General features: G+C 49.6%; 2 protein-coding genes and 1 pseudogene across 3 annotated transcripts; 1 reads left to right on the forward strand and 2 right to left on the reverse strand.

The window, feature by feature from the left end:
* The first annotated feature begins 1547 nt into the window (after positions 1 to 1547).
* On the forward strand, positions 1548 to 18786 carry PPIE (peptidylprolyl isomerase E). Its single transcript, XM_006188023.3, is given in 11 exon segments — positions 1548 to 1617; positions 2654 to 2752; positions 3809 to 3852; positions 4373 to 4399; positions 5557 to 5638; positions 6162 to 6262; positions 8547 to 8670; positions 14242 to 14351; positions 14353 to 14428; positions 15412 to 15554; positions 15734 to 18786. Coding segments are annotated over 11 exon segments (906 nt in total). The 5' UTR covers positions 1548 to 1586; the 3' UTR covers positions 15803 to 18786.
* Positions 18787 to 19270: 484 nt separating this feature from the next.
* BMP8B (bone morphogenetic protein 8b) lies at positions 19271 to 49188 on the reverse strand. Of its 2 annotated transcripts, none has more exons than XM_032493923.1 (7): positions 47764 to 49188; positions 35848 to 36037; positions 35305 to 35453; positions 27407 to 27601; positions 26573 to 26652; positions 25935 to 26045; positions 19271 to 22277 (listed from the first exon to the last, which is right to left on the reverse strand). In XM_032493923.1, exons 1-7 carry the CDS (start codon positions 48098 to 48100, stop codon positions 22128 to 22130), a joined length of 1212 nt encoding a protein of 403 aa, XP_032349814.1. In that variant the 5' UTR covers positions 48101 to 49188; the 3' UTR covers positions 19271 to 22127. The 2 variants fall into 2 exon arrangements, with proteins under 2 accessions (XP_032349814.1, XP_032349813.1); XM_032493922.1 differs by having other exon boundaries at positions 26516 to 26652.
* LOC116667947 lies at positions 30972 to 34009 on the reverse strand (annotated as a pseudogene).
* Positions 49189 to 69698: the final 20510 nt, after the last annotated feature.

A 69698-nucleotide genomic window follows, 5' to 3' on the forward strand; every position in this document is an offset into this window, starting at 1 on the left:
GCTTCTTTAGAGGGTGATGAAAATGTTCTAGAATTAGATAGCGGGGATGGTTGCACAACTTTGTGAATCTATTAGAGACCACTGATTGTACACATTAAAAAATTTTAAATTAATTTTTAAATAAAAGTACTGGGGATTGAGCCCAGAACCTCGTACATGCTGAGCATGTGCTCTACTGCTGAGCTACACCCTCCCCCTTGATTGTACACTTTAAAATGGTGAATTTTATGGTATGTGAATTGTTATATCTCAATAAAGAACACGTACACGGAGATCTTGTAATCAGATCTCACAGCCTCGTTTCTATGAGCAGTATCCCTCTGGTTTGGCCTGAGGATGATGAAGTTTGCTGTTTACGCATCCACTGCTTAGCTCTGGGCTAAGGAAAATGAGCATCTGTAAGGGCCAGAGCTGGTATGGAGGTCCATCTTGACTTGACCTGGCCATGGCCCCTTGTCAAGGGCTCTAGAAGACCTGTCATAATCAGCACTGATTTAAGCAGGGAGCTCTAGAGAGTTTAGGTTTGTTTTGAAGAAAGATCACCCTGGAAACAAGCTGGAGGGCGGGTTGGAGGGAGAGAGCCACCATCAACTCTTCCCTAGTCTCTCCTGCACTAACCTCCTTGTCTCCAGGCTTCCACTCAATCCAGTTCTGGCCATAGTGGTCAGAGCGCTATTTTAAAATACAAATGTAACCATGTAACTCCCCATCACAACCTTCAATAGCTTCTCAAAACCCTCACATCCTCCACATGGTTGACAGGGCCCCACTTCCTGTGACCCCTGCCCACCTTTCCTGGCTGATGTTCCCTCCCCTCCCCTTCTCCAACCCTCATGCTCTGGTAGTTCAATTCCTTGGACATGCAGAAGCTGTCTTCTTTCCCTGAAACCCTTTTTCCCCGCTTCCTTCTCTCTCTGATTCCTCTTTCTCCTGGTTTCAGCTTAAATGTGACCTTAGGGAGGTCCTAACCCACTGCTGTATCTAAAATAGGTGGCTCCATTATTTTTGTACCACTGATGTCAATCTGTGATATATGTATTAGTTGGTTTATTCCAAGTGTTGGCATTTTTCCTAAAGAGCCAGATGTAAATATTTCAAGCTTTGCAGGCCCTAGGTCTGTCTTTGCAGCCTGAAAGCAATAAATACTTAGAGGAATGAGCATCACTGGGTTCCAATTAATATTTTTGAATGAAATTTGAATTTCATATAATTTTCACATGTCATGAAATATTATTTTTGTTTCGGTTTTTTTCCCCCAGCTATTTAAAAACGTAAAAACCATTCGTAGCTCCCGGGTTGCCCAAAAAGAGACGCGCGACCGTGCCCTGCAGACCGTAGTTTACTGGTAGTAACTATTATTTGCAGACCACAGCTGATTTTCAGAGCACTGTTTTCCGCCCCAGGACGCGATAGGACCCGGTCCCTTCACCCACCACGAGGCACCTGTGCGACAACCGCCACTTTCTGGGAGCCGGAGGCGGGCCGGGCGGAGGTGGGCGGTCTGTGAGCGCCCGGGCGCTGGGGCGGGGCCGTGGAGTAGGGGGCGAGCCGAGCACAGGCTTCCGGCGGAAGAGCGCGGGAGCAAGATGGCTACTACTAAGCGAGTGCTGTACGTCGGTGAGCAGGCGCTAGGTGGAGTCTGGGCGAACAGGGCCGCGAGTGGGTCGTGGCGTGGAGCTAGACAGGTCCCCGGACGGAGGGGGCGGCGAGCAGCTGTTTAGGCCGCATCTATGGCAGTATTGCTTTCCCTCGGGTTCCGAGCCGGAGGTGTAATGATGATTGCAACTCTCTTCCAAGCCCTTTAAACTAACAGGAACCTCTTCACTTCCTGGGCCCGGAGCATTGGTAGAGGAATATTAGGAACCTCTGAATTCTCTCGCCCATTCACTTTACATTAACTGCAGCGATGGTTCAGCCCCCAATGTTGCTGCGAAGGAAAGAATTTTTACCCACTAGCCGGGTATAAGTGGGAGTAACTTCAATAGTACCGTTTGATGAGAGCTTTGGTGGGGACGGACAATGGTGACATGGGCCTGGGAGCGGGGAGAAATGACCCCTTCAGCTGGAGAGGTGAGAGCTAGCTTTCAGGATGCGGTGACGTTGGAGCTGATGAGCCGGAGTTAGCCAGGTGGCCAAAATAGGGGCAAGTGTGTTACTGAAAGGGAGCAGCAGGCGCAAAAGCCCAGGTGTAAAATAGACTGACACTTGGAGGCAAGTGTGTCATTTTTCGAGAAAGCAAAGGGTAAGAGGCTGAAGAGATGGACAAGGCCTATGAAGAGACTTGTGTCCACTGCTAAGTAGTTTGTACTTTATCCTGAGGACAGTGGGAAACCTTTGAAGTAGTTTCAGCAGGGAAGCGATGGGTTAAAATGCACATTCCCAGGATCTTTCTAGTTGGCTTTGTGGAGGAGGGGGACGTCAGTTTTGAAGCTATTGCAGTAATCCCTGGGGCTAGATCAGGGTCTGAAAGAAGGGCGAAGAAAGGAGTGTGCTTCATAAGAAGGCATGACAGAGCCGATGAGAGGACTATTTATGGACCCAAAGGACTGGATGGAAAGACCCCTCCCCTTGGCTATAGCGTGCTAACTGAACTGCAGGGACTTCCCAGGAGAATGGAGGACAGTGGCTCAGAAGACCCTGGGCTTCTTTGCAGGTGGACTCGCAGAGGAGGTGGATGACAAAGTTCTTCATGCTGCTTTTATCCCTTTTGGAGACATCACAGATATCCAGATTCCTCTTGATTATGAAACAGGTAAGTGTTTTTTAGTGTTTTGTCTCATGCTCATAATCCTGCTAGGAAGTTTTTTTAAAAGTCATATCAGTGCATTCTAAATATGCATCAAGCAGCATGACAGTGATCAGAAGTGATGCAGAAGGAATGTTCTGAGGCTTACAGTTATAAGCATGTGTAACATGCTTTGCGGAGAGTCCTATCTGTTGCAGTTGAGATAAGACAAACTTTCCATTTAGCCAGTAGGAAGACAAGTTTTAAGCTACATGGAGATCTGTTGTTTCAAACTACCTGCTGGGTACCCCACTGCACCTGCTCCCTTCTTGGTAGCTGTGCTATTAAACAGGGCAGCAGGAAAGCCCAGCCCCCACAATGGGGCTTTAGCCTCTGCATACCTAGGTAAGTTTTTCTTCAATTAGTATCACAGTTACAGTTCAGTTTTCTATTCTACATTTGTCATCATTTTTGAAATTGGCGTTTTAGGTCCAGCTCTATCATCACCCTTGCATATGATTGTTAAAAAGGTTTTTAATCTCCCTCGGATCTTTGTATGTATAAAAATGATAAGGTTATATTGGCTCACTAAGGTTAATTGGTTAATTAAACTAATGCTGTTGTGCACTTGGCCTTTCTAGTTAGATTAGTGTTTTGCGAAGGATAAAGACTGAGCATCCTTATCCAGGCTTTAGTATTCATGCTTTATGCACAGCTGATGCTCAAAATGTGTATTTGGAGTGAATAATTGTTAGGTTAAATGACTTCATTTTTCTAGCTGCCTTGCATGCAAAAGTTAAGGTTTTAATTTGGTTTTGATAGAAGAATTACATGCATATTTTAAAGATTAAAAGTATAGTTCATTACTTAACTTTGTTTACTACAAAACAGTTTGATATTGCTTGAAATGTTGTTTAAACTAGGAAGAATCCAAGAATGAGATTCCTTCCTCCTAAGCAGTGATTGGGTAGAGTGTCTAGTGAATGGATATGGAACGTGACTGACTTCACTTTCCTTCTGACCACCTGTTTCTTCCCATTGCCCCACGTGGTAATTGCTTGGTTTTGTTTGCCTTTTTCTCAGAAAAGCACCGAGGATTTGCTTTTGTTGAATTTGAGTTGGCAGAGGTGAGAACTTTCTGTTACCTATGTTAAGTCTTTGGGTTGTGTTATTATTGTTACTGATTACAAAGGGAGCTGTCCTCCATTTGGTTGGGTTTCTGGGCCTCTTGTTGATGCTTCCAGAGAGACAAGAAGCGCTATTTGAAGGAAAGCTTCCCTCACATAATCAAATTGTAGACGGTGGTTAAACATTGCAGACCTGTCAGGTCATGCCCCTCTTGCTCCGCGGAGCTCCTGCAGCTCTGCTCACTGAGCATTCTTGCCTGGCAGTGCTGGTGATTGTTTCCTTGCCTTCCACGAGATGGCAAATAGCTGTGCTGAAGTCACCAAGAAGTGCTCTTTGTTAGACAGATACAATCTAGGCAGGGAGTATAGACGTGACCTTTTCCTGTTGGGTTTATTTGAGGGGGGAGGGGGGTTGTTTTTGGGTTTTTTTTTTTTTTTTTTAACTAGTGGGTTTGTGTTTAGACACCACAAGAGGCATTTGGCTGCAAGCCTAAACTTGTGCTTTGTCTTTCCTTGGCAGGATGCCGCAGCAGCTATCGACAACATGGTATGGCTGTGAATCCTCATTCTTAGTGAAGTTGCTTTTGGGTGGTACAGAGGGTTCTAATTCATACACTGATTTGCTGAACCCCCAAAGTTACAATTGTGATTGAATGGGGAAGTAGAAATTATCATCATGTGGAAATATTGGCCATGAATTGATCACTTATAAAATTGTCCTAACTCAAACATCCTTTCCCATTTGACAATAATGTAAATCCTAACCTTCCTTGTTGGCCAGTCTCTCACTGGCTGCCTGTGTCTAGGATAGTAAATTGCAGGCACCATGCAAATTGATTGCACAGTGAAATTGCATATTTTGCAAAAGAGGCAGGATTTCATAAAGTGTTGGACCAGTTAACAACTGAGAAGAGAAATTCAAGAGGGATAATAATAGGGTGTGCTACTGATGCAAAAGATTGGAATAGCCTGGAGAGATCCTTGGGGGAAATGATGAAGCTCTTGAGTGTTTATGCCCTCTTTGAGATACTTAAGACTTTCACTTCAGGTAAGAAGTGCAAAGATAACCATATCATACTGATAGTGTTTTCTTAGGAAATTACATCTTTGACCTACAAATTAGTGCATGGTTAAACCTGAATTTTAACTATAAGGAATTTATTTTCATTGTTTTTAGTTTCATCATGATAAAGTCCCAGTCAACTTTTTTTCCCTTCACTTTTTACTGTGAAATTTTCTTCACTGCCTTAAGTGAATTCACATTAAGTGACCTTTCCTGGTACCAGTTTTCTTTGGACAATAAGGTTTTCCTTTATTTCTGTTCTCTGTTACCAAACATACGCCTTTCAGAGAGAAAGATCATTTCTCACCATTTCAAAGTTGATGTGGACTTTTGAAGATGAACTCAGGTACTTGGAAAGTGCATTTCTTCGTGTAATTTCAGAGTGCTCTGAACCGAGAGGCACTTTGGTAGCACAGATCTTTGCTGGTATGGAAAGAGAGGAGGTGTGTGATGGCTCCAGGGAGGAAATCCCTGCAGCCCACAGGCTGCTTTGCGGTGGGTGCAGAGCTTGCTGTTAGAGGCTTAGGGGTGAAGGGAGAACAGAGCGTGAGCTTGTCTCAGATAAACAGAAAGTAAACAGAAAGTTGTCTGACTTTCTTTTAACCTAGCAGTTAAAACAACTGGATTTTCAATCTTTTCAGAATGAATCTGAGCTCTTTGGACGGACTATTCGTGTCAATTTGGCAAAACCAATGAGGATTAAGGAAGGCTCTTCCAGACCAGGTGAGTGGGAGCAACACAGATTCCCCATCACATCCTCCAGTTTGGCCTTGGTTGCCTTTCTGTCCCTGTTTTCTTGGAAGTAAGAGCTGAATGCTGCTCTGGTGGACAGGAGTAGCAGGGATGGTTTGCATTGGCAAAGGGCATGTACCACCTTTGTAGGGAAATAGAAAGAGTGTGAGTTTCCTTAACAAAGCCAGGTAATTATTTCCATTATGAGAGAAACCTGCCTGATCTCTTATCTGTCCCAGTTTTCTCCACACTTATTCTTGGGGTGGTTCCATCGGGCCAGAACTGGCAAAGGCTGCGCCTTTCCTTGGGGCAGAGCTTTTTCACTTAGTCCTGCTGAGAGCTGGACTTCCGGGCTGGCAGTCCTGGGGGGAACTCTTCTCACCCTTGGGAGTTCTGAAGCGGAGTCCTCTGGCCGAGAGAGCCACAGAATATGTTCTACTTTGCTGACCAAAGCAGCTACTTAGCAGTTGGCTGTTAGCTTGAATTTGACATTTGCTTGCTTCTTCCCTTTCAGTTTGGTCAGATGATGACTGGTTGAAGAAGTTTTCTGGGAAGACTCTTGAAGAAAATAAAGAAGAAGAAGGGTCAGAGCCTCCCAAAGTGGAAACCCAGGAGGTGAGGTTGCAGGCCAGCACTGCCCACAGGAGACTTTGTTTTTTAGGGTTTTATGGGAATTTGCAAGTATATATACAGAAGCAGAGAGAATGAAGAAATGAACTTTTAGTGTTTTGGTGAAAGTGGTATTGAGTGAACTAAAGGGAGGCTTTAGGCCCCTTGTCCTTGTGCTCTGTGTGAGGAGCTTCTGAGCTCTGCTCTGTGATTGCCGCTGATGATGAGGAAGCCTGAGGCCAGGGAGGGCAGTGAGGGCACCTCTGCACCCCTCCTGATCAGCCCTCCTTCACTGGAACATCGGGCACCAGGCTCCCTGTCTTCCTGTTCCTGTCCTGACGAAGGAGGAGGTCATTCCCCCTCCTACAGCCTCCAGTGCACAGGTTTAAGGTTCTCCCTTCCTGAGAACCTGCCCTGGCCCTTTGTCCTGATTCGCAGCATCCCTCTCTAGCTGTTGCCTCTCGGGCTATCCCTCCCTTCCCTGTAAGTGTTGTTCTTCGGGATTTCTTTCTTGGCTCCTGGCACTTCTCTCTCCCCTCCTGGCTGAAACAGTAGCAGTCACTGATTTTTATTAGCTTCTCCTGTGCTGTTGACTCTCCTGGCCTCTGTCTCTGGTCCTGAGGTTCAGACATTTCTGCTGTGTAAATTTCACAGGCAGCTTAAAGCTGCCTAAAATGGATGCCCTCCCTTCTCTAATCCTGTTCTTCCTGGGCTCTCAAGCTCACCAACTTGCCACCATCCATCCACACTGACCCAGGCTGGATGCAAAGCAGAGCACATAATAGCCGTCATGGTCAGTGGAGTAACCCTAAGTCACCCTAGACCCCTCTTTAAAATAGAGCTGGCACATCATACTCTACCAAGTTGTTCTCCTAAATATTCCTTGAATCGCCCTCCCCAAGTTACTGCATCGTCCCAGTATAACTTCTCGTCCCAGTGTAACTTCTCGTCCCAATGTAACTTCTCGTTCCATTTGGATAATTGCAATAGCTTCCTAACTAGTCTTCTGGCTGCAGTCTTGCTCTCCTCCAGTCTTTCATAAAGGCAGCTAGAATGATGTTTTTAAGACACAAGACTGGTCAGCTAACTCTCCTGCTGAGAACTTTTCAGTGGCTGCCCAGCTCCTGTCCCATGGGAGGAAGTTCCAGGGGGACTCTCCAAGGCCCTGACTCTGCCCACCTCTCCATATTGCAGTCCCCACTTAACACTCTTGGTAAAACCAGTCTTTGTATTTCCTGGTGTGTCTTGGCTTTTGTGTAGGGTACTCAAGGGCTTATTGCTGTAAATTCTGTGAGTGTAAGGGCCCCGTGTTATACATCTTATTAATAAAAATGTAAAATGTGAGGTGGGGTAATGTGATTAAGAACAAGGACTTGAGGAGGGTGGTTTAGGTTTAAATTCCAGCTTCACCGGTTACCACCTCTGTGATCTTGGGCAGTTATTGAACTTCATTGTACCTCAGTTTCCCCATCTATAAAATGGGGACGATGATAGCAATGATCTCGCAGCTGGTTGTAAAAATTAAATGAGCTGATGTACATAAGACGTTCAGAATAGTACCCTGTACATGGCAAGTGCTACGTCAGTACTTGCTGCTACTGCTATGTGACTGCTCTTGTTAGCGGCAGATAGTAGTCAAATCCTCAGTGCTAGCGTGATTCCTCAGCGCGTTTGTTAAGCTGAACCACAAACAAGTTAAGAACACTTGACTTTTCTCTTTGGTGCAAATGTGACAGCTGTATTAATGTCTTCTCTGCTCAGCCTCACCCAGCTGTAGCACAAAGCAAGGCCCCAACGTCCCCCATTGTCTTCTGAGCACTTAGGCCGTCCCTGCTTCCATTGCAGCCAGCCTGTGGCTGTGCAGGGCTGAGCACTCTAGACAGAGGGGATGGTGCTACAGAGATGGGTCTGTTTAACTGGACTAAGGTGGGAGGGCTTGAGGGGGGTTTGAAGATGTTGAGAGTTGTGTGTTGTAGCCAGAAAAGTGCCGTTCTGTGACTGCGGGGAGGGTGAAGGTGGCGTGGCCAAGGGAGTGATGAGTAACGTGCCCGTGGTCTGGGGCTCCCGCTAGATGGTGCTGAGGTCTCCTGTCCCTAGATGTCCAGCTGGGAGCCGTGGCCGTGGCCTCCAGCCTTCTGCAGCCCATCAGGGCCCAAGGCCTCCCCTGTCAGCACCTTGTTCAGCCTGCTCACTGCAGTGGGGTTCTGGATGTGAACTCAGAAGAAGACTCGCTCTTCTTCTCGGGGAGTCAGGGAGTTCTCTCTAACCTGGCCATTTCTCCTGCGTCTAGGGAGAGCCCCCTGTCAAAAAGGCCCGGTCAAACCCTCAGGTGTACATGGACATTAAGATCGGAAACAAGCCAGCTGGCCGCATCCAAATGCTCCTGCGTTCAGACGTCGTTCCCATGACAGCAGGTGAGCAGGACTCTGTCAGGTCGGCTGGGAAGCTGGTGGCCGAGCTTTGAGCCTTCCCAAAGTCTCAGTGCTTCAGTTCTTGTGTCTTTGACATTGTTTCTGATCTGAGTTCATTTGTGGCATCTCAGATTCTGGGATCCAGTAACAGATGAGTCAGAGCAGGCATTTTTGAAGCTTTATAATTGCTGGTTTACTAGTTTTAAATAATTGTTTTTTCTTTAGTACAAGTGAACATGCATTCATGGTTCAAAAAGAAAAGTACCACAGACATATGTATATATATTCCAACAATATTGAAGGCAATAATTGAAAACTTAAGTCTTCTTCTTTTCTCCACATCTAGCCCTACTCTTCAGAAATAACTACTGTTAACTAACAGTTTCTTGAGTATTTTTTCTATTTTAATCTAGATTTTATTATATAGACATATAGTTTAAAATGTTAATTTCACAAAGCTTGTTTTGCAAAACAGTGGTGCCCCCAGGCTGTCCTCCCACCCTGCCCCACCACCAACACTTGCTGCTTCTCAGGGGCAGCCACTTCCAACTCTTAGCTGATTCTTTTGGTTTTTACATCCATATTGGTCAATAACAGATTTATATTGCTATTTTGTATTTTTTTTTTAATTTCTTTTTTTTATTGAAGTATAGTCAGTTTACAATGTTGTATTAATTTCTAGTATACAGCATAATGATTCATATATATATAAACATATGTATGAGTATTTCTTTTCATATTCTTTTTCATTATAGGCCATTACAAGTTATTGAATGTACTTCTATATGTATACCTGTCCCCTGTGCTATACAGTAGGACCTTGTTGTGTATAGTAGTTAGTATCTGCAAATCCTGACTTCCAATTTATCCCTTCACACTCCCTTTCCTCCCAGTAACCATAAGTTTGTTTTCTGTGTCTGTGAGTCTGTCTCCATTTTATAAATAAGTTCATTTGTGTGCCTTTTTTTTTCTTTTTTTAATATTCCACATGTAAGTGATAGCATATGGTATTTTTCTTTCTCTTTCTGGCTTGCTTCACTTAGAGTGACGATCTCCAGGTCCATTCATGTTGCTGCAAATGGCATTACTTTATTATTTTTTATGGCTGACTAGTATTCCATTGTATGTGTATACCACAACTTGTTTATCCAGTCATCTGTTGATGGACATTTAGGTTAGTTCCATGTCTTGGCTATTGTAAATAGGGATGCTATGAACATTAGGGTGCATGTATCTTTTCAAATTATAGTTTCCTCCAGATATATACTCAGGAGGTATACTTACTGGATCATAGGATAAGTCTATTTTTACCTTTTTAAAGAACCTCCATACTGTTTTCCATAATGGCTTCACCAAACTACATTCCCACCAACAGTGTAGGAGAGTTCCTTTTTCCACACTCTCTCTAACATTTATCATATGTGGATTTTTGAATGATGGCCATTCTGACTGGTGTGAGGTGATACAGCTCATTGTGGTTTTGATTTGCATTTCTCTGATAATTAGCAATATTGAGCATTTTTTCATGTGCTGTTGGCCATTTGTATGTCTTTGATGGAGAAATGTTTAGGTCTTCTGCCTATTTTTGGATTGGGTCATTTTTTTGTTGTTGTTGTGTAAGCTGTTTGTATATTCTGGAAGTTACGCCCTTGTCAGTCACATTGCTTGCAAATAATATTTCCTCCCACTCCATAGGTTGTCTTTTCATTTTATTTATGGTTTCCTTTGCTGTGCAAAAGCTTGTAAGTTTAATGAGGTCCCATTTGTTTATTTTTGCTTTTATCTATATTGCCTCTGTATACTGCCCTAGGAGAACATTGCTGTGATTTATATCAGAGAGTGTTTTATCTTTGTTCCCTTCTAGGAGGTTTGTGGTGTCTTGTCTTGTGTTGAAGTCTTTAAGCCATTTTGAGTTTATTTTTGTATATGGTGTGAGAACGTGTTCTAACTTCATTGATTTACATGCAGCTGTCCAGCTTTCCCAACCTGGTTTTTTCATTTTAGACGTTATCTATTGGCTTTAGAGGACAGAGAGTTAGCTTTTTAAATCATCTTTCCTGCTCCTCCATCTTCCTTATATTGTTAACCATAATTTTGGTTAAGATATAGGTTATTTTAACTATATAAGCATCATACTGTGATAACTTCCTTTCATGCATAGCATTTCATTTTCCCTGGAATTCATAATTACCTTGTTTTCACATTTGCTTAGTCTTCTATGCATTTAATCCTGATTCTCTCCCAAATTCTCCTGCCTGTGTAAATCTCTCATTGTGTTCAAACACAGCAGATATTCTGTCAGTTTCACTTTCTTACAGAAGCTCCTCCTTGGAGCCGTCTGACCTCCTCCAGTTGCTTTCTAGGCCCACTTCTTAGCTATTGTCATAGGGTTTCCTATTTTCACCTCTTATGTTGGAACCTTGGGGGAATTTTTTTTTTCTTTTTTTTTTTGGTTTATTGACTCATTTCAGTAGAGGGCATACTTCTGTAGCTTCTGGAGAAAAGAGTTTGGGGGGTAAGTTTTTTGAGGTTGATGTGTGAAAATATCTACTTTCCCATTTGATAATCTGGGTGTAGAATTCTAGAAAAGTCTGATGTCATTCTGATTCTTGGGCCTTTATAGAAACTTACTTTTTCTTTTCCTGTCTAGAGCTGAGGTATCCAGTATGGTAGCCACTAGCTACATGTGACTATTTAATTCAAGTTAAGTAAAATTAAAGTTCATTTCCTCAGTTACACTGTCCAAGTGCTTAATAGCTGTTAGATAACGCTGGTCTAGAGGCTTGGAGGGTCTCTTTGTTCTGGGCTCTGAAGCAGTGTGCCTTTGGAGTAGATATTCCATCATCACGCTGGATAGTCAGTGGGCCCTGGTGTACTAGTTCTCTCTTGCTGCTGTAACAGATTATCACAGACTCAGCAGCTTACAAACACACATTTATTATCTTACTGTTCTGGAGGCCAGAAGTCCAACACGGGTCTCTCCAGACTAAAGTGAAGATGGTGGCTGGGTTGCTGCATTCCTTACTGGAAGCTGTAGGAGAGGATCTGTTTCCAGAGACAGTCACATTGTGGGTAGAATTCAATTTCCTGCATGTATAGACTGAGGTACCCATTACCTTGTTGACTGTCAGCTGAGGGCTGTTCCCAGCTTCTAGAGGCTTGTGACTCCCTTTATATATTTTCAAAGTCAGCAGTGGTAGATCCAGTTCCTTCTCATGTTTTAAATCTCCTGATTCCCCTTCCATCCACTTCTCTCTCTGACTTTAGCTGGGAAAAGTTCTCTGGTCATAGGCTTGTGGTTTTATTAGGCCTATCTGGATAATCTAGGCTACTCTCCCCATCTCATAACCTTAATCACTTCTGCAAAATACCTTTTACCAAGTATAGCATAACATATTCTCAGGTTCCAGAGGTTGGGACGTGGACATCATTGGGGAGCCATTCTTCTGCCTACCACACTCATCAATCAGGACGGTCCTATCCTTTGGTTTGGGAAAATTTCCTTGGGTTATTTCTTTGCTTTTATCCCTTCGGATTTCTCTCTTCTCTCTTTCTGGAACCTTTCCAAATGTTCTTTCTTATAGCATCCTGTGCTTACTTCATACATGCACTATCATTTCATTTGGGGATATTACTAAAGTGTCTTCTTCCTATACAGCTGATGTTTCAAGTTACCTTTTTCTGGGGTGTTTTGTTTTGCTTTGCTTTGCTTTACTTTGCTTTGCTGTTGATCTGTTTGTTTTGGTCTTTGGTTTTCACATTAGATACCTTCTTTATATTTAAGAATAGGGCCCTAAAAATCTGCTTGGAAATTATAGTCCTTTGGACAGAGCAGAGTCTACAGAGAAGACTCCTGTCTTTTGCTAGTTGTCCTGTGTCCAGTTGTTTGCCATCTGGCGGGGGTGGCAGGGCTGGGAGCAATTATAATTGCTACCCACTTAATCTCCTTTTGTCATTCTGGTACCTCAGCCCTCAGCTGTGTGTAGTGCATCCCAGACCAGAGGCCCCCTCCCCCCCGCTTTAACTAGCAGAGAGGAGACCTCCAGCCAGCAGCCAGGGCCAGGAAACGGTGAGGATCTGGGGGCTAGTTGTTTTCTTAAATAGGCTTTCAATCGGATTTACTGTTTTTAGAACTATCTTCACCCTTGAGCTTTTGACATTTCTGCAACATAAATCCAGTTGTTTCTTGGCTTTACCAGCTTGACTTAGCTTTCTTAGGTCTACTGTATCAGTTATGGCTTGTCTGTCTGTCTTTTGTTTCAAAAGTTTTTGTTACTGTTTCTCTTCTCTTGCTCTCTCTCTTTTTTTGGTCCTTTTAAATCCATTTTTTTAAGTGTACAATTTACTGGCATTAATTGCATTCACAATGTTGTACAATTATCACCACTATCTATTTTCAAAATTTCAATATTTCTTCATCACTCCCAACAGAAACTCGGTAACCATTAAACAATAACTCCCCATTTTCCTCCCCCACAGCCCCTGGTAATGTCTAATCTACTTTCCGTCTTTCTAAATTTGCTATTCTGGGTATTTCACATAAATGGAATCATACAGTAGTTGTCCTTTTGTGTCTGGATTATTTCACTTAGCATCATGTTTTCAAGGGTCATCTATGTATCAATGTTTCGCTTGTTTTTGTGGCTGGATAATATTCTGTTTGGATAGTTCAGGTTTTGTTTGTCAGTTCGTGTGTTGATGGGCACTTGAACATTGTTTCCACTTTCTGGCTATTGTGAATAATGCTGCTGTAGACATTTGTGTACAAATGTGTTTAAATTGCTGTTTTCAAATATTTGGGATATCTACCTAAGAAATACTGGGTCATATGGTAATTCTAGTTGAACTTTTTGAGATTCCACGAAACTTTTCTACAGTGGCTGCACCATTTTACATTCCCACCAGCAAGCTATGAGAGTTCCAGTTTCTCTACATCCTCACCAACACTTCTTTCTGTTTATTATAGCCAGCCTAGCAGATGTGAAGTGGGATCTCATTCTGGTTTTGAGTTGGATTTCCGTAGAGACTAATAAGATGGAGCATCTTTTCATGTGCTTGGGGCCATTTGTGTATCTTCTTTGGAGAAATATCTATTCAAATCTTTTGCCTATTTATTTACTGAGTTGTTTATCTCTTTGTTTTTGAGTTGTGTGCGTTCATTGTATGTTCTGAATGTTAAACTCTTATCAGATATGATTTACAAATATTTTCTCACATTCCCTGAGCCGCCTTTTCACTTTGCTGATGTCATAATTAAGAAACCATTTCCAAATCCAAAGTCGCAAAGAGTTGCCCTTGTGTTTTCTTCAAAGATCCTGTTTGTTTTTTCTTTTAAATAATTGCTTTACCACCTGTTCAGTGTGGAGCAGGGCTAGAATGCATGTATTTGGTCCTCTTTCTTTAACCAGAATCCCTTCTAGTCCTTCATGATGTCAGTATTTCAGAGTTTTATAATGAGCATGTCATATTTTTAGATGAAAATGTAAACATTAAACAAATATAACAGTTTTTCAGAGTCTAGAGAAAGGGGTTTTTTGTTTTTAACCCAAGCACCTTTTCCTTTCTGGACCCCAGAGAATTTCCGCTGCCTGTGCACCCACGAGAAGGGCTTTGGCTTCAAGGGGAGCAGCTTCCACCGCATCATCCCCCAGTTCATGTGCCAGGGCGGTGACTTCACCAACCACAAGTGGCACCGGGGGCAAGTCCATCTACGGGAAGAAGTTTGATGATGAGAACTTTATCCTCAAACACACAGGACCAGGTGGGACCTGCTCAGCTGGTGAGGACGAGCAGGCCGGGCTGGGGCAAGATGGCTGCGCAGGGCAGTGACGGGCTGTGGTTCTGGCTGAGGGGTGGGGGTCTGGAGGAGACCCACCCGGTGAGCAGAGGAGAAGTGTTCAGCCTGGCTTAAGTGGAGTGAGCTGGTTTGCATTCATATACTGCCCATTCCTCCACCGTGTCTGCACTCCCTGTCAGCCTAGCTTGGAGTCTGTGGTCGGCCATTGTAAGCCCTCTCCTTCCCTCAACCCCACTGCCCACCTCCCTCTGTCAGACTTTCTCAGTGTTTGGTCTCCCAGCAACTAGAGAAAACAGAACTGTACTGAGATCTATGACCGCAGCTCTTCAGGGCCCTTGGCAGCCTACTAGATAGAGCTCCCTAGGGAACGCTCAGTCCCAATCAGAGATGACAATTCCCTTCCTTCCCGAAGCCTCCACGTCGCCCTCTGCCTCCTCTGATGCTTGGCCCCCTGCATCTGTCCACGCCTGCCTGCTCTGACTTCCCCCCAAGTGCAGGGGCTGAGCTGTCTCCCCTCTGCTCGTGGCCTGGACCTCTTCCCTTCTCCCCTCCCTAGGAACCTGGCTTCCACAGTCGTGCCCCCACTGCCTTGTGTGATGCATTCCCCCTGCTCTGCTAGATCAGCCTAGCAGCATGCATTATCAATCTTTCAAAAACATCCTTTGACTCATTTCTCCCCTCAACTAACACCCATGCCTCTGGTCCCCTTTTTAAGCAAAACTTCTTGAAAAAATTATGTAGACTCCCTGCCTTCCGCTCTCTCTACCCTCCTCTAGATAGACTTCTGTCCATTGAAACCACTCTTATCAAAGATGCCAGCAGCCAGTTCCCAGCCCTCATCTCATTCCACCTCCCGGCAGCATTTACACTCCTGCCTCTGCTGCCAGCCATCCTCTGAGGGCCGGGAGCAGGGTGGAGGGAGCCGACCTGGTCGTTCTCTCCCCCAGGCCTGCTCTCCATGGCCAACTCTGGCCCAAACACCAACGGCTCCCAGTTCTTCCTGACGTGTGACAAGACAGATTGGCTGGATGGCAAGCACGTGGTGTTTGGGGAGGTGACAGAAGGCCTGGACGTCTTGCGGCAGATTGAGGTGGGTGGCCGCCTGGGCCCTGGGTGCACAGCCATGTGGGAGAGCAGGAGCGAGGGCTCTGCGGCCTCGGCTGCTGCTGCTCAGGATGGGCATGGGCAGGGGGACCGGGTATCTCTGAGCCGCCCTTTACTCTCCATCCTCCCTCCCTTGATTACTCCTCTTCTGTTCCGCCCACGAAGGCCCAGGGCAGCAAGGATGGGAAGCCCAAGCAGAAGGTGATCATCTCCGACTGTGGGGAGTACGTGTGAGAGGTCGGGCTGTCAGCCCCAGGGAACCGGCACCCGAGGGGTCCTGTTTGCAGCAAGCAGGGCTTTGTGTCCTGGCCCTTCCTCAGGGTCAGTGTGGGGCAGCTCCTCTGCAGGCAGGGCCTGGCCTCGCCCTGCCTCTTCCCCAGGTGTGGCCGTGGGCCTTGGGGTGCACACTGTGTACGGCTGTGCACAGCCTTTGCTGCCAGGGCCCCTCCTGCACCCAACAGTGTGGCTCTTAGACATTTTCTTCTAATAAAGTAAATTCTAGTTTTGGTACAGCTGCTTCCAGGTAGTTCCTGAGAGTTGTGAGAGGTCGCATCTAAAGCTAAGACAGGTGGGTGAAGGAACAGGGCACAGCTTTTCTTTCCTCCCTTGAGCGATGAGATGCCAGGTGGTATATTCAGGCAGATACCCTTGTCAGACCATTGTCAAGACAGTGGAAATCAGTGACAGTGGAAGAGTCCCTGTCCTCAGTGCCTCTCTCCCTAACCGTGCTGGCCAGTCCTGCAGCCGCAGCTGTGCTTCTCAGTCTCGATGATTCATTTGTTTGCTCACATTCATTCTACAGATTTTTTTAAGTGGTATTTTATAACTTGAAGTGCCTTCTCCATGCCAGGTACTGTACTTACTTGTCAGGAGACAGAGGGGCGAGCTCCTTATTTTTGTGAACAGCCCACTCCCTATTTTTGTGAATAAAGTTAATTAGAACGGAGCCACACCCATCTATTTACGTATTGTCTGTGGCTGCTTCCTCACCGCAGTGGCAGAGTTGAGTAATCAGTGACAGACACCATGTGGTCCCTGTATTAGAGTTCTCCATAGAAACAGAACCAGTAGGAAGCATGCCTGTATGTATATATAGGGAGAGATTTATTTTACAGAATTGGCTCTGCAGTTGTGGGGGCTGACAAGTCTAACATCAGTGGGGCAGGCCTGCAGGCCGGAGCCCCAGGAAATAGTTGATGTTGAAGCTTGAGTCCAGAGGCCGTCTGGAGGCAGAATTCCTCTTCCCTCAGGTGACCGCAGTCTTTCTTAAGGTCTTCAACTGATTGGATGAGGCTGACCCACATTATAGAGCATCAGGTGCTTTACTCCAAGTCTCCTGATTTAAATGTCCCTCACATCTGAAAAGTACCTTCACTGCAGCATTTAGCGTGGTGTTTGGCTAAAAAGTGGATATCATGGCCTAGCCTGTTGACATATAAAATTAACCAACACAGTCCCAAAGCCTAAAATATTTACCATCTGAACCTTTGCAGAAAGTTTGTTGACCACTGATGAGGCACATGGTCGCACCCACACTGAGCTCACAGTCTCTCCCTGAGTGTAGCCACTGCCTGGAGCTCAAGTTGGGCTGGCTTCTCTCTGCTCCCCCTCCGTGGACTGGTCGGCCAGGTGGCCTCAGAGGAACCCTGACCTGCTGAAAACTGAGCAGGGACTGAGCCCTTTAGCCACTAAACAGCTTTCTGCGGATTGGGTCACTCAGATCATTGAGAGTCCACTGGGCTGGGCTTTTCTATCTTGAGTAGAAATCTGGATGAGGCAGGAGTGACCTGCTGCCTCCTGGCCCTGGTGACCCAGGATAGCGCCTGCTGAGGGATGATGGCTTCTGGCCAAGCTCTGGCTCCCATGTGCCAATGGATCCGGCCCTCAGCTGAGCTCCCTCTGCTGCAGTTGGCCAGGTTTCTGACTTCTTATGCCTGGGATGTACCACATAGTTACTGTTCCTTATGGAGCTGCCAAAAGAGACTCTCCCTTGAGGCTTAGGTGCCCCATGAGCACAGACGGTGGCCTTCACAGATCAGTCACATGTGTTAGGGGAGGCTTGAGTGAAGCAGTGATGTCAGGGCTTACACAAGAGCCAAGACAGGATGTGTATGAAGAATTCAGCACAACCAGCCCCCCAAGAGAGGATGGACTCGTGGTGATGACCTTGTCGCTTTCTGCTTTTCCCTGATAGCCTAGGGAGGTGGAGACCAGCGAGCAGGTTGGAAAGCTCAGCAGGTTTGGAGTTAGCGGTGCCAGTGGCCTTCCCAGTGCCACTCTGGGTGTCCACAGGTGTTATCTCAGTTTCCATACCAGAACCCTGTACAGAGGTCAGCCCAGGCTCAGGTGACATGACTGCACAGGTCGCCCAGGACGATATGGCAGAGGGAGGTTTGGAAGCTTGGCTGGCTCCCCACAAGTCGTAATGGAGTCTTGGGAGGTTTCCTGGGCTCTAGCCTCAGTCTACAGCAGGACAGCCCAAGGCCTGGGGCGGGGACAGTCATGGTCCCCATAATTGGTCTGGACCCTGGTTGGGAGACAGAAGATGGGGCCCTACTCTGCCAGGCAGGAGAGGGGCCCAGAATCTGGAGAGCAGCGGCCTGGTCACCTAGTCCAGCTACTCACAGCGCAACACTGACCCCTGTTGTTCGGGAGGACTCTGGTCTGTGGGAAGTGAATCCTGGGGCGCTATGGGGCTTTTGCTGCAGCCTGAAGGGACTGCCTGGCATCCCAGGCCACGTTCCTGTTGCTCCAGCACCAGGTCTGAGAACCTGGGGCTCGATTTTGCCACGCATCCCCCTACTAGCTCCTCCAGGATCAGCCCCCATCTGTGTGCTGGCCCTGTGGTGGCCACACAGAGGAAGAGAACTGGGAGTGTGGCCCTGGGGCCAATGCTGTGGCTGCTGGAGTTTCTCGCAGCCCGTGTGCCTGAGGTGCTGCTGGCATGAGAAAGAGATTGTGGGGCCTACTTTTTAAGTGGTGAAAACTGAGTCTCGTAGCGTTCAGGTGATGGAAAACTAGAGAGCCATGTTTTCAAAAAATATTTATTAATGGAAAATTTCACCATGTAATAAAGTGGGAAGAGCACATCTAAAGCAGTGTATACAATGCAGTATGATCCTGATTTTGTGCAAATACCTACGTATAACATGTAAACATCTGTATTTTTATATGTATCTTAAGAAAAAAGCCTAGACATAAATTCATCAAAATATTAATAGTGTGTTTATCTGACTTGTAGGATTATGGTGATTTCAATTGTATTTTATTTTTTGTCTTTTCCAAACTTTCCTCCAAAACTGCATTTTTTTTTCCAGTGGAGGTACTGGGGATTGAACTCAGGACCTTGTGCATGCCAAGCTCTTGCTTTACCACTGAGCTATACCCTCCACACAAAACTGCATTATTTTTGTAATAAATGAAAAACACATTTTTTAAAAAGTGGGTCAAGTGCTTGCATAAGGCCTCCCCATGAGGAATAAAACTGGGAATGGATAGCTCCTTGTTTAAGCTGCGAAAAGGGACACCTGGTGGTGCTAAGCACCCTCAGCAGGCTGCTGGAGTTCCCATGTCTCTGGGAACACAGAGCAGTGTCAGCCACGGCCACTGCCGGCAGCATAACTGGGCATTTGCCCCCCGGCCTTTAAAGCAGGTGAGAACACAAGTCCTGCCCACAAAGGATTGCAGTGTGTAGTTTTTTTAGGAAAAAGTACAGCTCTGAAATAAAACACTCACCCACAGAACACATTCTGGGAGGAGGAGGTTTAGTGGACAAGCACAGAAGGGGCTCAAAATAAGCAAACTCATTTGTAATAATACCAACAGGTACCAGTTGTTAAGCACTTATATGCCAGACGTCCTAAATGTTTGTGTACATATATGATCTTTATAGTAGCTTGGAAGGAAAGAGCCATTATCCTGCTCTACAGAGGAAGAACCAGGATTCAAATCCATTTGCTGCAAAAATCTGTACTCTTACTGTGCTCCCTCTTTTCCTATTTAAGGGTTTTTTTCCAGAACATGTTACTTCCCTACCTGAGTTTGAAGACAGTGAACCAGACATTATGATGACTTGGTCTTGAGACCAGGATTGCACTGCAAATACTAAGACTGTTGTGCATTTCACCTTAGCTTTCTTTCCCATGTGTCCTTCTTGCCTGTCAACTGTCATTGATTTCTCATTGCTGTCAGTGGGGCTGAACTGACCACCCTTATTTACCCTTCCCATCTGGTGCACCAGATAAACATGCCACGAGGGAAGTGGCCTCTGTAACACAGCCACAGTACTTGGCGCAGCAGACAGATAACTCTTGGAGTGAAATGCATGGGCTTTGATTCCATTCACAACTGTTCCACTGCTCAGGGCTTTTCCTGTTTGATTTCACTTGCTGAATGGATGGCAGAAGTTGCTGGAAGTCTGCCAGCCAGATAGACAGGCGATAATGTACTGTTTTTCAGTTGTTCTGCATGAAGAAGGAGAATTGCAACTCCTAGTCATTCCTGCTGTGCACAGCCTGATTGGCAGGTGAGGTGTACTCCACAATTGCCAAGCTCTGGGTAACATGACAGACATTCCTGGTGTTCCCCTAACTAAGCCAGGCATTGGCTCGGCCTAAAGATACCAGGTGAAGTAAAAAATGAGTTGTCAAGATAATTGGCTAATTTAAGATTTAAAATTACCTAAATGTCAACCCATGATGTTGGGAAGAGAGAACTGTTAGAAAAGTCCTAGAACAGCAAACAGGTTCCATATTATGTGCCAGCTGATTTCACGATGACCACCTGGGCTCCGCTTTCAGGGTTACTGGCTGCCTCTGGGCTGTGCGGAACAGGGTTGACAGGTGCAGATGCCTTGACTGAAGGCCCTTTGCAGATCAAAACATACATGCTTCATGTTACAGATGGGAAATGAGGCCTGGAGGAGGAAGCCACTGGCAAGTCTCGTCTCCCAACATCTAGGTCAGAGCTTAGATGCCTACACTGACGGCGAGCTCACCACCTTCCTGTGCACATGGGGAGGGTCTCTTCCTCTGCACTCGCTCCCGGAGCCCTCCCAGGTCCAGGTGGAGGGGCTGCTGTCCCGCAGCATGGCCCCAGCCTCCACCCCTGCTGCCAGACCTGCATTTCCAGAGCCCCTCCTCAGGGTGCAGTGAATTCCAGGGATGTGCGTCCTGGGCTGTGCCTGTGGGTTGGGCAGGCCCAGGATCTGCTTCTAATAACATGGTATTTCAGGGTTCAGGCAGCTGGACTCTGTCTGCTCCAGCAGGTAAATTACAGACCTGGCAAGTCTAATCAAATAAACACTCCAACTGCTGGCGGCTGCTCCAAGAACAGTGGTTTCCGGGAACCGCCCCACCCAGCTGAGCCTAATTGCCACCTGTCACTCCCCTGGGACAGGTCCCAAGGAACAGGACTGGGCTCCTGGGCACACGGGGTGATGCAGACTTGGGAGACCAGGCTGTTTTTGACAACTCCTGGACACAGGCCGGTACTGATAAGCCCTACCCTCACCCCACACCTGGCCACAGGCGGCCCAGTGTCCAGATGTGCCACCCTGGGTGGAGTGGCTCACTCCTTAGCAGAAGATGGTAGATGGTTTTCACTTCACGTGACAACTCTAATTTGTTGGCATTGGCTGCCTGGAGTTCTGTGCTGCTCATTTGGAATTCTATCCAGATTTGAAAGAAGTATCAGGGTTGGTTATTGATGATTGCCATGCAGATGAGGAACAGAAACTATGTCACCTGTGCTGGGTATTGTCATCCCAGGCCACCTGACGTATCTACCATACTTGTCTCAGCAAAAAGAGGACTTTTCCACAGAGCTGAACTCCTAATGGTTCAACATGGTGACAGATAGATGGGGTTAATGAAGCCCCCAAGATTTTTTTGTTTTTCCAAAGTGTCTGTGCACTGCATGTCTTCCCCTAGACAGCAGAGGCAGATCAAGGCAGGAAGTCAGGGAAGATAAGTGCCATTGGCCTTAGCCCTAAATCATGTTGTTTGTTCAGCTCTTTCTGGAGGTGACTCACATGCCTCCTTGTGGCCAGAAGTTTGGTAATTCAGATCCCCAAATAGAGAACACTGAGTGTGACTCCACACTTCAACAGAAGTGCCTAGAACTGCCCCGTTTTGCAAGGGAAGGGCAGGCAACCGGAGATGGACCAGGACCCGTCTACACATCCCCAAACCCCGTCATGGCCAGTGAAGGGCCGAAGGTGGCCATCCTGGGCTCTAGGTGCCTCTCAGTTCATCCCACGTCTGCCCACAGCTGGGCCAGCAACAGACAGGCATGGTCCTCAGACACAACTTTGTGCCAATGCCAGAGGATGCCTCCAAGGCGGCTGGGGAAGAACCCTGCTTGATGACTCAGACCAGCAGGACTGGAGGCCAGAAGTCTATCCTGATCTCAGGCAGGGCAGAGGGGCCTGGAGAGGGCTGGCTGGCCAGAGGTGGGCAGGGAGGGAAGGGAGGGCCCTTGCTGTGGCCCCTGCTGAGCTGTGACGGCGTCGGAGGTCCCCGCCATGGGGGGCTGAGCGCCTGGGGCTGGTGCAGGTCAGTCAGTGGCAGCCGCAGGCCCGGACCACCATGTTGCGGTGCTTGCGCAGGATGACGTTGTTGCTGCTGTCGTAGTACAGCACGGAGGTGGCACTCAGCTTGGTGGGTGCGCAGCATGCCTTGGGGACCACGTCCGGCTTCATCAGGTGCACCTGGCCGGGGAGGGGGTGGCCGGCAGAGGCGTGAGAACCAGGGGCTTCTCCCGGGACCCCTAGGCCCAGCCCCCAGCTCTGCCTGGGGCTCCGGCCGCTCCCCACTCCCTGGGTCCACCTCCACCTGCAGCAGGGCCGGTGCTGGCGGGGACCCTGCCCCTCTGCCCTCAGGCCCAGCCTGGGCACCGGCTGGCTCCCTGCCACACCCCTCCCCCCAAGACGGGACAACCCTGACCCTACTGGTCCCCAGCACATGTGCCCAGTCCTCCTTCCTGGTGCCCCTGCAGCACCGCCCCCTGGAGCCCCCCTGCTCCTCTGTCTTCTCTGTGCTTCTTAACGTCCCTGATCGTGTCTCATCGGCATTAGCTGTTGAAGGTCTGTCTGCCCCTCTGGATTGTGCGTCGGAGAACGTTCACGCTACACCTGCTCACGCCCAGGCTTCTAGGCAGGTATTGTTCTCGGCAGGTGACAACTGAGGCACAGAGGCCGGGCCACATGGCCGATGCTGCGGCACGACTGGGACCCAGCGTAGGGATCCCACTACCCTCCTCCAAACAGCTCTACCCCCAAGAGACAGCCTGATTGAGGGAGCTGTTTCAGCCTCCACCAAAATATTTATCCTGAGACTTGGCAGGATGAGCTGAAACTTATACTGGACTCTTCAGTGGGTCCCCACTTGGAAGGGCCCTAACGATAGCCCTGCACCCATCGGGGGCCAGAAAGAAAGGAGAACCTGCTTCCATCCATCTGGGACCCCCTGGCCCTCCTGGGAGCTGCTAAGCAGGGCTTGGATAAACCTGGCTGATGCGGTCCCCGGGCCCAGCCTTGTCCCAGAAGCCCCAGCTCTGAGCCAGCCTGCCTCCAGGACCGTTAGCCGGGCACTGGGCTGGCTTGGGACCCAGAGCCTCTCAGGCCCCTGAGGGGAGCTGAGGCCTCTGTGGGGATGTCCAGCCCCACTGAGCCATGGGGGTGCTGCTCCCCAACTTCCCAGCCTCTGCATGCGGCAGCTGGGCTTGCCTTTCATAGGCCCACGTGAAAGAAACCAAGCGACACCACCCACCTGTGCCAACCATGTAAGTGCCTTGACCAGGGAGGGCCTTTCCTGGGCTGGGACCCTGGAGAGAGAAGTTGGCACCACAGAGGGCGGCTATTCTGTGACTCCCCCCTAGACCAGAGCTTCCCCAGGTGAAGGACAAAAAAGAGAGATGGCCTTTTGTTCCATCTGCACCAAACAGATTGATTTAGAGTCTAATGTGCCATTCCATTCAATCCGCTTTTGAGCCACGTGGGAGACCAACTCAGAGGTCCTGTTACTTACTGGCTGTATATCCTTGGATAAAAAATCATACATCTGTGGACCTCAGTTTTCTCCTCTGCCAAATGGGTATAATGGTACTTTTCTCACTTCCAACACAAACACATCTCCAACACATACCTTGTGCGAGCCCTGCCTGGGGGGGGAGCACAGAAATGTCCCCACGTGGTCCCTGCTCTCATCCTCAGCAGGAGGGGAGGGGAAACAGAACATTCCAGTAGACAACCAGGACCCACGGGAGCAGCGCAACATTCACAGCACACCCTCTGAGCCTGGGACACGAGTGCTGGAGAGCGACCCTGGCTGGGAAGGACCACAGAGGTGAAGTGTGCAGGGTGAGCAGGAGCTGCCCAGGCCCAGAGCTGAGGAGGCCCCCAGGGGCGCAGGCAGGGAGGTGGGAAATGCAGGGCACATCCTGGGGCCGAGTGCGGGCAGGGAGGTGAGGGCACTGGGACGTGGGCTGCAGGACATCAGAGAGGTTGGCAGGGTGGCCAGTAAGGGGCCCCCCTGCATCCCAGGCGAAGGGCTCAGACTTTCTCGCAGGGATAACGGGACACGACTGAGAACAAGGTGGTCGTACCAGCTGCCATGTGGGGAACAGCAGACAGTGAGCCTGGAGAGACTCGCTTCCTCTCAGGACACCCGACCCCCGTCCCTCCCCCCACCAAGGCTCTTCCTTCCCAGGCCTCTCCACGGAGGACACCAGTCCTCTCCCACCTCTCCTGTGTCTGCTGTCTCCCCAGACAATCTCTTCTGTTCTCGAGACTCAGACCACATGCGACGTCTCTCGAATTCAGACTCCAGACTTGTATCCACCCACCTGCCCGACTTCCACATGGGGTCAACATGGCCTCCCACGTGTGGGGGCAAAAGCAGAACCTCAGGTTGCCTCCAATCCCTCCTCCAACCCAACAATGTCGTCGTTCCCCTCCTTGTCCTCGGGGGCAGACCCTCACCCCAGCACCCAGTCTCTCAACCCTCACCTGCAGGCCCTGGGCCCCTCCCCTCCTTCCTCCACCGTCCACGCTGCCTGGCCCACTTCTCACCCCGCCAGGCGCCCTGGTCCTCCTTGCCTTCTCCACCCTCCACCCCACGGTCTGTCCTCTCACAGCCGCCAGAGATGCTTCTAGAGACTAAGTCAGATCACGTATTGCTTTGCTGAAACCCTATGCTGGCTTGGTTTACTTGGGACAAAATCCACTACCTGCCCCGTTAAGAGAGACCCCCAGGCCCTGTGTGAGGGAGCCCTGCCCACCCCCACCGTCACCTCCTTCTGGCCCCTTCTCTTGCACACCAGCCTCCTTTCGGGGCCCACGGTTCCTTTGCTCATGTGTTCACTGACCGCCTCCCCAGAGGGCAGCCACTGCCTTGGAGCACCCAGCACAGGGCCAGCGCTCCCTCCTGTTGACTGACAGCCCCGGGAGCTGAGGGGCGGGGCTGGTGCAGAGGGAGGGGAGCAGCCCTGGGAGGGGCAGGTGCTGGCATCACCTGAGCTCCTCCAAGGAAGGTGGCTTCCAACGGTCAACCCCACGTGACCACTGGGAAAAGGAGGCATTATCTTGGGCTCCAAGCCACTTTTGTTAATTCATTTAGTCTCACTCTATAGCATCACCTTGGCACAACCTCTAACTGAAGTGTCTAGACCAATGTTCTAGAAAGAAGCCTCAGTGTTTTTTTAAAAAAAGAATCCTCTTAAAACACTTAGCAATAAGCAGCAGCAACAACATTCCTATTAGAAACTATTTTTCAGCCTTTAAAGTTGCCCCAAACACTGGGGCATCCAAAGCCGCACAATCTGTAGAAACAGAGAGCCGGGAGGGACCCAGGACAAAGCCAACAGGAAAGTAAGAGGCGAGGAAGCCAAAGCCAGAAGGGCACTGGGCACCCGGCGACTCCCCCACACGAAGCGGGGGCAGAGCGCACACGCAGGCCACCCACCCTGACCCGAGGGCATGTCACTCGCAGGAGGCTGAATGCACCCGTGAACCGGTGCATGTGTGCGCTCAGAGCGCACAGGCGGCGGAGTGCTGTGCACCTCTGACCACAAGCAGGCGGGCCTTTATAAGTCCACACCCACCGCATGTTCAGGACTGTCCCCCCTGCACGTGGAGGGCGCAGATGTGCACGCGTGCACACCTGTCAGTGTGTCTGGAGCACATGTGCTCAGGTGGGGCCAGTTTCCATGCAGGTGTGGGCTTTCACTGCGCGTGCACGCAAGGAGGTTCCCATGCAGAGGAAGCTCCCTGACTCCAGCAGAGCTGCCATCACCTCCTGGAGTCCGTGCTCCTCTCCTCAGTGTCCCCCTCCCCTGGGCATCCAGGCAGGACCGACGTGGTACTCACCAGGGACTGCAGGATGGCATGGTTGGTGGCGTTCATGCAGGAGTCCAGCGGGAAGGAGCACTCCCCTTCACAGTAATAGGCTGAGTAGCCCTGGGGGGCGATGACCCAATCCTGGGTTGGGGGGAGTAGGAGATGGTGAGTCCCATCGACGTGCCCCCTCCCCAGCCCCGTGGTCCAGCACCTGCCCTTAACCCTCCCTCAGCCTCAGGGCCCCATCAGCCCACCCTCGGGCCCCTCCTGTGGCCATCTCCCCAGAGGCCTGACATCCACCCAAAGCAGGCAGGGCCGGGCACGAGCTCTGACCCTTCACCCGGCATCAGCCCTCAGCATCGTCCTCCCCAGCCCGCCGCCAGTCACAGCAAAGGCACAGAGGCCCTGTCCACCCTGGCCTCAGTTTCCCTGCTGAGCTCTTATTTTTTTGTGGTTGAGAATTCAGTCTCCATTTGCATGGTTTTTACAAAAAAGCTATTTTCACTGTAAAAGCAACACATTCTCCCTTTAGAAAACTTGGAAAACACAGAAGAAAATAATACATTAAAAAAAAGAAAATTCCTCATAATTCCAACCCCCCCTGGACATACACTCGGGATCTTCAGATGGGGACTGTCACTCAGGGAAGAAGGAGAGGCAGGAATTACCAGCCAGCCGAGGTCCTGGAAGCTGACGTAGAGCTCATGCCGGCGGCACACCTGCCGGCCATGGGAGCCGTGGACGTCATCTGCGGGGGACAGACAGGGCAAGGTCTTTGCTGGGGTCCTGCTCTGTGCAGCCACCACGGGGAGCTCCCAGGGCGGGGGATGCCCTAATGGGCATGTTTGTTGAATGAATGAATGAGGGGAAACTAAACCATTTGGTCTCATAAAGCCCATCCCTGCAGCTCTGCTGGTGCTGTGACCCAGCTCAAGAACCTTCGATGGCTCCAGATGGCTCCCTATGGTTACAATCACCCCACACTCAGCCCAGCCTCCCCTGACTTTCAGCCTGTAGACCTCCTGATGGTCCCATAAACAGCCTGGGGACCCTCGTCCATTCAGCAGCACATTCTTCTTTCCTCCAGAGACACTCCTGACCTCACCCCACCTCTCCTGCCACACCCACTCCACAGGAGAAGTGGCCCCATTGAAGCCAAGCAAAGGCCGACTCTCCATGAAAGAAAGGAGGTGGGTCAGGCTTGTCCCTGATCCCGAGGTGGAGACCTTCACATAAACACCTGGATCTTGCTGGGCACCTGGGGCAACACCAAGGGCTACTGGGGACACCTGACTCTCATGGAGACCCAGGTGAGGCCTAGTGAGCCAGGACAGGCAGGGACTCGAGGGCAGACACTCAGAGCCCTGAGAGAGGGTACAGTGGCCGGTCCCCAGGATGCAGTGAGCACAGGTGTGTCAGGAAAGGTGACTGAGGGGTGACCACTGGCTTGATCCCACCAAGGCAAGGAAGGTTCTGTCCCCACCACTGGTCCCCAGGCTCACCGAAGATCCCTGGCAGTTTGTTGGGGGGCGGCAGCTCGTTGGTTCTTTTTGGTGGCCTCCTCTTCAGGGGCCTCACTGCCCGAGGGGCTCGGACAGGGCCGGGGCTCGCCCTGAAAAAGGTGACCACAAAAGGTTGTCTGGAGCGCGGTGCCCGTCGCCCCAGCAGACCAGCCAGACCAGGATCCACGCTGTGCCCTGAGACAGAGAGAGCAGAGAGGCTGTCACTCAGGGTGGGGGCCCCACATGGGGACAAAGCAGGGACCTCCTTCCCTAGGCTCCGTGGGCCAGGAGGGCAGAGACTGAGGCCTCAAGGGACCTACTGTGCCTCGGTTTCCTCCTCTGAAGACCAGAGTCCCCCATCCAGCCTCAGCCCCCAGGGGCAGGTCTTTAGGAGATGGGGGAGGGGGCCTCGTGAGCTTTCATTCAGTTCACGTGATGATCTCTCTCTGTCTTCAGAGTGACCTGGACCCCATGGACCCCATGCTTCACTGAGAAACATCAGAGCCCCTCAGTGATGGCCCAGAGCCCCAGTGCCAGGGACTCTCAGAGCCAAGGTCCCCACCTCCATCCTGACCTCTGGGGCCCAAGTTCTATCTTCTACCCTATACTTTCTGGGGATTAGAGTAGGATCTGTAACACCTGCTGGTTAGAGCAGCTGCCAGGAATTAGCAAGCACTTTCACGGCCCAAAGGCAGGGCGCTCACCATTCCCGATGCCCCATGAGTCTCCAGACAGCGGCAGAGACATTTGCCCCAAGTCCCAGAGCCAGGGTTCAACCTCCTCAGTCTAATACTGGAGCCCAAGTTCTTTTCCATTTAAGTTCTTAACCACTGGGTTGGTGGTAAAAGGAAAGAAAGAGAGAGAAAAGGCTGTAGGCAGGGACATGACTGAGGGCCCAGCCTAGGAACAGATGCTGTAAAAGTCGGATTTTACCCACAGCTGCTTAAAGACTGAGGATGCAGGAAAAACACTGATTATCCCGGGAAAAGTCAACTTCATCAATGAGACAATCTTCCTGTACATGTTTGTATTTCCATCGACCTCTTTTTTTTTTTAATTATCAAAGCAGTAAAACTATAAAAAAACTTTTAAAATAAATCAACCATAAATTCTCTCCCCAACTCCACATCATTTTCATTTTTCTTGGATGTTGTCATATGTCAATTTAAATTGTGACCATAACAAAGAGGTCTGTATTTTTCTCAGTTCTTTCACATAAACATATCCCCAGTTGTTAAAGTAAGTCTCTACTATGAACGTTTAAAATGTATATAAAATTCCTTTGAGTAGAAACACCATAATATTTAGATGTTATCTCATCTTTAGACATTTAGGTTATTTTCTGGCTTTCATCACAGACATGAGAATGTGGTAGAACCTCTTCATTTCCTTTTTCCCTGTGGAATTTTTTAGACTAAACAACAGGGGCATGATTACCACTCGTTGTTATAGTTCTTAGACTAGTATGGAGCATCCCACTTCCATGTACATTTCACTCCAATGTTGCAACACTGATGCACACGCATACACACATTTGTACACACAAATATGTACACGTGGTTTTATAATGAGTGTGCATATGTGCCCATACATAAACACACATCATTTCTATTAGCAAGTCTTATGATCCAATCCTCCGCCATACAGGTCAAGGACATGCCTGCCCCACTCACAGCCCTGCTCAAAGGTCAGTCCTTACACAGCTGTGCTTTAGCCCCAAGTCCATGGGCCAGATTTGACTGAACAACTAATCAACCAGAGACTAACCTTTGAGCTATGAGACGTCACCTGCCACAAACATGCACTGGACCCATTAGAGGCTCCACTCAGGGATGACCCTGAGACAGAAGGTTGTTGGCTATAGGAATGGACACTGGAAGGGCCCAGGGAGAAGCCCTTTGGGGAGTTTGGGTCTCACAAGTCAGAATCACGAGGAAGCTGCAGGCCCCTGATTATGTGGAGCCACAGACACACAGCAGCCCTGCTGCAGAGGGGAAAGCCTGTGACAGCACCAGGAGGAGGCCCTGGAGCAATGCGGGCAGGTGGAGTGGAACTCCACACCTGGCAGACACGTGGGGCCTACTTGGCTCTGGAGCCCTCCCTGCTGTCTGGTCCCTGGGTCCCTATGTCCCTGGAGAGCCCTGTCCCTGGGGTGGGGGGCCAGGGAGACCTTCCGGGCTCCAAAGGCTGTGTTTACTGTCGGCTTTTCTTTGTGCAACTGTCTGGTCAAGGATCAGATTGAGGTTTCCTGGGTACAGAGAGACTGGACCACAGGGCAGGCCCGGGTGGTCCAGGGTGTGGCCCTGAGGCTGCCTGGCTCTGGTAGGCTCCTTTCCCGAAAGCAGAGGTGGGAGCTTCCATAGCCCCTGGGACCCAAGGTCCCTGCCTCTAGACCTGACCTGTGAGGGGCTGGCAGGCACCCTGCCCCCTTTGCAGGTGATAGGGGACAGGGGGGCCATGCCTGGAGATGGGAGCCATGCTGTAGCCTCCCCCATAGGCCCAGATGCAGATGCTGCCTCTCTGGGCTAGATGGGCCCCCAAGACCCCCAGGCTCACCCCTTTTCTGAGTCTCCTTCATCAGGGCCCAGATGTCTTAGCAGCTCACCTGCCCCATCACATCCCCAGAGACTCATCCTCTATCCCCCCCATGCCAGGCCAAGATTGCTCCCAGCTCTCCCCAAGCCTTCATCTGCTCTGGGTGCCACCTGAACCTCCCTTGTGGCATCTGCCCCATCTCAGCCTGCAGTCATGGATGTGACCCTAGTGCCATAGTGAAGGACAATCAGGACGCCTGGTTGAAAGCTTTGCAGGGAATTCCCGCTGTGACCAGGTCTGCTTCTGTCCTGTAGGTTATTTCCTCACCGTGGGAGAAGGAGGAACGCAATGCTTTTCCTTCTTTCTACTATCTTAACAGCCCTCTCACTTGCCTGCTTCTGGAAACTTCTGCCTGCTCCACACTGCTGCTGGAAAGCCCCTCCCGACACCCAGGGCAGATCAGGGCCACCTCCCCAGAAACCCTGAAAGGTGCTGCATGGTCCACTCAGTGGCATCCATCCACTGCCCACCTGGTCACGGTCCCCGAGACACCCTGCAGCTGTCCCTTCAGGGACACCATCCCTCCATCCCAGGCCCTGGCCCTCCCGTCGGGATGAGGCTCCAGTGAGGCCCCTCTGACAGGCCCTCCTTGACCAGCTGCAACATCCTGTTCTGACCCACCAGCTCCCGTCCTGTGTGTGCAGCCCTGGCGCTGCTCTGAGAAAGTGCGGGCTCCACGGCGAGCCTGGGTGTGAACCCTGCACACACACACATGCACACACACATAGATGAACTCAGTTTTTTCTTTTTAGGTTTTGAGCCTGTGGATTCAGGAAGAGGTACCTCACTGCCCCTCTTGGGTTACAAGGGAGTGTTAACAAGAGGCCTGTTCAGGCTCCGTAACAGAGAGGAAGGGTCTAAGTGTCTGTTCAGGATGACACAGGAACACAGGAGAAAACCCATCTGAGACCATCGGTCACGTTTCTAGAACACCTCCTGTCCTAAGCCTTTGGCGACGCACAGACGAGCTGTTTATTCACAGGGGAGACTTCCCGGCGAGATGTTGGCACCAACGGTCTCTCCCCCTTCAGTTGCCCCATTACCAGTTCACTGGCCACCAAGACAGTTTTCTTCCCTTCTAGAGACATCTATTTAGCTATTGGGTGGGGGGGGGGGGGTGGAGGAGGAGAGGCTACAGGGAAACGAAACTTAGCGACAAAATGAAAAGCCCCAGAGGAAAGTCAGAGGGGCCAAAGGGAAAACATCTTTCATTCAGACATTTCCGCTGACCACAAATTCACATTTACACGTGTGTTTTCATGGTTGCAGTAAAACGGTGCCTTTGCAGTGATTCTGGGTGGAGTTGTTCCTCCCCCATCACTTTTCTCTACATTTCATGATTCAGCCATGCGGGAAGGCGCTTCGGTGAAACCCTTCCTGTGGGATCATCTCAAGCTGCACAGAATTTAACGTTAAAGATCACAGACAGTGAAGAGGGCGTCAACGTCTCAGCGACTGTAGCAGAGCTTTCTCAGAACTCACAGAACATACAAGGCCAAGGTCTCGGTTTCCCTTTGGTTTTTAATTACAGTTCTATTCCTCTTGAGAGAACAAAGCCCGGCTAGTGGCAGGGTGTCTGGGGTGACGACAGGGGAGAACTGGCCAGACGCTGGTGAAGTGCAGAAATGTGATTGTGTCCTCCTCGGATGCAGTCCTGTGAGGTCACAGTGGGACCAAGGCCACTTACCAGTTAGGCTGCAATCTGCTGCATGGGTCTGAGATTCGGGGAGAAGGCAGTGGTGCTCCCCGTGCTCCTCTGGATGTCCTCCACCATCAGGCCGTCCCAGAGCTCAATCAGAGTCAGTCCTCTCTTCTTGTGCACGTGAAACACGGCCTTCTCAGTGATGATGCGGTCCACGCACCGCTTCCCAGTCAGTGGCATTGTGCATTTCTCCAAGATTTTGGGCTCTTGGCCTTGGTGCAGTGCTCCACGGGGACCACCACTCTGGTCTTGGTGCTGGACACCAGGTCCATCACACCCCCCATTCCTCTCACCTTCTTGCCAGGTGTCATCCAGTTAGCCAGGTGACCATACTTGGAAACCTGTATGGCTCCTAGGAAGGTTAGGTGGATGTGGCCCCCTCGGATCATGGCAAATGATACATCGCTGGAGAAAAAACAGCCCCCGGGAAGAACGGTGACTGTTTACTTGCCCACGTTGATGAGATCTGCATCCACCCCATCTTTTGGTGGAAACGGACCCAGGACCAGGATTCCATGTTCACTGTGAAGATGAACGGTCATATTGGGGTTGATATAGCTGGTGGCCAGACGAGGGGTCCCGATGCCCAATTGGCATACATGCCGTCCTCAAATTCCAGAGCTCCCGCTTGATGATCCGTGTCCTCACACCATCCGTAGACTTGCTCCTTTCATCTTCCTCTTTCCAAATGGTTACACGCTCAATTGTTTTCTCATATTCCCCTCTCCCCCCCGGATGACACGATCTACATAAACGTCAGGAACCTGGATGTCTTCTGGGGCAAATGACCCCGCATCCACGACTTCTTCCACCTCCACCACTGAGGTTCTGGTGGCTTTGCACAGGGGCATGTTGAAGTTCCTGGCGCTGGCCCTGAAAACGAAGTTTCCGGCCAGGTCGGCCTTCCACCCTTTCACCAAAGCAAAATCGGCCGTGACGGCGTGTTCCAGAAGGTAATGCTGCCCGTGAAACTCCCTCACCTTTCTGGGCTGACTCAGGATGGCGATGTTGCCTTCCTCGAGGTACCTGGAGGGTGCGCCTCCCTCCTGGACCAGGGTCGCGTAGGCCGTGGGTGTGTAGAAGGCGGGCACACCAGCACCCTCTGAAGGGATGTGCTCGGCCCGGGGTCCCCGGGGTGTGATCTCCAGCTCCAGTTCGCCCGCCAGGTACTGGTGCTCGCAGAGCGCGTTCTCCCCCACGTACGAGCACACAATGCGGGTGATCTGCTTGGTCCCCAGTAAAAGGCTCAACCTGAAGTTGTCCACCCCCAGGTTGCTGCTGACCACGGTCAAGTCCTTCACGCGGGTCTTGAGCAGCGCCCGGATCAGGCTCTCCGGGATCCCTCAGAGCTCGAAGCCCCCGACCATGATCCTCGCGCCTCCCGCGATGTCTCTCAGGGCTCCACGGGATCAGTGCAGAACTTGGCGCGCGCCCGGGCGCTGCTGGCGAAGCCGCACATGCCGCCGGTCGCCAGCGTGGGCCCTGAGTGGCTGGCAGGGACCTGGGGCCCAAGCTCCGATGCCAGGAGCCGCAGGGCCGCCATCGTCCGCTCTGCTCCGGCTCTGGGCCTGGCGGGGACAAGCGGGGACAGGCGGCAGCTGTGCCTGCTCTGCCGCGCTTCACAACTGCCTCCCAACTCCGTCTCAGGCTCCCGGGCTGAGCATCCCCGGCCGGATGGCGGGAGGGACCCGGAGCAGGTACACGGTGGCCCCGAAGCAGGGGCCTCCCTCAGGGAAAGACTGGGGACCGATCTCCTTCCCTCTCCATCATCACCCTCCCTCCCACCTGCGCTGCTCCGGTCCCCTGGCTCCAAATCCACCTCCACCTCAGCGGTTCCCACATCTGTGTCCCCAGCACTCACTGGCCTGGAACATTTCCATGGACCACTATCAGGACCCCTCCCCAAAGAGACCTTGATTTTCTACCTCAAAGCTTCCCCTCTATTGTTCCCTAACCTAGGCGAAAACCAAAACAAGCAAAACAAAACGAAATGTATTAACAAGACCCACTGTTTCAGTCCCCATCACCCGCGGCTCCTCTGTGCACCCTCCTTGGTATCTGCTGCTGCAACAAGCCCCCCACAGCTCCCACCTCAACACTGTGAGGCTCCCGGGGCCTCTCTGACTTCACTCTTGTCCCCAACCCTTACCCCACTCCTCTCCCCACTGAGGTAAGGGGGTCTTTATTTTATACACAAAATAAATAAACTTCATATTACAATAGCTGAGATTTATAGAAAATTTGCAAAGTTCCCACACACCTAGACCCAGTTTCCTCTGGGCAGTGTTAGCATTTATATGACTATGGTAACGTTTGTCACAACTAATGAAGCAATATCAGTATCTTATTATTTAACACAACAATTTACTGGGATTTCACTGCTTTTCCCCAGTGACTTTTCCTTTTCCAGGATCCCACCCAGGGCCTACGTGGCATTTAGTCATCACAACTCTTTAGGTGCCTCTGGGCTCTCACAGCTTCTCAGACTTCCCTTGTTTTTGATGACCCTGACAGTTCTGAGTACTTGTCAGTAGTCTGCAGAATGTCCTGCAATTTGGGTTTATCTGATGTTTTTCTCACGGTGAGACGGGTTCAGGGTTCTGGGGACAAAGACCACAGAGCTGCGTGCTGTTCTCACCTCATCAGGTCAAGGGCACCTGGGATCTAATGACTATTCCCGGGAGCCTGAGTGCCTGGCAGGGGCGGGGCTGCTCAGCTCCCTCCACTGCAAGTCACAGCCTCACCCCGGCCACACTTTTGGGAAACAAGTCACTGAGCAGAGCCCACACTGAAGGGGCTGGAGAGATGCTACACCTCGTGAGGGGGAGTGTCTCAGAGGGTTGTTTTATAAAAACCAGGTCAGATCCTGTCATCCCCCACTGTGATTAAATAAAATGATATTTATTTAATATTTTGCCCACCTCTCTCCACTTCATCTCCTCCCAAAGGCCCCTGTGCTCCAGCCTGGCGGCCCCTTGCTATACCTCAGACCCATCAACCCTGGGCCTGCCTTTGACCTTTCTACCCCCATTGCCGGGGATAAAGGAGGCTCCCCTCCAAACACCTGCTGAATGAAGGAATGAATGTATGAATCCTTATTCCACAGAGGAGGGAACCAATGCTTGGAAAAGCAAGTACTAGCAGGTACTGCCTACCAGGCTCATCGTGTTAGAAGGCTGCAGAGTGGGGGTTCATACCCTGGCATCTGCCTCATGGCCTGAGGGTGTGGCCACTTCCCCTCAAACCCTGCCCGGGATGGAAAGCCCTGGTGGAGAAGGCAGGCTCCTTAGAGTAAGAAGAAACGCCCATTTCTTGAGGAGGGAAAACATGGACTCACTCTTAGCAACTCAACTGTTGGTCCTGCAGAAGGAGAGGATGGGCTCAGGGCTGGTAGGGGCCTCCTGCTGGCCGGCACTGCGGGAACCTTACCCTTTCTCCCCTGGGCCCGCGCGGTGGGGAGGGGACTGTCACCTCAGGGCACAGCTGAGAAAGGCCAGGCCTCCTTCGGGGCCAAGGGAGGTGGTGCCAACTGTGTCTGCTGCCAGCAGCTTCCTCGGAGGAGCCCCCTGGGGAAGGTTCTCTGCTGACCCCTGAGTCTTACCATCCTCCGTTTCCACATAGAGGCGGAGTCCCAGGTCCTTGTTACGGTTCAAGAGCCAGCGGTCACTGGCTGCTGTCACGTCCAACACCAGCCAGCCCTCGTCCCCAGATCGGAGCGTCTGAAGATCCAAAAAGAACAAGTCAGACTCCCTGTGGACATGAAAGAACAATTAACTGAGGGCCGGCACAGCTGCCTTGGAGTTTCCAGTGCTCGCCTGGGGCCCGTTAGGGGGGCATCTACCCCGCCTGGCTCTGGCCTGAGCGCCTCACGTGCCTTTTCTCACTGCATCTACCGTACAAAGGTGTTATTGTGCCCGTGTACAGCTGGGGAAACTGAGGCTCAGGATCCCACATCCAGGACAGCAGGGCGGGGACTTGAAGCCTGGACTGATGCTGGGCCTCTCCGCATGGGGACACCAGGCCTTGGGCCAGCATCTTTCTTCTCTGAGGATGTGCTGCCCAGGAAGCTCCCCTTCTGTCCTCTGGGAAATGTGCCCCAGGGCTGGGCCGAACTCGAGCGGGCGGCAGGGAGTGGGGCGGGCACCTGTTGGACTGCTCCGGGACCACCTCGAACATGCTGACGTGGAGGGTCCGGTTGAGTGGCTGGGCGCTGGGCAGCTTGTAAATCCGAAACTCCGCGGCTGTGACAGCCTCCCCTGCTGGGATCTGGGTCAGGTCAAAGCGGAACTCCTTCCAGGGGGGCTCCTGGTGGCCCAGGGCATGGTCATGCTCCACTGCAGGACAAAGCAGGGCTGGCGGTCACTCGTGGTTCTGGCTCAGGCTCCAGGGTGGGGGGACCGGGTGGGAGCTGGGGGCCTGGGCAGCCTGGGTGGGCCGGCTCCCTCCTCGTGAACAGGACTGTCCCAGCTCTGCCTCCCAGGTGCGGAGGGGGCTCTGTGCACAGTACACAGCAGGTACCCACAAGGGCAGCCGACATTCTGGCTCCTAAGCCCTAAACCCCGCCTGCCCCGCTCAGCCCCCTGCTGACTCTGGGACCCACAGATGAGGCAGAGGATGGGCCCCTCCTCTGGGAGATGGACGTCAGGTCCACGGCAGAAAATGGCCACACTGCAGCAGAGACATAGCTGAGGGATGGGGCTCTCCCCGGGGTCAGCTCTGTTTGGAAGGAAGGTGGGCAGAGAGCAGGCTCACAGCTGACTCTGGAGCTGGGCCTTGAGGGCTGAGAGTGGATTTGCCATGATGTCAAGAGAGAAGGACATGGCAGAGGAAGGGACTAGCATGAGCAAAGGCCTAGACTGAGGAACAATGGCACCAGGAGGGAAAACAATGGCATGAAACCCAGCAAAGGGCCAAAGGACAGCAGGACCCTTTCTGGGACAAGGTGAAAGAAGAAGGGGACGGAGAAATACACATGGAAAAGAACAGGAAAAAGCAGGGCAGGATGACAGCTCCTGGAGAGGCCCAGTCAAGTGCTGGGGAAGTGGAGGATCCCATGGCGTGATCTAAGCAGGCTTCCCGGAGGAGGTGACACCAGAATTGGCCTTGAAGGACAGGGCAGTCTTTGCAGGTGGAGAAGGAGGCAGGGAGGGCATTCTACACACAGGTGTGGGGTGCCAGGGCTGCCCACCATCCAGCTCTGTGAGGCTCAGGGCATGAGTCTGGCTGTGGCCTACTGGGGAGGGCTGGAATCCCGCCCTCAGAGTGTGGGCTGTGCTCTGGTCAGTGGGGCTCAGGGTTCTGGGCAGCAGAGCGCATGGTTTGAGGCTGGACTGGAAGCTAAGTGTGGAGGCGAGGGTAAAGCCCAGGCTGGAGGGACCAAGGTGGTCGGTGGCAGGACTGGTCTAACAGTCTGGGCAAGAGACCACAGGAATGGAATAAAGCCCACATCTCCCCAGCTGCCCGGATATGCCCCGGACAGTATATTTAGAGCATCTCACTTTAGCCTCCTGTCACTTTCAAATACTAAAAATCTGTGTTTCCACAAAACAGGAGTGGGAGCCGCCCAGTGCCTTCCCCCAAAACCAACACTGAGGTTTTAATTACATGTTTGCAAGTCTTTTTAAAAATTCTCTCTTTTGCTACTAGGCTCATCGTCCACAAGTCACCAGGCTGGTGGTGGAGGCGGATGTAGGAGCACTTCCTGTCCTCACAGTGAGTATCTGGTCCAGCAATGGATGGGCAAACAGCTGTGCTGGGCAAGGCCAGTGGACACACATGTTTGGGTAGGAGATGAATTTTTCTCCCCCAAACCAGGGAGGAGAGAAAATAGAACGTCCATCATCTAACAGGGTGCTGGACCCACAGCAAATGCCCACCCACGAGCCAGACTGTTTCAGAGGCAGCGTGACACAGGCGGGATGAGGGTCCTCCCACACAGGAAGGGCGTGGAGGGCAGGGGTCTGGAACTTTGCTGAGTGATGCTCACCATGAATACCACCACACAAGTCCCCTCCCCTGTACAGAAACACACACACAGCTTTGGGGACAATCTCTGTTCATTCGTGGCCTACAGAGACCACCTCTGTTGCATGGCTGTGTAAGCATCCCTACAGGTTGAAATACATCCAGGCTGGTGGTTGTCACAAGATGTGGCACAGATAGTCAGGAGGGGTTGCTCAGTTACGCCCTGTACTGACCCCTCTTGAAGCATTTTAAGTGTATCTGCCCACAAGGCACAGCAGAGTCACTGGGAACATCTGTCTGCAAGCCTAACACTGACTCATGTTGGATCCGGGACTGAGGGAACAACCACGAACCTGCCAGCTCCTGGGGGCACCAAGCTCTGTGGTCTCCCTCCTTGCTGACCTGAGGGCGCTTGTGTGCTGGGTCAAGAGAGCCCTGTTCACCTGGACTGACTAGAGATCCGGCCCTCCCTCCTGTGGGTTTGTGAAATCGGTACCCATCGCCCAGTAGTTCCAGTAGCGGAAACTGCCCACCCTAGCTGTTCCAGGCAAGCACCGGAGATGGGACAATTTTAGGAAAATGATTTTCACCAAAAATTGGTGAAGTGTCCTAAAGTATGGAACTGGGTAAAGAAAGTAACTCTGTCACAGAGCAGGGCCCTATGGAGCCTTCCTGGGCAAACCCCACCATGTCCTCTGTCTGCTTCTTGTCTGTAGAAAAACTTTAGCCAAAGAATAAATTTAATTAGAGAAATGAGAAAAAGCAAAAACAAAGGAAAACAGTCAAACAAGACAAAATACGAATAGTTTACCCATTAAACAATGTCAAGGACCTTTAGTTTCTCCTCAACAGCTATAGATAACATTCTGAGCCATATCCTTTGAGCTGTTTTACAAACACTAAAACCTCTACCAGGCAGAAGAAGTTAACTACATGATGACCAGACTGTAGCCATGACATAAGCTGCCACAATTCCAAGAACTGGCCTCAAGAAAATGGGAACAAACCAAACCTGGGACTGAAGATTAATGCACTTAAAACAATCAAGATGATGCTGATCAGACCACTGTCTGACTAATTTCAAGATGACTGTCAGAGCTAACTATGCTGTTCTGCACATAGCCCTGTCCCTCCTCCTATACACCCCTGAAACTTCCCTTTAAAAGCTCTTGCCCACAGATTGGCAGTGTGGAGTTGGCTTTTGGACATGAGTCCATCTTCTCCCCTGGTTGCCAGCCTCCGAAATAAAGCAAACTTTCTTTTCCTACCAGTACTTCTCTCTCTCAAGTATTGGCTTTCAAGTGGCAAGCAGCTGAACCTGAATTCAGTAACAGCTGCTTCATCTGACAGTCAGTGAGAAGGGTAGGGAGAGGCCACCTGTGGATTTGCAGCTTTTTCAGTGGCTGTAGTTTTGAGTTAGAAGAATGATTTTCCAAAAGCTGGTGTCCAGGAAAAGTGTTTTCTGGCAGCTCTATTTCCCTCTTGTTAACTGCGCAGACTGAGCCTGCTTTAGCCAGAGAGGCAATTTAGGGCAGCCCAGAGGGCTCTGGCCATTGGTTAGGGCCCTCATTTCAGCCCTTTCCCTGCACCAACCAGATATGGACGACCCACCTGGGCCTGGTCTCTGCCTGTGCGAACTGGGAATAAGGAACCAGCCCAACTTTCCTCACAGGGCCATGAAAGGACTTTGTAAACAGGCAATGGGCTGAGAGTGGTGGCCATTCAACAGGAATTTGGGGTAAGTCTGATTTGCAGTCTCCCAGCTTTGGTCAAAATGTGATACTCTCAGGGGGCCTGGTCAGAAATTCCAAGGCCATGGGATGGAGGGGAAGGGGAGATACTGAGTGATCATTTTCTAAATAAATGTATTCATTTGCTCATTTATTCATTCATTCACTCATCAAGTTCAAGTTACAAACAAATTTATCGATTATGTAAATATGTAAGACTCTGTTCCGAGCACTGGGGACGCAGCCATGAACAAGACAGATAAGCCAGGTCTCTGCATTCTCGTCATTTACAGTCTAATGGGGGAGACAGAATGTAGACAAACAACCAAGTAAAAAGGGATGTCATCTCTGTCGGAAGTGAAATACAGAGCGTTCCAGGCCCAAGAGGGTTGGGGGGCGGTGGGGGCGTTTCCCTGCGAGAGGAAGCAGGTAAGAGCAGACATGCGCGTTCTCACGCAGCACTGATGGGGACGCGGTGGAGAGGAGTTTGGCAGCCTCCTTTTGCGATACCCCTGCAAAATTACATATGAACCTACCCTTTGGCACAAGGATCTCAAAAACACACCAGCAAAAATGTGAAAAGACATGCGCAAAGCTGTTCACTGGACATAGGGAGTAGATCAAGCTACACTTGGCTCCACCACGCAACTCTACATGGTTATTTTCTATAAAATTATAAAAGCTGCCAAAAATGTTCCAACACTGAACCAGCTTTTCTGTCTGGGGAAGCAGCAGCAAATGAATTTACTTTCTGGATCGCTTTAATGCGGCCTCCTGGTCATCATTCACTAAGGAGCGCTAATTGGACCCCCAGCCTCATCCCGCCTTCTCCTCCAGCCTCTGATAAACAACGTCCAGATTGGATCCCATGATTGAGGGAAGGGCAGGAGGGGGCGGCCTCCACCAACCCGGCTGCTGGCCACCTTCTGCCTTTCCATATCTGGGCCCTGCACCCCCATTCACAGGCTAGACCTCCAGAGCCACACCCTGTGTCCACCAGCCCCACACCAACACAGGCTTCAGCTATTTTTGTGCCCTGGACCAAATTTAGAGTCATTCGGACAACCTAAATCTGTCTTGTTTCTGACCAAAAGGTAAGAATTCAAAAGATGACCTTTTCCTTCAGTCCAGAGTAACTGTTAAGAGAATGGAGTCTTCTGACCCGTCTGGCAGTCCTTCCTGCCCTCAAGCCCTTCCACAGCCCCACTGGGCCCACAGGAGGGTCTTAAGCTTGGCTCTGCTTTCCAGGCCCCCTGAGCTGGCCTGGTCCATCCTCCTGGCCTCCTGGGCCTTCTGGTTGCAAATATCTTCCCTGAAGTCCCTCCTTGAAGCCTCTCTCTCCAGGTTCCTCCATCCTGCCAAGTCTAAAGGCTACTTTCTTCTTGGTCCAGCTGTAAAAGCCCTCTCGCCCCTCTCTGACCCCACACGATCAGCCTCTCCATCTCTCCCTTTCTCTGTCCATGGTTCATGTGCCCTTTGGGTGGTGAACAATTTGGGGGCAGAAACTGAACAATGTGCGGAGGAAATGAGACGCCTTAGCCATTCACTCATCCAGCCTCTCGAGTCCCAGGGACCCAGAGAGGGGATGCCTGGCCCCTAGTCTCAAGGCTCCTGGTCCCCAGGACAGCAGCTCAGGGTCCAGTCATGCAGCCCCTGGGCAGGGGCATCCTGCTGGTCTGGGAGTGGTTTCCACATCACAGCAAGTTTCTATCGAAGCCCCCCATCTTCTCACTTTGCTGCGGGACTTGCCTCTGTTCATGGCCTGGCCCTTGAGGTGGAGGACAAGCTCCCTGGAGCCCTGGAGATGGACAGGCTGGGCCTGTCTGGCTGGCCCCTCCGGGAACAAGGCTGAGGGCCCCTCGGACCTAAGACGAGAGCCGAGTCCCCGCGGCCCTGGCCCATCAGCTCCCAGTTCTGCCTCCTGAAGGCTTCCTCCCACTCAGAAATCTCAGCACTGGGAGAGCAGGCCCCGCTCATGTCTGAGGTATTTTTAGTCACTTCTCATTACTGACTTTTTCAAGAGTGGTTTCCATAAATGGCTCTGCGCTCATAATTACCGGTCCAGGCCTCAGAGCTTCAGAGCCCAAATGAAAAGGGGACACCGCGCTCCATACCACATCAAGCCCGCCAAGGCCAAAAATAGATCCGAGGAGATGTGAGCAAGAAGGATGCGGTTCTTCTGGTTCAAACCCAGGAAAGAACTGAACTGTGGGGTTTTCCAGAAAGACGTGGGAAGTGACACACGCACTCTGTCCCATGGGGAACAGTGCACCCCTGCTCCACGCCTCACCCCTGCAGGAGCCCCATCAGCAGGCAGGAAAGGCGGGGTCACATTCTTTCATCAGAGCTGGAAAGGCCTTTGGGGCCACCCTGCATTGATGGGGAAACTGAGGCCCAGAGGGGCAGAGACTTGCCAGGGGTCACACGTCAAGTTGGGGCCCTTCAGGTGGACTTGCCAACATGGAGCCCATGTAAAACCATGTAAATCCTCTGAGTGGCGATGCTGGGATGGGAGTGGTCACCTGTCTACAAGGTTATTACATCAACAGGTGCCTCCAGGCAGGGCCCTGGGGGGACTCAGTTCTCAGGAGAGGGCCCAGGGTGACCTGCCAAGGTCAGGAGGCTGGTCCTGCCTCTGTGCCACCATCCAGGTCCCAGCTCCTTCCCCTGCCTCCCAGTGCTCCCCACTCCCGCTGCCCTTCCTCTTTCCTTCAACTTTGCAGGTCTGCCCTGATCACCTGCTACTAGGGGCTGGCGGTAGGGGAGTGGGGGGAAGGGGTACCAAGAGAGCCAGATTCCCCCTGGGAAGACAGGGGCTGGGGAGGAGTAGTCAGTCATCAGGGAATCACAGAGTACACCATCCTGTTGGCTGGACAGGGTTTTGGAGAAGAGAGACACATCTTCAACTATTGGAAAAAGAAATACCCTTGGAAACCACCAACAAAAATGAAAAAGCAACCTACTGAATGGGAGAAAATATTTGCAAATCACATATCTCATAAGGGGTTAATATTCAAAATACATAAAGAACTCATACAGCTCAATAGCAAAAATAAAAAATAAAAATAAAAATAAATGGGCAGAGGAACTGAATAGACATCTTTTTCCAAAGAAAACATACAAATGGCCAGGAACATGAAAAGTCGCTCAACATCACTAATCATCAGGGAAATGCAAAGCAAAACCACAGTGAGATATCACCTCACACATCTTAGAATAGCTATTATCAAAAAGACAAGAGGTAAGTGTTTGTGAGGATGTGGGAAAAAAGGAAACTCTTGTGCACTGTTGATGGAATGTAAATTGGTGCAGCCACTATGGAAAACAGTATGGTGGCTCCTCAAAAAATTAAAGGGAGAACTACCATACGATCCAGCAATCTCACTTCTGGGTGTATATCCAAAGGAAATAAAAACAGGGTATCAAACAGAAAAAAGATGTAAAAAAAAAAATTAAAAGAGAAAAAAGGTGTAAGATGCGTGGTGATGGATGTTAACTAGACTTACTGTAGTGATCATTTTGCAATTTGTGCAAATATTGAGTCATCTCGTACATCTGAAATTGATACAATGTGATATGTCAATTATATCTCAAGTTTTAAAAAGAGAACCATCTGCACTCCCATGTTCACTGCAGCACTACTCACAATATCAGGATATGGAAACAACCTCAGTGTCCACCTCCAGATGGACAGATAAAGATGACACAGCATATCTACATACAAGGGAATGTTATTCAACCATGAGAAAGAAGGAAATCCTGCTTTTGGAACAACATGGATGAAATTTGAAGGTATTATGCTAAGTGAAATAAACCAGAGAAAGACAAATACTGCACGGTATCACTTACATGTGGATTAAAAAAAAATCAAAAAGTCAGAAGAGTAGAAAAGGGGTTGCCAGAGCTGGGGGTGGGGGAAATGGGGAGAAGTTGGTAAAAGGGTATAGACTTTCAGCTATAAGCTGAATAAGGTTTGAGGAACTAACGTAAAACATGGTGACTATAGTCGATATATGTTGTATAATTGAAATTTGCTGAGAGAACAGAAATTAAATGTTCTCACACACAAAAAAGGATGAGCCTGTCAGGTGGTGAATACGTTAATTAACTACGTAGGGGGAATGTTATATTTATATGTATAGCAAATCATCCTGATGTACACTTTAAATATCTTACAATTTTATATGCCAACTATACCTCAATAAAGCAGAAATAAAAATAAATAAATAATAGCTAGATAGCTAAAAAGAGAAATACCTTTGGGCATAAGGTTACTCTAATAGTTGGCTTTTAAGATAGATAAAGGATTTATTGTGAAGTGAAAGACAAAATGGCAAGACAGAGACATTTAGGTCCTACTTTGTTAAAAATAGTAATACAACTGTTAGTATCTGTATTGATAAAATATGAGGGCTGGCTGCAGGCGGCCACACCAAAAGACTAAAAACACACTGGCTTTGTCTGAAGTGGACAGAGGATTATTAGGGGATTCCATGTTATATGTTTCTAAACATATGGTCTGAATTTTCTGTAAAGAAATTTCATAACAAATCTAAGGGGCATGAATTTTCTACAGTGAACATGCATTAGTTCTACAAATCCCAAAACAAAGATATTATGTAAATGACATTCCTAGTTTACAACACATGTTCACGTTTAATACAGTTCAGTTCAGCAGCATGTCCTGCACCTGATGATGGGCCCGGGGCTGGGGGGAGGGGCGGCTCCTGTGTAGGACAAGAGCAGGGGATGAGCAGGCAGGGGGACGACCAGCTGTGTGGCCTTGGGAAAATCACCTAACTTCCCAGAGCCTCCCTGTCCTCTTTTTAAAACAAACATGTGACAGCCAACGTGAGATGAAATGAAAGGACAGACGGGGAGGTTCCGGGCACGTGGTCATCACTGGCTGTCATCTCACACAGTCCCTGAACAGCCCCTAGGGTGGGTACCGTGAGTACCTCCATTTTACAGAGGAGGAGACTGAGGTTCTAAGAGGTCCGCTGGAAAGTCCAGATCACACTGACAGTAGGTGGTGAAGTCAAGATGCAAATTCTGTCTGAGTCTCAGGTCAGAACCCCCGGCCCGGTCCTACCTGCTCTCTGTCGTCCATCCCCTCCTGGTTTCCAGATAGGGGTGTCACCGTCTAGACCATGTGACAGTCACTTCATGGCTGATGTACTGTTCTCTGTCTCTCCCACTAGAGGGTCAGCTCCACCAGGACAGGGACTTTGTTTCATTCTCTGTTACATTCCAGTAACTAGAACCGAGCCTGGCACAGAGCGGGTACCACGTGACTATTTGTTGAGTGAATTCAGGAAAGAATGAAAGAATTCCCTAGTAAAGACTCAAAGAAAGTGACTCTGGGGTTCATGGAGGTGAAAGGTCACCCTGCAAGGTCAGGGGGCTTAGCAGGACCCCACCTGGATCCCTCACTTGCACTGAGCCCTGCGTCTCCCAAATCCAACAGCCTCAGCTCATCCACACCCCTGTCCTCAGCCACCCGAGACCACGGGAATAAAATGGTTTGCTTCAGGGAAGGTCAGGACAAAAGTGAAGTTGGCCCCATTCATTGCTGGCTAGACTTCTGCCTGCAGTGCTGTTTGTGCCTCAGTTTCTCAACCTGGAACGTGGGCACCTGCCACTGACCCACGGATGGGAGGCCTGTGAGAGGCCCAGGCCTCTGGGTCCTACAGCTGCCACTGATGGTCAGAGGCCCGGGCAAGCACCCGGCCTGGCTTCTCAGGCGCCAGTGAGGCCGACGGCAGAGGTGGAGCTGGAGGCAATGGGTGTGGGAGCCTCGGCGTGGGCGCTGATGCCACAGCCAGTCTGCTATTAGACTCCTCGGTGGTTCAGGGGCCGCCAACCTTCAGGGGCCTGGGGCCAAGGCCTCCAAAGGAGGAAACAATCCTGGTAGGTGTCTAATGCCCTACAGCCGCCTAGGTAATTACCGGTTAAAACCACTCTAACTGAAGAGTTTTACTAGTGCAATTAGTATATCAGAATAAAGAAGGCCCTTCTGACAGCTGGCTGGACCCACCCACAGACCAGGTTTCCGCTGAACAAAGATCTGCTTGTTAACTTCACAGTGTTAGAGGCCTTAGATCTTCATGAAACACACAGAGATGGCGTGGGAAGAAACTGGGAATCCACAGCCCGGATGATGCCATGGATGTGCTGTGCAGCCCTGGGCTGGTTATTTAACCTCTCTGAGCCCATGAGATGAGGCTGATAAAACAAAATTCACAAGTTGCTACATGGATGAAATGAGGAATTATATGACTATGGAACTTCAAATGTGAATTTTTATTCTAAAAATAGGTAGAAACAACTTCGGTTGGCTTTTAAAATCTGATTCTGGGTTTTACGTGTCTATAAGACACATGGGGACATTTCCATCACATCCACACCAAGACGGGCAGCAGCTGGGAGGGACTGGGCTGACCAGCGTCAGGTTCACCCTAAAAGAGAGGGTTGATTTTCTGCTCCTCACCCTCTATCAACCAATGATACAACTCTGAGGACAGATTACTAGCAGCCTCACTTTATAAGGAGTGATCTGAGGCTCAGAGAGGGCAAGGGACTTGCCTAAGATCACACAGCACAGGCAGGAGGGGAACCAGGTCCACCTGAGCTCAGGGTGCTGCTTGATTCATAGCAACAGCTCCCACCAGGGCTATGTTCACCTTGACCCAGGGGATGCTGGGGAAGTGGGATGTGGGCTAGGCAGTGCCTCACTCTGATGGAAGGTGTCCCTGGGGGCAGTCTCAAGTGACTGCATCCACAGTTCTCCTTGGTCCTAAACCCTGGGTCTCCAGCACAGAGCTCTAGCCTCAGTTCCACATATGGTTGCCTCTGTCCCAAGCTCCCACCCCTGCCCTCTGACCAGGAAGGCAGCAACCAGAACCCACCAACCTGAGTCTTGCGCCTGGGACTGGGCTCCCAGCAGAGGTTAACGGCTGCCTCCTGCTGCTTGCTCCCCCACCTGAGCCCCCCACCAGCTCTGGGTTGCGGGGATAGGCTTCCTTGACTGTCCCCTCTTCTTGCCCCACTGTAGGTAGCAAATGGCTAGACTCCACAAAACCTGCTGTTGCTCCCACCCCTGGGTTCCTCTTCCTAAACCCCTCTGAAAGCTCTGTCCACACTGAAAGCCTGCCCTCCTGGCACAGAAATGTCATCTCCTTGAGCGCTGGATGTAGGGCTCAACAACCTCAAACAACCTGGGCCTGTCCTGGCTCAGCCATATAGAGGTCATGCTGTCCTGGGAGAGACACTGCCTCTCTGAGCCTCACTGTCCTCATCTGGAAGATGAGGATGAATGTCATGTCTGCTAACAGGGCTGTTGGGAGGGTTAAGGGCGATGCTGAAGGTGAAGGGAGGCTGGTGACCTTGGCAAGGGGCCTCTCCTTGCTCTGAGCCCCCAACTCTTTCCACCTGGGGCTGAGCTACAAGTCCTTGGGTCCCCAGGTCCAGCCTGGTGTCTGCCTCAGCCCTGACCTCTACCCTCACTGGCCACAGACAGGAGGCAAAGTGGATGGATGGGGGACATACGTTCATGAATGTAGATTAAAGACAGTTTAATAATGTAAAGAGTTATCTTTGAGAACTTTCAGGGTAAATGTCTCCATGATTTGGAGTAAAATTTCTGCAGAGAGGAAAGGCTGGGCTTTGCCTGGGAGAACAAAGAGGGTCCAAGTTACCCATTGGGTCATTCCACAGGCCTGGACACTCACCCCATGACGAGCTATGTCCCAGGTGTGGGCCCAGGGTGACAAGCCCACAGTTCCTGCCCTGCTGAGTTCACAGTCTACTCCTTTCCCATCAGCTCCCCTAACAGCGCAGTCTCTGGGGTTCTGGCCCAGGGACGAGGCTGCTGTGGACTCAGGACATCTGGGTCCTCATCTCAGCTCTGGTCACTTTGATGATGTGACCAGGGCTTTCCACACTGAACTTTGTCCCTCTCTTCAGTATTGCCCTTATCACAGTGACAGCACCACAGCTTCTGTTTACTGTCTCCCCAGGACCAGACTGTCTTCCTGGCACTGTCCAGGTCCACTAGACACTACACAATTCTTATCTCTGGGTATGTTGGGAGGGTGGTGAATGTACAAGCCCCAGGGGACTCACATGCCTCTTCTTTCCCACAGCTCACCGACCCGCACACCCCTTAGACTTCGCTGCCCTGACCTGGGCAGTTGCCCCTCCCCCGGGTCCGTGTCCACTACAAGGTGACTCTCTGCTCCCAGCAGGTGCCCGAGGTGGCCCACACGTCCTTGCAGCCCGCGTTCAGCCCCCAGTGGCCACTCAGCCTGCCGTCCACCACGGGCCTTCTAGCGGGGTCCCCGCCATCCACCCGGGCCCCCTCTCACCCATGTTGACGAAGCTCATGACTAGGTCGGCGCGGCCCAGGCGCCGCTCGAGGGGCCCGCCGTCCTCGTCGTCGTCGCCGGCCATGGCGCGGTAGAGGTCCAGCATGAAGAGCGGCGCGGACGCGGGCAGCCGGGCGGCGGCGGGGGGCGCGCGGGGCCAGGGCCGCCCGGGCAGCCCGAGCACCGCCAGGATCTCGCGCTGCAGGTCGCGGCGCTCACGCGGGCCCAGGCGGCGCTGCGGGCAGCCGGGCGGGGGGCGCGGGCCAGGGCCGCCGCTGCCACTCAGCGCGCACAGCGCCAGGCCCAGCAGCCAGAGCGGCCCGGGGCGCGCGGCCATGGCGTCACCTGCGCAGCCTCACCGCGCGCGCATTCGCTCCCGGCCGGGCTGCCCGACGGCAAGTGGCGGGCCGGGCTGGGGACCGGCGGTCGGTAGCGGGCGTCGTCTGTGAACACAGAGGGGTCCCTAGCGCGCCCGGCGCGCGGCGCCTGTCGCGGCTCTGGGCCGTTGGACGCGGGCGCACCGTCTCAGGCAGTGGCTCCTCTGGGACCGGGGACTGTCGGCTAATATGTCTGTACCGCCGGGCCTGCCAGCCCCGCTGCTGCTGAGGCCTCTCAGGGCAGGGGCGGAGGGAGAGCTCCCGTCGGGGTTTGAGAGGCGCGGACTCCTGGCCGCTGCCGCCCTGAGTCCAGCTGGGAGCCGTCAGGTCCCGCCCCCTCCGGACCCGACCAATGGGAGAGCACGGACGTGGTCAAGGCGACCGATCCCCGGGGAAGGGGCCCCAGGTGGCGGGTGGGGACGCGGGTAGAGGCGCCCCTGAAATGCGACTCTATTGTGGGCATTGGGCGGGTCGGGAGAGGGGTCCGTAGCCCAGCCGTAGGGGGCCTCGCTGTCGTCCGGGGCTCTCCTCCCAGCCGCTGGCTGCACCATCGGGCGGGAGCCAGGTCTCGGCCTGGGGACTCAGGGTAACGGCGCGGTGCAGGGTATTTCGAACCCACGGCGCCCGCGGGGCGAGCCCTTAAACATCCTGTTCCGGCGGGATCCCGAGTCTTGGTCCCGCCAGCGGAGTGAGCTGTCAGCTCCTCCTTGGTGCGCGGTGTGTCGCCGCAGGACCCGAAATGCCTCAGTCGGGTCTAGAGGTCAAGGGACCCCGCAGCAGCCAGCCCGGGTTGCCCGCCACCGCAGCTCCTCGCCAGCCTCCCGGCGCCTCCCTTACTAAGGTCCCCTTGTAAGCACCACTGGGGGCTTCTGCGGACACCTGCTCCGTCGCTGTTCCGGATGCTCCCACTCATCTGGCTCCCGCGCGCTCCTGGCAAGCCCCCCAGGCGGGCCGCCCCAGCAGCTCCAGCAGCCGTGCTGAAACCTCCAACGCCCGCTGTGAGCCCTTCGGACCCCAGGGCCGATCCAGCCGCACGCAGGCGCACGGCCTTTCGCCTCCCGCCGGTCAAGGAGCTCTGCTGCCCTTCTTGCGCTTTTGCGCGTCTTAATTGTCAGGACTCTCGGCGGCTTGCGAGAGAAGGCCCCTCGGGGAAACTCCTCGATGACTAGCCCTCCACTACACAGCCTGCTCTTCCCTAGGCGCTTTCTCACCGCTTTCGTTCATTTATGGTTAAGGCGCTGCGCTTGGAGGAAGTCTCACCTAGTCTGAGTCTGAAGGCTGGAAGGAATCCGTAGGGAAGTGAGGAAAGCTCAGTGGGAGGAGAGCGGTTCACGCAGAGGCAATAACTGGTGTCGAGCCCTGAGACTGGAGGGAGCATAACAATGGCAGGTGCCAGTTGGCACTTACCATGTGTCAGGCATGTTCTGGGTGTTGAGTATTAATTCTTTCTTGCTCACACATAGTTATGGGAGTAGATATTTAAACATCCTCTTTTTAACAGATGAGGAGATTGAGGCACACAGAGGGTTAAGGGACTTCCCCCAGGTCACACAGCAGTGGAGCTGGGCTGGAGCAGGTGGGCAGCTGCAGGTGAGCTGTTCAGTGGAGCCTGGAGAGCCTGGGAGGCAAATGGCCAGGCTGAGGGTTTGGCTGGAGGGCTTTGCAGGAAAGCTAGATGCCTGCAATCTAGACACCAGATTGTAATGGTGCCCTAATGTGGTTTCAAGATTAAACTTTTAAATGGTGTCCAATAAAACTCACATTTTTCCATGATCACTTCAAAAAATGTTAAATATCAAATAAATTCTTATATAATCATTTGCTGTTGCCTTTCAACATGCCTACTCTGTCTTATCCAACAGTTAAATTTCCACACCTCATGTTTAGACCTGTTAAGAATGCTGAACATTATCATAAGAATAATGGAAATTAGCCATTGAAAGTGCCCAGGGCAAGAACAGAGCCTGGATTCAGAAGGGACTATGGACTGGAGGGAGATTAGAGTTTGGGTACACACTTGGGGGCAGGTACAGTAATGGGAGGGCAGGAAGGAAGACAGTGGCCGTGGGTGGAGGACAGAGGAGAAAGCTGTTAGGAGGCTGAACACACAGAGCTTGGTGACTGCTTGCAGAGGCAGGGGGCAGAGTCAAGGGGGTGTCCCCTTGTCAGGCTTGCTCAGGATCTCTGAATCTCCTGCCTCCTCACTGTCCCTCTCTATGTCCCTGGGCATCCCTCTGCACTCCCCTTTGAGTCCACGCCACATCATTTGGGGCCTCAGATCTAGCCTGTAATTCTCCTGCTGTGTATTGTACAGTGCTGGCCTCCCAGCAAGACTGTGAGCAGCCCAGTGGCTCATCTGATTCTTAAAACAGAATTCATTTATCTCAATTTAGGCTGAGTGGAGATAGCTGTGCTATTTAAACAATTAACCTCATATTCCCATAAACCTAAACAGCAGGTTTTAGCCATTCCAAAGGGCGTCATCCCAACAATTCAATTTAGCAACAGCCACAGGGGGCCGCTCTGTGCTGTGCCCTGAGCCAGATGAAATAGACCAGCTCCCTGCCCTTGAGGGACCCTCCACTCTAACAGGGGTTACTGTTAGGTGAACACAGTGTTCCTGAAGGCAGAATGAAGGCTGTGCTCTGATAGAGGGGCCGGGAAAGTGCTTGGAAGGGCAGAGGAATGGGGCAGGAGATCTGTGAGTGGAATCCTCGAACTCCTGACCTGGAGGGGAACTGACATGGGCAAGGTTTCTTGGAGAAAGTAGTGTCAAAGGAAGGCTTTCCCCAGTTACCTCTCTCAGGCCGTTTCTTGTCTATGAATGGGGCTCACACGATTGTCGGGCTGTGATGGGAATTACATGAAAGTGTAACTTAGTACAGTGACTGGCACATAGTAAGCACTCAGTAAATGTTAGCTATTGTTATTCTTTTTTTTAAATTTTTTAACGAAGGGTAATTTTAGATTTATTTATTTAAACAGAGGTACTGGGAATTGAATCCAGGACATTGTGTATGCTAGTCATGGGCTCTCCCACTGAGCTATACCCCCCATACCCAGGATCTCTTTTTGAAGAATGGCCCAACTGAAGGGGAATATATAAGAAAAAACCTCCATGTTGGAACGGTGTTACTGAAGCATTGTGCTGTACACCAGAAATTGACACAACATTGTAACCTGACTATACTTCAAGTAAAAAAAGAAATACAGTTAAAAGTTATCAAGATGACAACAAAAGAAAAAATAGATCAATTTGACATTTGGATGTCATCAAAATTTAAAACTTTTGTGCATCCAAGGACTCTATCAAGAAAGTAAAAAGTAACCCACAGAATGGAAGAAAATATTTTCAAATCATATATCTGATAAGGAGTTAATTAATATCCAGAATACCTAAAGAATTCCTAAAACTCAACAACATTAAAACAAACAGACAACTTAGCAAAGGACTTAAATAAACGTTTCTTTAAGAAGATGTATAGATGGCCAATAAGCACATGAAAAGATGTTCAACGTTACTAATCATTAGGGAAATGCAAATCAAAACCCCCAAAAGATATCCATTAAGGTGGCTATTATTTAAAAAAAAAATTATCGGTGAGGATGTGGAGAAATTGAAACCCTCATGCATTGCCAGCAATGATGTAAAATGGTGCTGTCAATGTAGAAGACATGGAAGTTTCTCCAAAAATTAAATGCAGAATTACTATATGATTCAGCTGTTCCACCACTGGATATATACCCAAAAGAACTGAAAGTAGTGAGTTGAATAAATATTTGTACGCCAGCTTTCATAGCAGCATTATTCATAATAGCCAAAATGTGGAAACTATTCAAATGCCCATCAACAGATGAATGGATAAACAAACTATGGGATACACATACAGTGAAATGTTATTCAGCCTTTAAAAGGAACAAAATTCTGACATATGCTACAACATGGATAAACCTTGAAGACATTATGCTTAGTTAAAGCCAGACACAAAAGGACAAATATTATGATTCCACATATATGAGACATCTAGAGTAGTCAAGTTCATAAAGACAGAAAGTAGAATGGTGATTGCCAAGGGGTGGGGAGAGAGGGAGTTGTTTAATGGGTACAGAGTTTCAGTGTGGGATGGTGAAAAAGTTCTGGAGATGGTTGGCAGTGATGGTTGCACAACAATGTGAATACACTTCATGCCACTGAACTGTACACCTAAAAATGGTTAAAATGGTAACTTTCATGTTATGCATATTTTACCACAATAAGAAAAAACTGGGGGGGGGGGGGGAGGGCATAGCTCAGTGGTAGAGTGTGTGCTTAGCATGCACAAGGTCCTAGGTTCAATCCCTAGTACCTCTGTTAAAAAAGTTAATTAATATAAATAAACCTAATTATCTCCCACCGTCAAAAAAAAAAAAAAAAAAAAAAAGACCATGTTAAATAAATAAATAAATATTTTTGAAAAAGAAAGAAAAAGCTGGCCAGGAGCAATGCCTAGACATTTTTACTCAAACCACACTCTGGAATGGATTCAGCAGAGTGCAGGAATCAGGTACAGAGTTCCTCTGACGGCACATCATCCATCGACTGTGCACACAAACATACCCCAACGACCAAAATTACTTTATACATTCCTGCAGCAGAGGGCAGTGGCTGAGGGCAAGAGAGTGGGTAAGAGCATGGGCTCTGGAGTCAGAGTTCCTATCAAAGGTCCACATCAGCCGTGTGACACTGAACTTCTCTGTTTCTGACTCCTCTTGTGTAAGATGGGGTCATAATTGTACCGCCCTAGATGGCTGTGGTGACAGCACGACCGCTGCCCCGCATTCACCTCAGCCCAAGGCCTGGGGTCCCAAGATCCCAGCCCCACCCTTCCCTGCCATGGGGCTCCCTGAGCCTCACCTCCTCTCACAGAATGGGCATAAATGCCACCCGCCTCCCTTGGTTGCTGGACAACTTCCGGTTAATAATAAAAACAGCACCAACAACAATAATGTAGCCACCAATTCTCGAGAAGCTCCTCTGTGTTAGCCCTTTGTTCGAATCCTCACAATAGTGCAACAAGGGAGGCGCTCTCCCCATCTGACAAAGAGCTTGGTAATGACTTGGCAATGTGGAGCCTCGCTCAGGAAATGCAGCTATATTCCTTCTCTGCAGGGCAGTGTGGGTTGTGCGGGCCCATGGGTGTCTGCGGACTTCACAGCTGGAGAAGGAGCCTCAGCCACAGTCTCCCCCCAGGTGCTGAGGGTCCCCTGAGTCTAGGACCAGGCTCAAAGTTGCCGGGAGGCTTGAAGTCCTGGCCTCCCGTCCCACTTCTGCTCCTGATCAGCCCTGTCACCTGGGTCGGGCACTATCCCTCCCTGGCCTCAGTTTATCCTACTGTAAAGTGAGAAACCGGGGTCAGATCCTTGATCACCAAGATCTCTCACCACAAAGAAAGGCTAAGAGGAAGTTTGGGAAAACGTGGAGCCCGTTTCTGAATGCCTGGCTTCTCTCTGCCCCCTGGTGGACACCAAGAGTCTAGCACCCAGAGTGAAATAGCCCAAGTACAGTAACTTTCAGGTCCTTGCTTTGTGATCTCTGCCAAGGCAAGACCCAATTCTTATCTATTAAATGTGGATAATAATAATACCTACCTCCTTGGGCTGTTGTGGGAACCCAAAGAGATAATACACTAGAAGTGCGAGCCCAGCCTAGCCAGTCACCAGGAGCCAGATCCTACACTTGAGATGGCAAATCCTGTCACCAGTAAAGAAAGTGGTGACTACAAGCTTATAAAACATATTTGTTATTGGAAAGAAAGGTTGTTTACTTAAGCTGTAAGTGGATTCACAGTCCCTGTGATAATTAACCCACTTTTGGAGAAATACTCACCAACTATAATATATTTTATTAATTGTTTTTAAAAAACTGAGTTAAAAATATTTTTCCTTCCTTTGTTCTCTCTCCTTGGTTTCTGACTTTATCATTTCCTTCCTTCCTGTTTTTAGGGGTTTGTTTTATTACTCTTTTTCATCGTCTAAAATCGAATGCTTGCGTCGTTAATCTATTTTTAAAACTTTATTGAGGTATAACTTACACATCATAAAATTCACCTGTTTCAAGTATACAAGTGAATGATTCTTAGTATAGTTACAGAGTCATGCAGCCATCACTACAGTATAATTTTAGACTACTTCCCACCAACCCCAAAAGAAAGAAACATCATACCCATTTGTAGTTCATTCCCACGTCCCAGCCTGAGGCAACCAATAATCTACTTTCTTTCTTTAAAGATTTGCCTTTTCTGGACATTTTACAAAAATGGAGTCATACAACATATGTGTCTTCTTTCACTTAACAATGTTTTTGAGTTTCATCTTTGTTGTAGCATGTAGCAGTACTTCATTCTATTTTTTTTTGCTGAATAATATTCCATTGTATGGACATACCAATTTTGTTTATCCATTCACCAGCTGTCGGACATTTATATTGTTCCCATTTTGAGGCTATTTTAAACAGTTGTTGCTGTGAACATATGTTTTCAAGTGTCTGTGTGGATGTATGGTTTCATTTCTCTTGGGGGCTTATTTATTTTTGTACATGCACTGTTTCCTAATAATGTATTTTAAGATATAAATTTCCTCTAGTGGTGCTTTAGCTGTGTCCCACAAACCTTGACGTGTAGTTTTGTCATTATTATTTGGAGCTAAATATTTCTCAGATTTCTTTATGATTTCTTTTTCCACCAAAATGCATTTATCAATACAGTAGTTTCCAAACACATAAGCCTATTATAATATGTAATTTTACTGAATCATGGTTGGGGAACATAGACTGTATGACATTATTCCTTTAGAATTTGTTGAGGCTTTCTTTATAACCCTAACATATATGCTTTAGTTTTGTGAATGCTCCATTTGTGTTCCTTGGGAACTATTTGTAATAAATGCTTTCTCTAAAATATTCTAACCTAAACACAATGGGAAATCTTGTGCTTCCATACACTCCCCACACAACACTGCCAAGATCCTCTGAAAAACTTCCACCTGCACAGACAGGCATGGGACCATGGTCCAAGACTCTGCCCTCCTTTGCTCTTCATTCTTTCGCTCCTCATTGCCAGTGACCTCCTTCTGAACTTTACTGTTCAGTCACCAGTACCTTCATTTTTAAAATAATCTATCAATCAATCAATCAAATTACCTGCCCCCCTAAAGAAAAGTAGAAATAAAAAAAATTTTAAATAAATTGTTGCCATATTGTTTGTATAATGCAGTTGTCACTAGCTAAATGATACCCTTGTCTGAGCCATGATTTGACATTAAACTCTTCCAATGCCTTCTCCATTAAACTGATCATCATTACGTGACATGTACTCTCAATGAATAGCGAGTTTTTTCTTAAAAGCAGTGATAATTTTCATGGTCCTGAAGTTTTTCTTAGCTTCTCCTGAACTAACAACAATTACATTCAAAGTTCTTCTAACAATTATAATACCGTGTAAGATTTTTAAGAAACATTTCAGAGTTGTTTATTGAAATAGATAACATGAAAAGTTCTTACCTTTTTATATCAAATCATTAAAATTGTATAGAAAATATCTATGCAGTGAATAAAATTAAGTATTCCTTTGGAAATTTTACTATTGATATTCTCCAGTTTAGTAGATGTGTGAGTTTTATATACTAAACAGTACATCTATTATGGACCAAGTCATGAATCTCATTCATTTGAATGTCATTTTAATTAGTTGGATTAATGTTGTTGATCTTTTTTACCTTCAACTCAGAACTTTGCAAGCATCATGTAGTCAAGTTTCCACTCATCCTAATATTTCTAATGATTCAGGAGGCTCATTGGGCAAGTCTTGACATCCTGCAACCATAGCTTGAACTAAAAGGTTTATAACAGAATTGTATTAAGTTTATTGATTGTTACAGTTGCAACTGCACTGTTGCCCAAGCACTGTGAAAGTATTTCAATATTCTAACAACTGGTACAGCCATGCCCTTGACACTCTGGCCTAATCAGCCCTGTGTAGGTAAGTTTATTCATCACAGTATTGTTTGTGATAGCAAAAGTCTGGAAACAACCTAAGTGTAATAAGGAAGGAACTGGCTAGTAAACTATGGTACATCCCATGATGTACTAGAGGGCTTAGAGAAGAAAGCTCTCTATGGACTGATAAAGCTGAAAAATATATTTTTAAGTGAAAAGGGTAAAATACAGAGCATAGTATGCCCTCCATGAGTAAAAAGGGAGTGTGAATGAGTAAGAATGCACAGTCTCATTTAGTTGTGTTTATTCCCCTGAAAAGGATACATAAGAAACTATTAAAATTGATTACTTACAGGGCATGGACAAGGGAGATGAAGGAATGAAGACTGAAGTAGGAGGGAGACCTCTTAAAGTATGTCATTCTATGTATGATTTCTTGGATGTTGTGAATATATTCCTTAGCCAAAATATTAAACAGAATAAAGATGTGTTGAGTTAATGAAAGCTCCATAAGGAACTTCTTTTCCCTTATTTTTCCTAATCACAGCCTCAGTTTCTCCAAGTGGCCTGGAGGACCCCTGAGGCCTCCCCATCACTGGCTCCCCTACTTTCTGTACAGGCTCCAGATGCTGGTCTACTGCTCTGGCCCCAGATCTGACAGAGGGTCAGAAGGGGTATTCCTCATGTCAGGGGCCTCCCTCCTCTTAAATCAGGGTCAGGGTTGTCAGCGCTTCAGTCCCAGTGCTGCTGCCTGAGCCAGAGGTACAATTCTCCATTTGGTCCTATGGGGGATGGGGCAAGCAGGATCTCACTGAGGGGCCAGCCCAGCTCTGTGCTCTGTACTCTACCTGGAAGCCGAGTCTGTGCTCACCTGCCCCTGTCCGTGTGCCCCTGCTGGGGTTGAGGGATGTGGTGGGTTCTTGGTGCTCTCGTGGCATTGCATGCCTCTGTCCCCTCCTTCCACCTCCCCGCCCCCAACAAAGGGCAGATGTGGCTCCCCATTGCACTGACATTGGACCCCACTTCCCAACTGTAGGCACCTGGCTTCTGCCTGGTGGGTGCCATGGGCCACATACTTCTGTATGTTATATCTCTGCCTCCTCACAACATTTCAACCTGGCAGGTAAAGAAACTGAGACCTAGAGAAGGTTTGGGGCTACAGCAGAGGTGAGGAAGGAGGAAGCAAAGACAGCTGAAGTAACTTTTCAATAAACTTACCTGGGAGGAGGGACCTAAGTGGAGGGACACTGGGAGTGGAAAGGGTGACTGAGGCTGCAGAGGTGGGCAAGGTCCTTGAGGGCCAGGCTGCAGGGATTGGAATGCTTTCTGAGATGGGGGATTTGGGGGTCTGGCTTTGTGGTGTGGGCAGACTGGGTCACTGAGGGGAGATGGAGGAGGGCTGGGGGATGGGGTGGGGGTGAGGTTTTTGGAGAAATGCAGGTGATGAGCCCTGGTCTAGGGGGTGGAGGGAATACACGAGGAGTGAGAATCAGCAGGGCATGGTGACTGGTTGGATGTGGAGGTGGGGAAGAAGGAAGGAGAATGATAATCATGATTTACAGGTATTGGGCACATTCTGTGTGTGGCTCAGTAGCACGTGTTTTATACTCACTATTATAATTAATCCTTACAACATCCTGATGATGTTGGTACTACTATCATCCCCATTTAACAGATAAGGACCGAAGCTCCAAGGGATAGGATCTTTGGCAGAGATCACAAAGCAAGTTAAGTCCCTGGGAGTCTATATATTCGGGCTATTTCCCCTGGGGGGCTAGGCTGCTCATGTCCACCAGGGGGCAAAGAGAAGCCAGGCGTTCAGACAGGCTCCACATTTTCCTGAACTTCCTCTTAGCTTTTTTCTTTGTGGTGAGAGATCTTGGTGATCAAGGATCTGACCCCGGTTTCTCACTTTACAGTAGGATAAACTGAGGCCAGGGAGGGATAGTGCCCGACCCAGGTGGCAGGGCTGATCAGGAGCAGAAGTGGGACGGGAGGCCAGGACTTCAAGCCTCCCAGCAACTTTGAGCCTGGTCCTAGACTCAGGGGACCCTCAGCACCTGGGGGGAGACGTGGTGGGCGTGGATTCTGGACTGTGGCTGAGGCTCCTTCCCCAGCTGTGAAGTCCACGGACACTCATGGGCCCGCACAACCCACACTGCCCTGCACACAGAAGAGATACATTTGCATTTCCTGAGCGAGGCTCCACATTGCCAAGTCATTACCAAGCTCTTTGTCAGATGGGGAGAGCGCCTCCCTTGTTGCACTATTGTGAGGATTCGAACAAAGTGCTAACATAGAGGAAATTCTTGAGAAATGGTAGCTACATTATTGTTGCTATTTTTATTATTAAGAAGAAGTTGTCCAACCAAGGAAACAAGTAACCAAGGGAGGCGGGTGTCATTTATGCCCATTCGGTGAGAGGTGAGGCTCAGGGAGTCCCACGGCAGGGAAGGGTGGGGCTGGGATCCTGGGACCCCAGGCCCTGGCAGTCACACCTGCCTCAGGAGGGCCTCTTCATTTGGACGATTCTTTCACTCTTTCATTTGTTCGGGAGGCACTCTGAGCTGGCCCTGTAGTGGGCACAGGGTACTATTCGCTGGGCCCTGCAGTGAATGACGGGGACTGGAACAAGCAGAAATAGGTTGGCCCTGAGCCTATGGCTTACTGGTCTGGGCACTGAGCAGTGAACCCAGGGGGCAGAAAGCCAGGCCTGTGGGTGACAGCTCAGTGTCACCTCTGCCTGATCTTCCAGAGAATCACACATTGGAGGTCAGAGCATCTCCTGGACAGCTCTCTGCCCCCAGAATAGCCTTGGGACCATTAACAGGGCTGAGAGTCCCCTCATCCAGCAGCTACTCTAGGGCCAGAGGGCTGTCTGGGAAGAAGGCTCCCACTAGCGCGCTGGGAGCATTTTCTAGGATCCCTCCTAAGTCCTTGCCCAGCTGTCTAAAGTTGGTTTGGGCCAGTGAAGAGGGACCACCTCTGGAATGACCTCCTTTTATCCAGCCCAGGGAGTATCCAGGTCAGGGGAGCAGGGTTTGGCCTGGGAATCAGGGGCCCAGGGTCATGGTTCGGGGATGATCATCACAGGCTTTGCCCCGCATAAGAGAATGCACGTTGGGCCTGCACAAGCTCACGTGGACGAGAAGCAAGTTGGGGTTGGAGTCCAGCTCCACGCCCTGCTCCACCTAGCACTGCTGGGAGCCCTGGATGAAGGCCGTGTCCACTCAGAGGAAATAGCTCCTTTTTCTGAGTCATCATAAGCACCACAAGAGCTGGCAGTGGGCCTGATGGCAGTGATCACTAGAGCAAAGGGCGGGGTAAGGCTTGACCCCAGGCCAGTCCCTATTTGAATGAAAGAGCTACAGTGGGGTGGTCTCCGGTCCAGATCCATGCCCCCAAAGGGCTCGCTCGCAAGGAAGGAAGGAAGGGGAAGGAGCAGGTCATAGGCTGGCCACACCTTTGGAGGCTGGACCTCCCCTCTGAGGAACTTGTAGTGCTTTGCTCAAGATCTGTCCGATGAGAACCACACCACCACCCTTGGGCGCCCAGTCTTTTCCACATTTCATTCTCTCAGGCCCCTAGTCCGGATTTATTCCCCAACATGCCTGTTGGTGACTGTGCCCACATTCCCTGCAGGGCCACTAGTTTTCCCCCACAGACTCATCTGTCCAGTCTGCTTGGAGCAGCCATTGCTGTGAGACAGACCTCCTGGCCCTGAAAACCCTGACGAGGAGAGAGAGCAGCAACAGGCAGGCCAGGCAGCCCAGCGGAGCCCCTGGGTGGAAAATGGGGTGAGATGAAGGCCTCCCACTGGGACGCCAACCCAGGGCAGCCAGGAAGCTGGTCCAGGCCGGGCCTCGAGGCCTCCCTGCGGCTTCCCGAGGCCGTGTAAGGACCCGACCTGGCCCGGCCCAGGGGTCAGACTCCTCAGCTGAGGCGCTGCAGGCAGAGGAGAGGCGGCCAGTTGTGGCGGGAGGACTCCTTTGTTCCAGGTATTTTCTCAACGGCGGGGGCTGGGCTGCCTGCCAGGTGCCAGGGCGCGGCTCCGGCCTCCCGCGCACAAGCAGCTTTGCTGCCAAGCCCTGGGCCCGGCCCAGCAGCTCCTTCCCGCGCTTCCTCTGCCAGGCCCGGCAAAGGGAGAGGCAGGACCTGTGAGACAGAAGGAGCCAGCCGGGCCCTCAGCCTCATTTCAGGAGAAGGGACTCATTCAGGGCTCCTCATGGTGTTTGGCATCTAGAACTCCATTCTTCCAGGAGAGTGGGTTAAAAACATACACACACACAAATTTCAGCTCAACAAAATATGATAAAACTGCAGTGTTGGGCATGGGCTCTGTCTAGACGTGAATGCCAGTTCCACTACCTCCTAGCTGTGTGACCATGGCAAGTTACTTAACTTCTCTGTGCCTCAGCTTCCTCATCTGAAAACGACGGATAATAGTTGTGCCTACCCCCATCGGAATGTTTTGGGGATTTAACAAGTTATTACATGTAAAGCTCTCAGAACAAAGTCTGGGGCAGGGTCGGAGCTGTGGAAGTGTTTGCTGAGACTGTGATGGTGACATCAATGAGGCTGATGTTAGCTAAGACTCTTGGCTGCACAGAACAAAAACCGTTCAGGCAAGCTGAGTAGAAGAGAGGAATTTAATACAAGTCCTCAGAGGTGTCACATGGAACCCAAAGGGAGGGGCAGCCAGGCCTCAAGAGGAACAAGGATCAAACAGTAGGCCTCCCCCCTTCTCTGGGCCTCTCTGCCCTTCACTTCTCTGAACACACAGACAAACGTGACCAGCTCTTGGTTCTCAAGTACAGTGAGCAGTGGAAATGGACAGGCATCTCTGAATCCCAACAACAGCATTGGGGGAGGGAGAACCCATTCCCTGATCTGGGCCGTGCACTCAGAGCCCATCAGCTGTGGCTGAGGGCACGGCCAGGGACCCTGTCATAGTGCCCGGAGACAGCAGCACAGGGCAGGCAGAGGTTGCCCAGAGCATCGACCTGCCCCAAGGGCCAGGTGCACTCTGGAGTGGGGGTCAAGAAACTTGGGCACTAGTCCTGGTGTGGCCTTGAGAAAACCCTACATCCATAGATTCTTTTCCTCTTCTACATTCAGTCCTTTATCTCAGCACTTGGGTTGTATTATAATTATGTGTTTATGTATTTGTCTTCCTCACTAGGCTGTGATTTTCATTCATTCTTTCAATATAATAAATGCCTACCAAGCACCACCCGTGTGTTAGGGATACAGAGATGAATCCAACTCAGTGCCTGCTGCCCTCCCAGGGGCTGTCTGGCTTGGGGTGTGAACCAGGTCAGTCTCAATGTCCAGTTCTGCCCACGTGCAGGTGCTGTGGTTTTCTTTCCCACACTACTGATACACGGTGTCACGATCCCATCTTTTGTTTTACGAGGCTTATAAGGTTCCTGAGCTGTTATGGAAAGTGGGTGTCCATAGGAAATGGCTCAGCTGGGGCACAGGATAGGTGGGCATCACTTCTGCTGGGTGATTCAAGGGCAACAGCAGGCAGCTGACAAGAGGACTTTACTGGCAGGTGAGGCGCAGAACAGGGATTGTGGCTCCTTAGCACAGGTGACAACAGTGCCCAAACAAGGGGCCACAGATGGTTACCGATGTTGGCTTGGCTATTACAACACAACCTGGCCCTGCTGCTGGGCAGTCTCTTGACACTGACTCTGCTCCTCTCCACATTTTTGCTTCCATCTCAGACCACTCTGATCTTCAAGATCAACTCCTGTCCCTGTTCTCCACCCAAGTGACCTCCGACCAGCCTTCACGTGGGCAGGATGGGCCGGGCATCCTTCTATGATCTTACCAGTCCATCACTGTGGACTGAAGAGCAGAGACAGTTGGAGCAGATGCATTATAAAGGTATAAACTTCACACTCTGCTTCCTTTAGGACCACCTCTTGGGTTCTCCAGAAAGCTCACCAGTTGGCTTTTGGTACTATTTAAAGCTTAGTCTGGATGTTGAAAAGCTAAACCTCGTTTCCACCCCATCCCCTTTCTCTTTACATTCTTGCTATAGAAATACTAATTCTTGGAGGCAATGTGAATGCCTCTGATGGACTAGGGGGAAGGTCACATATTAGGGAAGTGGGGAAAACAAAAGCACAAATATTCATATTTCAAGACATTTTCCTCCTACACATGTCATCAGATAATGGTAAAGATAATGTGATAGGGCCTCTAGTTCAGGCCTGCAGAGTTCTCAGAGCTCTGGCATGTGGTGGGAGGTGACAGCAAGCAGGCTTGTGCAGCCGGATGGTACTGAGCTGAGCCTTGAAAGGATGAATAAGAATTTCCAGGGACACAGGGGTGTCAGCATCAAAAGGTCTGAAAGTATATGGAATGATGGAAGAAAAGCTAACTGTGTGCCATGCATTGTTTTAATAAGCACTTTTAAAATATTAATCATCACAACCACCAGATTTTTTTTTAAAAAGATGAAATTGGGGCACAGAATGGTTAAGTTATTGGCCCCAGAACTGGTAGAGCTAGGATTCAAGCCTGATGCTTGGCCTCAGAAGCTCTGTAACACACGCTCTTCTGTCTTGCAGAATTCAAAGTGGCTTTGTGAGGGTGGGTGGGAGATTCAGCTGAAGGACTGAGCAAAAAAACCACAGAAGACCTTGTACAGCATCTCAGAGCTCAGACTTTATCCTGAGAGTAAAGGGGAGTCTATAAAAACTTAACCAAGAGAGAGAGGCATACAAGATGTAATTAAAAGGGTACTGGATTGGAGGGGCTGCTACCAGAGGCAGAGACCAATTAGGAGGTGGTTTTAACAGCCTAAATGTGACCTGAAGAGCTAAGACAGTTGGAACAGTTGGAATAGGAATGTTAAGTGGGTACAATGGTGTGACACGGCCACGTGCTAGTGACTGGAACCTGTGAATGTCACCTTGTGTGGCAAAAGAGACTCAGCAGATGTGATCAAGTTAAGGACCTGCAGATGGGGAGATAACCTTGGGTTATCTGGGTGGGCCCTCTGTAAATCACAAGGGTCCTTAAGAGGAAGACAGGAGATTAGAGTAGCAGGAGGAAGGCAATGGGAGAGGAAGGCAGAGATTGAAGTGACTGATGCAGCCATAAGCCAAGGAGTGTAGGCAGCCTCTAGAAGTTGAGACAGGAACAGATTTTCCCCCAAGAGACTCCAGAGGAAACCAGCCCTGTTGACACCTTGATTTTAGCCCCGTAAAACTCACTTCTGACCTCCACAACTGTCAGCTAATAAAGTTGTGTTTTGAGCCATTCAAAAGCAATAGGAAACAAATACAGGTGGTTAAGACCTGATGACCACACAGTTATGCGAGCAGGAAAGGGAGGGATCGCAGCAAGGGTCGAGGATGCCTGTCGGGATTTTGGCTTGGGTGATGGGGCTACTAGTGGGATCATTATAATCAGGATTGGGAACAGTGAGGAAGGGGCAATTTGGGGAACAGTGGGAGGGTGGGGTGTTCAGGCTTGCACATATCGCTTGAAGGGCCCAGGCGAAATGTCCTGGAGGAGGGTCTGGAACCTACGATGGAGCTTGGACACTATCTGGGTACACAGGCCCTGGTCTGAAACTGTTGGGAGATCCTTGTGGCCAGATACGTGGATTTCCTTTTCTAGCTCACACTGTTCTATGGGGTTAAAAGTCTCTCCTAAATGCAGCCATTCAGCACTTAAGACCCAGTCCCAGCATCCTCCTCAAACCCCTTTTTGGAATGGGTGACAGACTTAGTCCAGATGGCAGAAGCAGACTTGACTCTTCCAAAGAGGTGACTGGTAAGTCACCTCTGGTGGCACAGGCAGCCTCACACCTGCCAGGGCCTTGCAGGGCAGCCCACAGGGAAAAGGGCTAAGTAGGTGAGCTCTACTGGATTAATCCCAACGGTTCACCCTATCCCACCGGTCTATTTGAACTCTAATGCACAAGCCAGTTTAACTCAGGTGTACCTGTGGACAGCACCTAGGTGTTTCTGACAGGGACAGATATATCTCAGTGCACTTTCCCACGGGTCAAGTTGAACATTCAAATTCTGAATACAAAGTGCATGGGGTGAAAGTTATGTATCATTAAAACAAAACAAAACAAAACACCCAAAGCCTGCTCATCCTGCAAAACAAGTGGGAGCTGAGGCCTGAGAGCAGATGAAACCATTGGGAGGGCTTGTGGCCCAAGAGGAGAGGAGGGCCAGGGAAACCACTTCCCAAGGGTGAGCAAAAGAAGGGAAGGGAGATCCCTGACATCCTCATCCTCTATACCGAGGGCTGACATCTAGTGCAAAGTCAAAGGATGCTTGGTAACTGAATTTCTTTGTATTTTATCTTCTGTACAATATAAAAAGGAAAGAAAGAATATGTGGAAAAAATACGTGTACCAATGAAAACAACACAAAGACCAAATACATGTTTCTTTTCCGAATAACTGAATAAAGTACATAAATGTGAAACTGGATTCTACTCAGAAAGGGCTTAAACTCCAAACAAGATGAATATATAGTGATCTCAGGAAAACGATGGTCTTATCAGTGAATAAAATAAATGCAAAATTCAGTTACCTTAAGACAGCATTATAGGCCCATAAAACTAGGAAAAAAACAAAAACAGGTAACAAAGTCCTAAGTTAGTGTGGCTGTGGAAGGGCCATACCAGCCACAGAAAAGCAGTGTGGCCATCTGGACAGGAGCTATTCTAGTGTGCACACCCTGGAACAGGGTCCTTAAGCTGCACAAAAAGTAAGTCCATTTAAGCAAAACTGAGGGCTTTAATAAGAAGCTGGAGGTGTCCAGGAACCCAAGGAAGCACCTTCAACCTGGGGAGGGTCAGAAACCCGGCACTGGGACGTCAGCAGGAATCTCTTCCTTCTCTTCTCCTCCTCGTCTGGGCCTCCATCACATACACACACATGCTTCTTCTCTGCAGATCTTTTTGCCATGCACCCATTCATACAACAAGTATTTGTTTTGTGTATATTCCCAAACATTGCATTTCAGTGTTCAAATGTGCCCAGGAAAGATTGAGCTGCAGTTTGAAACTCTCAAGGAGTCTGGCCCAGCCCTGGGTCCTGCACTGGTCTAATCAGCTAGAACCCAGCAGGGTGGGGTATTTCTTATCTCAAAGTGGTTTGGAATCTCTGATTCCTTCTTTCACAGAGAGATCCTTCCTCTCTATGTAAATTAGTGGATGTGATTAGATAACTGAAGAGGGGATCCCCCAGGGCAGAGAAACAGCTGACATTACCATTAACCCATCCACAACTTCTGAGCTTCAGGCCCAGCTCCTAGTCAGAGCATCCTGATAGGCTTTTGCCTGCTTCCACATTCCACATTCTTCCAGTCCGTTCTCCATACAGCAGCCAGATTTATCCTTTAACATGCAAACAAGATTATATCCTTCCACTGATAAAATCAAACAGATAAAACCACAAATAAAAAAAAAAAAAAAACCTCTTCAACTCCTTCCAAGGGCAATTCGAATTCCTTACCAAGGCCCTAACACATTTACTTCCCTGACTTTATCTTTTACAAATCTCCCTGCTTCACTCTGCTGTAGCCAGAGGGAACTTCTTGCTGGTCCTTGAATAAGCCAAATCCAGTCCCACCTGAGGGCCTTTGCATTTGCTGTTCCCTCTGCCCCAAGTTTTGCATAGCTGACTGCACATCATTCCAGACTCAGGCGATGCCATTTCCTCAGAGGGTCTCCCCTGACCATCCCATCTAAAGTAGTAACATCTACCTCAACACATACACAACTCCAGTTACCCTCTAACCAGTCTTTAGTTTTTTCTTAGTAGGACTTAATACTTGCTGGACATCCCTTGTTTGTTTACTGGTGTATTTTCTTTCTCTCCGTATTAGAATATAAGCTCTATTTGAGCAGGGAGCTAGTCTGTCTCACTCGTCGGTATTTCCCCAGCAGCAAAACTGAGTCTGGTACATAAGAGACACCAAATAACCCTAAACAAAGGCCTGAGTAATTTAGTTTCAGCGTTAGACCACCAGGCACAGCACTTCAGAGACAAGGCTTTGCAGCCAGCCACCTGGTTCACAGCCCCTCATTTCCTACCTGTATAAACTTGCACAAGTTGCTAGACTTCTCTGTGCTTCCATCTCCCCATATGCAAAATGGGGAGGATAATAGTACTGCTTCCACGGTATTATTAAATGAGTTCACACATGTTTATAAAAGTGCTTGCCACAGAGTAAGAAGCACTCAATGTGTTTTGACTTATTATTTATCAGTCCATTCATTTTTGAATTCTTAAAATTCATTTTTCATTGTTCTGTTCTCCGTATCTCTTCTTTCATCTTCTTTTCATAGCTTTATCAGTGTCCTTTGGGTCCTGAGGTTGGTTTTCTTTACTAAACAGATCAACTGTGTTCAACTTGGCATTCATTGCTTTCATGCAGTTTTTAATTCAACAGCCACATTTTTAATCTCCTCCTAATCCTTCCTTATCACAGATGATTCCATTTGCAAGGTTGCTGGTTCTATATTCCTTATGTACATCTTTTTGATGTCTGTTAAACATCCATCAGGTACTGCCTACCTTTTCTTCTGCTCCTTGCAACAGGTCTTTTTCTGAGGTAGACAGTTCCTCTAAATCTTCAGAGAAATGATGTCACCCTCTTTGCAACTGTAGAATATTTCTTACTTATTCTTATGGAGGGAAGTCTGTATCTAGGGTAACCAACCATCCTCGTCTGCCCAGACTGAGGGGTCTCCCAGGACATGACATTTTCAGTGCCAACACCAGGGAAGTCCTGGACAAAGTAGGATAAACTGGTCATTCCACCTCCAGCTACAGATGGTGTCAAGGAGGAGGTCTGTCACATTGGTACAGATGTTCCTCCAAATCCTTCACAAGAGGAGGAAACCTTTTCTAGTACTTAGAACTACTAGCCCTTCCAAGGAGCACTTAAACATGTGACAGTCTCTCAGAAATAAAGGAAAACAGCTTCCATCAGCCCCAAGCCTCCTACTGGCTCTCTGCGCCCTTTGGTAGCTTCGATCAGACTACACTCACTATGGCCACTCTCTTTCCTCCAGTTTACTCCTCAGACCACTGAGGCATGGTTTCCACTTTTTCACCATGAACTGAAACTTCTCTGGCCAAGATTACCACAGACGTCCTTATCACTAAAACCCCTTGAATACTTCTCATTTCTTATTGTATGGGGCCTCCCTACACATTATTCCCTGCTGACTGCTCCCTTCTCAAACCTCTTTCCACTCTGCTTCCGTGATCCCTGCCTCCTGGTTTCTCCCCTCCCTCGCTACTCCTCAGTTTCTGATGCAAGCTCCTCTTATGCAACTATTGATGCTTGTTAAGTTCTCTTCTAGACCGTTCCTCTTCTCACTACACCCCCTGCTCCAGTGACCTCATCTCCCCCAGCTTCAAACACCATCAGTGCTGATGACTTAAGAGATGCCTATCTCCAGGCCAGAATTCTCTCCGGGCTCAACCTGAATATCCAATTCCTTACTGTACTTCCTATTGGGATTCTCTGCAGACACTTCAATCTCAACAAGTCCCAAGCTGAGCTCATCTGATGCCTCAGCCCCATTCTGCTCTCTTCCTCCATTGCTCTCCATCTTGGCCAAAGGACCCACTATCAATCAACTTGACCTCTCAATTTTTGACCTCTTCCACTTCCTCACCATCAAAATCTAACCAACCATCAAGCCTTGTAAATCCTACCTGGTAAATACTCGAACCATCCCCCTGCCTCTACTGCCTTTACACCGTCTCCAGCCAATTCAGAGCGGTCTCTCCAGTAAACACATACATGTGATGTTGTTATCTCGGGTTAATGATTTACAGGGCCCTCTATGACCTAGTTCTAGAGACCTCTCCAGCCTTTCTCCTAACACTCCCCTACCCGGCCCACTCTTGTCACTTTCTCTGGTGTTTTCTCAGATATCATTTCCTCAGAAAGCCTTCCCAGACTCTTCTGAACTGGGTCAGGTACAATCAAACATGTACCCCAAATACCTCTATTACAGCATTTATCACATCCATTCAAATAGCCTGGAAGACCTGAACTTCTCTGAAGACAGGAATTGTCTTGTTCGCTGATCTATCTCTAGCACCTAAAACGGTGAATAGTAAATACTCATTTAGTCTTTTGAATAATTTAAACAGATGCTCCTAATAATAAAGTTTTTATCTGTTTACTGGATTTGGCTCCCAAGGTTCTCCACTTACCTTTGTGTTAGTCTAGTTCAAGTTATCGTGCACCTGAAGAAAAATGCAACTACTCTGTTGGAGTATTCATTCAAAATAGCTAAAAGCAGTATGATGCAGTAGAAAGAATACAATTTCTAAACCAGGAGACCAGGGTTCCAGTCACAGCTCTGCTACTCTTTGTGCTTGTTGTGGGTGACCCACTTAACCTCTCTGAGCCTCAGTTTCTTCATCTGCAAAATAAAATGGCTAATCTAGATAAGTGATTTTCAAAGTGTGTTCTACAGGGGAGAAGACTGAATCAGAGGGTCCAGAGGCCCCTGTGATCCACCCAGACCCCAACCCACTTTGCTTCAATCTATATTATATATTGGAGTTCAGGTGTCTGTAGAGGAAGAAAAAAAATGGATCCACAGCTAAAGCAGTTTGAAAACAACTGAACCAGATGATCACTGAATTTTCTGTACTCTCTACATGCTGACATTTAGAACAACTGAAAGGCATGAGTATTGCTATCAAGAAGGTAGTGTCTAAAAAGCATGTGAGGATTCTGACTGTGAATGTCTGAAGAGAGTGGACTGACACTTCTGTCTGCCATCAAGAACCCACCGGTTTTCACACAACTCTACCTCACTATGTGGATCTAGTAGGACACAGACACTTCTTAATCCACAGATAACATTTATATAAAGGTCTTTATCCCTCAAGCCCCTTGATATTAACAAGGAAGCTCAGACAGAAGACACAGGCCTAAATGGTTTTCTTTCAGGTCTTTCAGTTGGCTCATCATCCCATATCTGGTGACTCAAAGGCTGACCCCAGCCTCACACATGAGGTGCAGTGTCCTGGGGGCCCTGCACAGAGAGGACCTTCCTTTCACATGAAAAGTACTCAGCAGTTAGTGTGTGTGCCACTGAGGACTGGAAGACCTGGGCTTCTGTCTTCAGCCACCATTTGCTCTGTGTCACTGCTGTGGACACCTACTGTTTGGTCTACTCAGCATCAGTCCCATCCCAACCTTTTTTCTGAAAACTGTCTTCTCCCCCAACCCCATTCTATCATATGGTTCTACAGTGATCGGCCATATTCTTGGGTGTCTGGTTCCATGAGCCAATAAACCCTTCTTTATACCAAAATTAATTCAAATTGGTTTTCAGTCCCTTACATATGACACCAACCTGACATGAAGTCACTTAAATACTATGAGTCTGTTTCCTCATTTGTAGAAAATACTTAAAAGATTTTTGGCAAAGACTAATGAAATACGTAACTATGTGCTGAGCTATAAATATGCACAGAGTGACTATGACAGATGTCTGATGGTGAGGATAATGGCAAGTGCTACCCAGGTGGTTTGGACGTAGCTTAAGATCACCCCTGCTGC

Source organism: Camelus ferus, chromosome 13, assembly GCF_009834535.1.
Source record: "Camelus ferus isolate YT-003-E chromosome 13, BCGSAC_Cfer_1.0, whole genome shotgun sequence".
NCBI lineage: Eukaryota > Metazoa > Chordata > Mammalia > Artiodactyla > Camelidae > Camelus > Camelus ferus.

Excerpts from the sequence above, each read along its gene's own strand:
- BMP8B (XM_032493922.1), bottom strand. The coding sequence starts at position 48,100 with ATGGCCGCGCGCCCCGGGCCGCTCTGGCTGCTGGGCCTGGCGCTGTGC. Across the intron at positions 27,602-35,304 it reads CTATGTGGAAACGGAGGATG|GGCACAGCGTGGATCCTGGT; the intron begins GTAAGACTCAGG and ends TCTCTGTCTCAG. Across the intron at positions 26,046-26,515 it reads CCCATCTGAAGATCCCGAGT|GATTGGGTCATCGCCCCCCA; the intron begins GTATGTCCAGGG and ends CCCCCAACCCAG.